The 72,089-nt window shown below is 44.9% G+C and overlaps 1 pseudogene; it reads right to left on the bottom strand.

Moving 5' to 3' along the window:
* Positions 1-18,664: 18,664 nt before the first annotated feature.
* Positions 18,665-43,455, bottom strand: LOC148146032 (beta-1,3-galactosyl-O-glycosyl-glycoprotein beta-1,6-N-acetylglucosaminyltransferase 3-like; annotated as a pseudogene).
* Positions 43,456-72,089: the final 28,634 nt, after the last annotated feature.

Raw genomic sequence — 72,089 nt, 5'->3', positions numbered from 1 at the left:
GGATAGGATTGATAAATCAATGGCTGAAAAGGTGGTGCAATGTGCAGGGATTCAGTTTCTTGGATCGTTGGGATCTCTTCTGGGACATAAAAGATCTATTCAAAAAGGATGGGTTTCACCTGAACTGGAAAGGGACCAATATCCGACTGGGGAGATTTGCTAGTTCTACTTTCGGATCCTGTCAACATTTTTAGAGTGGTGAGGTGGGAGCTTCTAAGTAAAGTGCATAGACAGAAATATGAGATGGTTCTGAATCAGAAAAGAGCAAGTTAATTCGAAAAGACAGACATGAGCGGTCAGAGAATGATTTAACTTTCAGGTAAGGCTGATAAGCTCAGCGCATGTATGGGAATGTGGGTTTGGGATGTCAAAGCTACTACAGGAGCTTGGCTGAGGAATTGATAAGAGAGGCAGCTCAACATTTCAGGCTTTATGTGTTATAGGAGGGATAGTAAGAGAGGAGAGGGAATGGCATATTTAATTAAGGAATACATTACTACTGCAATTAGAATAGATATTTCTGAGGGACTGTCATAGTGTTAAAGTTTTGGTTGGTGAAGAATTTGTTAAATGTGTTCAAGAAAATTTTCTTTATCAATATATAAATGTTCCTGTAGAGAATGAGCAAAACTTGAATATCTTTTGCAAAATAAGGCAGAGCAAGTGACTGGAACTAGTGATTGTAATGCTGTTAGTTTTAAAATAGCTATGGAAAAGGATAAATCTTCCAAAAAAGTTAAAGCTCTTAATTGGAATAAGGCAAATTTTAAGGGAATGATGCAATAACTTTCAAAAGTTGATTAGAGCAGACTGTTTACAGGTAAAAGTATGACTGACAAGTGGGAGTCTTTAAAAGTGTGATAATGAGAATTCAGAAGCATATGGTCCTGTTGCTGGAAGGGTATAAAGAGGGTAGAAACACGCTTAAAAAGGAAATCAGAAAGGCAAAAATGGAAAATTAGATAGCTTTGGCAAGTAAGATTTAAGATAACCCAAAAAAGATTCTATAAACACTTCAAGAGCAGGAGAGCAATGAGAGAGAGAGAGCGCGAGAGTAGGACCCTTTAAAGATCAACAATGTTGTCTTTGTGTTGAACCTTAGGAGGTGGGAGAGATGGTAACTGAATATTTCACATCAATTTTTACTGTTGAAAAGAAATGGGGGCTTGAGAACTCCGGGAAATAAATATTGATATTTTAAAAACAGTTCACATTACATAAGAGGAAGAACTGGAGGATGATGGCATAGGCATTGATTACCGTGTTTAGCCGGCTCATCTTCAGCCATATCTTTCCATTTTTTCTTATTCTTAAATTATTCAAAATAGTGCTGTGTCATTGTGACAAATGAAATGTTTTCACTTTTTTATTGTATTTTTTATGTAAAATGCACATGCCAATAAAATAATAATCAAAATCAAATCACACCAAAATTGGTGGTGTAGTGGACAGTACAGATGGTTATGTCAGAGTACAATGGAATAGTCATCATATGGGCCAATGTGCCAAGGAGTGGCAAATGGAGTTTAATTCAGATAAGTATGTGGTTTTGCATTTTGGTATGGCAAATCAGGAAAGGACCAATACACTTAATGGGAAGTGTTGTCAAATAAAGAGACCTTGGGGTGCAGGTTCATTGTTCCTTGAAAGTGAAGTCGCAGGTAGACAGGGTAGTGAAGTAGGCTTTTGGTGTGCTTGCCTTTATTGTTCAGCGTGTTGAGTATGAGAGTTAGAAAGTAATGTTGCGGCTATACAGGACATTGGTTAGACCTTCTGGAATGCTGTGCGCAATTCTGGTCTCCCTGTAGTAGGAAAGATGTTGTTAAACTCGAAAAGTTTCAGGAAAGATTTACAAGGATGTTGCCAGGGTTGGAAGGTTTGAACTGTAGGGGGAAGTTGAATAGGATGAGGCTATTTTTCCTGGAGTATTGGAGGCTGAGGGGTGACCTTTATAGAGGTTATTAAAATCATGAGGGGCATGGATAGGCTGAATCACCAAGGTCTTTTTCCCAGGGGAGAGGAGTGCAAAACTAGAGGGTATAGGTTTAGGAGACGGAGTTGGATAATCAGAAGGACTTAGAGAAGGAATCGAGAAGTTTGGACAGCGCAGTGACACAGGATTGTTCCCAATTGTCAAACTTACTGTTGTTTCTGGCATTCTTACCTGCATTTCATTTCACTTAATTTTATGAAATCGGTCATTTCTTTCATGATCACAGCAGCTGGTAACATTTACATCATAACAGAACAGCTAACACTTTCATAGAGATTTTACAAAACGTGATTCACACCTGTCCAAGAAAGCAAATAAATTAATGATGAACATGGAAGATTTTGAATACAGGTAAACAGGTGAGAATATAAATTCGATAATTTAGAGGACAACATGCTCCATTATAAAGATTAAATCACATACTTTTTTAAAATTTGTGTCTTTTGATTGCAAATGCATTTTCAGCAATACTTTACTTGGTCTGTTTCCATTCAGTTCATCCTGGCCTGATGCTGATGTCACCCACTTTTATCATGACAGATTAAATGAAGTTAATTTTGACCCATCAAGCATGCACTTACAGCAGGCAGTGAAGAAAGCTAATAGCTTGCTGGCCTTCATAACAAGAGGAATTGAGTATAGAAGCAAAGAGGTTCTTCTGCAGCTGTGCAGGGCCCTGGTGAGACCGCACATGGAATATTGTGTACAGTTTTGGTCTCCAAATTTGAGGAAGGACATTCTGCCTATTGAGGGAGTGCAGCTTGGATTCACGAGGTCAATTCTCGGAATGGCGGGACTATCTTACTTGAAAGATTGGAGCGACTGGGCTTGTAAACCCATGAGTTTAGAAGGCTGAGAGGGGATGTGATTGAGCCGTATAAGATTATTAAAGGATTGAACACTCTGGAGGCAGGAAGCATGTTTCCGCTGATGGGTGAGTCCCGAACCAGAGGACACAGTTTAAAAATAATGGGTAGCCCATTTAGAAAAGAGTTGAGGAGAACCGTCTTCATCCAGAGAGTGGTGAGTGTGTGGAATGCTCTGCCCCAGAAGGCTGTGGAGGCCAAGTCTCTGGATACTTTCAAGAAAGAGTTGGATAGAGCTCTTAAGGATAGTGGAATCAAGGGTTTTGGGGATAAGCAGGAACAGGATACTGATTGAGGATAATCAGCCATGATCATAATGAATGGTGGTGCTGGCTCGACGGGCAGAATGGCCTACTCCTGCACCTATTGTCTATATTATGTCAGATGACAATAACTTATTCAAAGACATGAATTTTAAGGGGTATCTTAAACAGGAGAAGGACCTGTTTACTCGGAATTATGATACTGGCCGAAGGAAAGTGCAGCCTCTCAACCTGCACTAGCCGTGACCTCATGGCTGTGGTGACAGCAGATCTATTTATTATAATCACATAGGTTATTCTGTGGCAGATTCAATGTATTAATTTCCCCTGTCTTTCCTGGATCTCACCACTATGTGTAGTGTTCACAATGCTCTGATTCATTCAGCCAAAAACTGTTCTGTCTGGTTGACAGTTACCTCCTCCTTTGATCGATGTAATTGTCATCTGTTTCTAGAACGTGGATACACAGTAATGCGCCAAGAAAAATGCAGCTGTCGTCCTCTGAATAACATGCATTCTGGTCTATTTTTAAAAACATCCCCTTCTACTATAGATACGAACTGACAGAGGTAATTGCCAATTGTTTCTGTTATCCAAAGCAGAATTATTTTTCTGTGCCCGTTGGGTGGGATTTGACTGTTTTGATTGGGTTTTAATGCCCTTGGTTCCATACACTTTAATTCTGTCGCTCAGTACTGACAGTGAGACATATTTTTGTGACAAGTCGGGCCCATCAGAGACTGAAGGGCCATAGCAAAGGAGAGAATCCCGGTGACCCAGAGGTGGAAAGCAGAAGAAAGTCTGTGATTTTACTTTTGTTGTTATCTGACATTTTCATCATTCTGTGGTCGGTGCAAGAATGATAGAATTCTTTTATTATAACATTCGGGGAACATACCTGAGACATTACAACAGTTCGGAATTTATATTTGCAATGGTTGGTGTTTCACTGGTGAATTTAAATTGCTGCATAAACACTCAGTTCAAGTTCAGACTGCAAGTCAAAGAAATGAAGTATCCTGTCATATTAATTATCCAATTAATAAATAAACAAAATATCGGAGAGTAGTCTAGAGAACCCAGTATATACATCGCATGAATGAAAAAAACTCACGAAGGCTATTGCGAATAACTAGAACCCAAGCATTGAACCTTATAATACCCAGTGTCATTACCTTCCACTCCAAACAATATACGTTCTGTTTGCTATGAATTCTCAATTCAAGTCAGTGTATTATCCCGATCCCATTTGCTTTGATGTTTCAAACTAACTTTTCATGTGGGACTTTGTCAAAAGATTTCTGAAAATCTAAATACCCACGTCCACTAGATCTCCCTTATCTATTCTCTGAGATAATACCAACTTAACAAAATTATTTGAGGAAGTGACAAAGTTGATTGATGAGAGAAGGGCTGTAGATGTCATATACGTGGACTTCAATAAGGCGTTTGATAAGGTTCCCCAAGGCAGGCTGATGGAGAAAGTGAAGTTGCATGGGATCCAGGGTGTACTAGCTCGGTGGATAGAGAATTGGCTGGACAACAGGAGACTGTGAGTAATAGTGGAACGGAGTTTCTCAAAATGAAGAACTATGACCAGTGGTGGAGTAGCAGTTAGTGAAGGGGACTGTCAGAGAATGCAGCAGATTATGGATAGATTGGAGAGTTGGGCAGAGAAATGGCAGATGGAGTTCAGTTTAGGCAAATGCGAGGTGATGCATTTTGGAAGACCCAGTTCTCAAGCAAACTATACAGTAAATTAGAATCCCTACAGTGTAGAAACAGGCCATTTGGCCCAACAAGTCCACACCAACCCAGTCCCCTACACCAATTAGTCTAGACTTCCCCTATCTAATGCACCTTGCTTACATATCCCCAAACACGATGTGTAATTTAGCAAGGTCAATTCACCTAACCTGCACATCTTTGGACTTAAGCCCTGAGGAAATTGACATACGGAGAGATCTGCCTGTTCAGGCCCATATTTCCCTGAAGGTGGCAATGCAGGTCAATAGAGTGGTCAAGAAGGCATACAGCATGCTTTCTTACATCAGATGGGGTATTGAGTACAAGATTTGTCAGGTCATGTTATAGTTGTATAGGACTTTGGTTTGGCCACATTTGGAATACAGCATACAGTTTTGGTTGCTACATTACCAGAAGGATGTGGATGCTTTGGAGAGGGTGCAGAGGAGATTCACCAGGATGTTGCCTGGTATGGAGGGTGCTAGCTATTAAGAGAGGTTGAGTAGAATAAGATTATTTTCATTAAAAAGATGTAGTTTGAGGGGGGGGGATCCTGACTGAAGTCGACAAAACCATGAGAGGTATAGACAGGGTGGATAGCAAGAAGCTTTTTTTTACCAGGGTGGGGGACTTAATTACTAGGGGTCACAAGTTCAAGGTGAGATGGGAAAGGGTTAAGGGAAATATGCGTGGAAAGTTCTTTACGCAGGGAGGAGGTAGAGATGGAAATGATAGCGTTGCTTAAGATGTATCTAGACAGCTACAGAATGGCCAGGGGACAGAGGGATACAGATCATTGGAAAATAGGTGACGGGTTTTAATTGAGGATCTGGATCAGCAGAAGCTTGGAGGGCTGAAAGGCCTGTTCCTGTGCTGTAATTTTCTTTGTTCTGTTTTGTTAGCGTGGTTTTGTCAGAGGGGCAAAATGCATCACAAGTGTGGTGAAAGTTTTCAAGGAAGTGACCAGGTCTTTGGAGGAGAGTAGGGCAATTGATGTAGTTTGTATGGATCTTAGCAAAGCCTTTGACAAGATTATATTCAATTCCCTACAGTATAGAAACAGGCCATGCAGGCCAACAAGTCCACACTCACCCTCCAAAGGTTAACCCCCCAGACCCATTCCCCTACCTTTACCCCTGCCTAATGCACCTATCTCTATGGGCAATTTAGCATGGCCAATTCACCTAACCTGCACACCTTTGGACTGTGGGAGGAAAACAAGCACCCAGAGGAAACCCACACAGACACAGGGAGAATGTGTAAACTCCACACAGACAGTCACCCAAGTCTGGAATCGAACCCAGGGCCCTGGTGCTGTGAGGCAGCAGTGCTAAGCACTGAGTCACTGAACTGTCCCAAAGCCACACATAGGAGATTAACAACTAAAGTAAAAACACATGGAATTCAGAATAAATTAGCAAATTGACTCAGTCAGAGGAAGCAGTGGGATCAATTTTGGATCTTTTATTGTTTGTGATATTCATAAATGATAATAAAGAGTGTGTGTGTGTGTGTATGTCTGCATATGGGAGGAGAAAGTGAGGGCTGCAGATGCTGGAGATCAGAGCTGAAAATGTGTTGCTGGAAAAGCGCAGCAGGTCAGGCAGCATCCAAGGAACAGGAGAATCGACGTTTCGGGCATAAGCCCTTCTTCAGGATTCCTGAAGAAGGGCTTTTGCCCGAAACGTCGATTCTCCTGCTCCTTGGATGCTGCCTGACCTGCTGCGCTTTTCCAGCAACACATTTTCAGCTATGTCTGCATATGTGTGTGTTCATGTATGTGGGTGAATGTGTGTGTTGTTGGGGGTGGTTGGGGATATTAAGTAAGTTTGTGATGACACAAATATTGACTGGGTGGTTGGCAGTGAGGAAAATATTCTAAGGCTACAAACAAAAATAGGTAGATTGGTCAAACAGGCAGATCAACGGCAGATAAAATTTAATCCTGATAAACCTGACGTGATACATTTTGCCAGAAGTTGCAAGACAAGGCAGTACTCAGTGAATGGGAGGACACCAGGCTGCATAAAGCAACTAAAAGATCTTAAGGTGCTTGTTAACAGATCTCTGAAGGTGGCAGGACTGGCTAATAGGGTAGTTAAGAAGGCGTAGAGGATATAGTCAAGATGTAGGTTATAAGAGCAGGGAAGTGCTGTTGGACTTTGTTTAGGCCATAGTTGGATTATTGTGTTTAGTTCTGGTCACCGCAGCATGGGAAGGATGTGTTTGCATTGGAGGGAGTGCAAAGGAGGTTCAGCAGAATGTTGCTTAGGCTGTAGCAATTTAGCTGTGAAGAGGGAGGCTGGATAAGCTCGGGTTGCTTCACTAAGAACAGATATTGGAGTATCTATGAAGACCATAGACAAAGTGAATAGAAAGCAGTTGTTCCCCTTCTTCAAAGGGCCTATAACGGGGTGGTATAATTTTAAGCTGAAAGGCAGGAGGTTCAGAGGGGACATGAGGAAAATTCTTCCCACCTAGAGGTTGGTAAGGGACCTGAAATTGAAATCGGAAACCTCAGAAAAGTACTTGGAAGAGCACTTGAAATGACATAACATTCAAGGCTATGGGCCAAGTGGTAGAAAATGGGACTGATGTAGATTTAGTGTCATTTTGGTGGGACAAAAATGATGGTCCAAAGGGCCTCTCCTGTTCGATGTGATTCTGTTATTTGAGAATTCTGAGGATAAGGATCTGAATTTGTTCCTGTTTTTCTTTGTATTTGTTTTAGGAAAGTATTACCTAGTGTGAGTTCGAGCAGTTGTTGTAGTCAGCATCAGCTTTTGATTCTGTACCAGAGTGCTTATTCACAGATAGAATTTCCTAAATGGGTTGCAAAACTGAATTTAAAAATGTGTTGCTGGAAAAGCGCAGCAGGTCAGGCAGCATCAAAGGAGAAGGAGATTCGACGTTTCGGGCATAAGCCCTTCTTCTGGAATGAGGAGGGTGTACCAAGCAGGCTAAGATAAAAGGTAGGGAGGAGGGACTTGGGGGAGGGGCATTGGGAATGCGATAGGTGGAAGGAGGCTAAAGTGAAGGTGATAGGTTGGAAAGGGGGTGGGGGCGGAGAGATCGGGAAGATGATTGCAGGTCAAGAAGGCGGTGCTGAGTCTGAGGGTTGGGACTGAGAAAAGGTGGGGGGAGGGGAAATGAGGAAGCTGGAGAAATCTGCATTCATCCCTTGTGGTTGGAGGGTTTCTCCAGCTTCCTCATTTCCCCTCCCCCTTTTCTCAGTCCCACCCCCTCTCCGGCCTATCACCCTCACCTTAACCTCCTTCCACCTATCGCATTCCCAACACCCCTCCCCCAAGTCCCTCCTCCCTGCCTTTTATCTGCCTGCCTGGCACACCCTCCTCATTTCTGAAGAAGGACTTATGCCCGAAACGTCGATTTTCCTTCTCCTTTGATGCTGCCTGACCTGCTGCGCTTTTCCAGCAACACATTTTTAAGCTCTGATCTCCAGCATCTGCAGTCCTCACTTTCTCCTAGTGCAAAACTGAATTAACAAGAAAAGCAGTGGGATAACCGTACTGAGTAAAACAGCTTTCAGGGTGGTTCTACAACATGACGTATTGATTGGCTGACTAGCCTCAGCAAAGTGAAGGTCATCGCTGAAAAGAATATTGAAAGATATTTCAATATTGATGGGACTGATAGTGGGTGAAATCTGCAAGTCTTATTGTTTGAATACAAGTTGGAATTAGCATGTGAGACCTAATAGGATCAGATTAATCCAGTCTTTGGATATCACATCATTAAAATAAACCTGCTGTCATTCAATGATTTTAAAAATAATGAGATACCACACAAGATAAAATAGTCTCTGAAACTGTCTCTTCTTCAATTTTGAGATAATTCTCCAATTCTGAGACATTGCCAGCAGCAGGAAGGGAGAGGTTATTTCACAAACAACAACATGTACTTTCGAAGGCTAGTTATCTTGAAAGTATGCTACATCATCCTTCACATTGTTAGTGTGCCTGGTAAATCTTGTAACAACTTAAGTTATATAAATCTCTACATTTCCACTGTACACCTGATATGCCAGATCACAGTATGCTCACTAACTGAGTTTAAAGTGAATAGTTTCAGATAGGAGGCTCCTCAGTAATATGCAGTATTGTGGGTTTCTCTATGCTGTACAGAATGTGTATACACTGAGGCCACATTGATGGAATTTGGCTGAGCACTGACCCTATCTGGTCAAGAAAGTGTTCAGCAAGATGGTCTTTCCCTGTAGTCATTTAAAGCCTGCTATTTCTCAGATGGGTTTTGTAATGACCCACTTCTCAATGACACCTGGTGTTTCCCATTACTTGATGGAAAGAGATGTTGTTAGTGGATCTTGCTCAGGCAGCTTGCTCCAAATGGGAGCCCAGCTACAATATTAGCAAAAGGTGAGTTGAGCAGGTCATTATGGAGTGATAACTGATGGTGAGCATGGATGGCATTGACTATCTGCGTGTTTTCATCAATCAATGGATGTGTGGGGACACAGTATTTGTGAGGACAGCTCACTGGGAGCGGTGTTAAGCACAGGGTTCCATTTATGATGTGTATTGTTGAATTATTTGTTTGTCAAAAAGACGTGTGAGTTATGCTATTTGTAGAAAGAGGCATAGTGCTGTGGTGCACAGTTTAACAGGACAAACACTGAGATCTGGAGTGTTGTGGTAGCAGCTGTCCCACAGAGGATCAAACAACTTTGTCAAACAGGATGCTTCCCATCTTGCCCTTTGTTGCTGTTATCCTTTGATGTTCCCCAAACGATAATGGTCTATGTGAAGATACTCCCATGTACATTTCCTTGGGATTGTTATTTCATTTTAGGCTATTAATTTGCATAAGTATTTATTATTGTTATTATTATTTTGTTGGTACTGATATTTTAGAGATAAATGCCCGGATATATTTTTCGACCAATTCACTGTGAGGCCATAGTGTTACACCTTGATGCAGTACTCCATCAACTTTGTGAAATCTCTGTTATTGGACCTGGTCCAGAGGCCTCACCACTGTGGAAATTGTTTGGTCCAAAAGGATTTTTCACAGGTGAAAGCCAAGTTGGTTTATGGTGAATGACGTGTGATTTAGGATATTTGATATTTTTGTGCTGCTCCAAGGCTCCAATTAGGATCAAGAACATTTGGCCCGACAGAGTGAAGGTCAGTGCTGCTAGTGTGTATTCCTGATGAAGAGCTTATGCTCAAAATGTTGATTCTCCTGCTCCTCGGATGCTGCCTGACCTGCTGTGCTTTTCCAGCACCACACTCTTTAATTTTAATCTCCAGCATCTGCAGTGCTTTCTCTCTGTTGTGCCCTCCAGTTGAACTGAAATTAAACATTGAGAGACTCGTGAGTTGGAAACTGTAAATGGATCACCAGTTAATTCATAGTCCATCAGTAGCATACTGCTAAAAGAATATGAATCATCTGTCAACCGTGATTTACAAGATGCTCTTTGCATCATGGTGTGGGACATCATTGCACCGATTGTCACATGGGATGTCTGTCCAAGCAGTGATGGTGATTCACACCACAGAGGCAGATTTATATAGATATATAAATTCCAACCATTATAATTGCTGTAGTACAAGTCAGTTCAAGATCTTGCTGGGCAATTTTAGCCAATCTGCTTCTTAGAATTTTTATTGCATCTTCCTTGTATTCTGGGTGATTGGAAAGGAGGTGAGTGGGAATGACTGCTCGCCTGTGTTCACTTTATGGGTAGTTGTTCATGACGAGACCCTTTGCTGGTTGGGGATGGCTATTCAGGGAACTGACCTCACATAGGGCAGTTTAGTATGTTCAGCTCCTGTTTGGATGACAGTTCTGAGGTAGGGCCACTTAAATTGAAACATCACCTCTGATTTCTCTCCACCAATGCTGCCAGACCTGCTGAGCTTTTCCAGCAACTTTTGTTTTTGTTTTTGATTTACAACATCCTCAGTTCTTTCAGTTTTTATTGTCATTTTTCATGTTGTTTGAATCACTGTGTGAAAGTGAGGTGATTTATTGAAGATCACATTTAGGTGCTGAATAACCCCAGATTGCTTTGTGGTTATTGATGGTTGGAAAGTATATCAGGGTGGGAGTAAGGTAGTATTGAAAGGACTTGTTATTGCCAGCTAACAATTGAAAGTTTATAAATGTTTGCAGTAACAACAACACTGAGCTGAACATTCCCCCAGTACATTGTATATGTCAGGGCAGCTGCTGGCACAGCATGTTTTACATCAAGGGAGTAATGCAGTGGATCAGACTTTTTGATGGAATAACAACCTGTTACTTCAATTCCAAAAAAGTTCACTCAAAGAAAATGCTGTTGATGCTTGTGCAATGGCATGGGGTGTTCAGCAGAGGGTATCATTTTAAACACAAGAGAGAGAGAAAGAGAAAGAGGGAATTAACCCCCAAAACAAAAGACACTCCATTGGACAGAGACACAGACACAGAGATTACTCACAAATATACAACACACTGATACATTCCCAGGCTGAAGCAAACCTCATGGGAGAGAGGGAATATGAGACACCATCAAGAGAGCTGGGACTAACTGGAATATGAGTATCACCACTTCAGTCTGTCCATGTCTTAACTTCTGTTTGTCCCTGTCTGACTTTTCCTCTCTCTCTCTGTGTCCTTTTGTCTGCCTCCCTCTTTCTATCTCCCTCTCACTGTCCTTCTCTTTCTCTCTGTCTCCATCTTTCTATTTCTCTCTATCTTCCCTATCTCTCCCTCTGCCCTTCTCTCTCTCTCTCTCTCTCTCTCTCTCTCTCTCTCTCTCTCTCTCTCTCCCTCTCTGAGATTCTCCAGCTCTCTCTGTCTCTGTTCTTCGCTTGCTCTCCTCCCACTCGATCTCTCTGTTCTCTCTCTGTTCCTGTTTCTTCATCCCCACTCTTCCTCTCTTCTCTCTGTCACTTATTCCCTCTGTCTCTTTTTCTCTCATTCTCTCTTTCACCCTGTCTTTTTCTCTTAGATCTGAAAGTGCCTACACAATATTGCATCCCCCTATTCTGTTCCCATTTTACTCCCCTCCCAAATGTTTGCCCTTCCACAATTATTTTGCCCTCCCAAATATATTCCTCATCAAATGTGTACCCTCACAAATATTTTGCTGTTCCCCCATATCATGCTGAGCCCCACTCCCTGGTGTAGAGATTAATGAGTTTGTCTGGACTAACTGGCCTGTAGCTGACTGCTTTCGTGCACAGCAAGATCGCAGTCCCAGAATTATGGAAGCTTCACATCACACAGATAATCCTTTCAGCCTATCATGCCTCCCTACCACCACAACCACCAACAACCCCCCATCCTCCCACCACACCCCCCATTAAATAATCCTGGTGCTGTCCAGCTACTCAGGCCTTGCCCCGAATGGCATTGTTACTCCCCTACCTGGGGAGACCGCTCTTCCGCCCTGTCTCATACTCTGCCTCTTTGTCCTCTCACCCCTCCATCTCTCTCTCTCCTACAACAGCCCCTTCCCCCCCCCTCAAGCCCCATCAAACACTCCCCCTCTCCCTGGCTCTCTCTCACCACATCCTTGCTTCCCATTCCTCCGCTCAAGAACTCAGGGGCATGGCTACTCCGCCTCCCCTCACAGACTCACAACCCCTGGGCTGAAGAACATGGTGAGTATGTTCAGAGACTAACTGGTCTTTTGACTGACTGCTGTAATGCACAGCAAGATTCCAGTCTGCAGCCAACCGATCACACATTCAATGAGAAAGGTACTTTATGCCCCTTCCACTCATCCCTCCACCCCCTGGCCTGGTTTGGACAACAGTGAGGGTAAAACCTGGGAGAGACAGGGGAAATGTGTATCCTAGTGCATTAACTGCATTTGGGAAGTCCAAATCTTCCCAATCCCCCTTCCCTGCCACTGGGACAGAGCAGAGGGGCCAGGGAGAAAGAGGGAGAGAAAATGCATTGAGAGAAAAAGAGAAGAACCAACAGATAGAGAGAGGGAGAGAGAATGAGATAATGACAGTCAGAGGGAGGGAATGAGAGAAAGAGAGTTCAAGGGAGGAAGAGATCGCAAGTGAAAATCCCAAGGACAGAATCAAGATGTCAGGCTAATAAAAGCAAGTATATTATCTCCATTCTTTATCTATCTTCAGAGACTGGTGTACATTAACCACAAATCTCTCTAATTGTCAATGCTTCCTAGGGTCCTATTGTTCATCGTGTATTTCCTTGTCTTGTTTGTCCTGCTCATGTGCATTACATCACCTCACCTCATTACTGCTGTTTCCTCGACATGAAGGATTACTTTCTGTTTAGAGATTTATTGTTAAGTTTCACCATTTTATCATGAAATTCAGTGGCACTGCTGTTACTGAGTCCCCTTTATCCATATTCTCTGAGAGTGAGGGACAATGGGGGGGTATATGGGCCAAACACATGCAAATGGGACTATTTAACAGTGAAAACTGAGTGGCATCATCAAATTGGGCCGAAAAGCCTGTTTCCATGCTGTAGACCTCTAGCACTCTATAAATCCTTTACAATCACAGCTCCATTTCCCTCTGCTTGACAGTGACTATCACCCACACCCCAACGCTCACCAGCTGCTACTGAAGTTTTCCACTGAATCTTGTTGAAACAAGGAAGACTCCACATCACTCCCATTTTATTTCAGAATTCCAGGAATTGCTTTTCTTGAGTCAATGTGATGTCTCATGTATTTTGCTTTATCCTTTATAGAGGTGAGAGAAATACACCACACTGTAATATCGAGTCCAAATAGTTGGCAACTTCTTGATCCTTTGATCACACAAATACTCAGACACCAGCCCTGCATTATCTCAGTGATCAGAGCTACTTCTTTCCATCTGAAATGAACTGATTATCCATAATCTAAGAATGAAATAAATGATTAATAACCAACCAATTAATAAAGTTAAAATTTCAGAATCATTTCTTTTTTTCCAACTGAAATGCACACATTTTGAGATCAAACTGTAGCAGCTTCACTGTAACATATCCCGCAGTTTGACCTACACAGCTGTCCCACAGCGACAAATCACCATTGGGTGGAGAAGGTTGGACTGGGCAAGGAATGGGAATTTTAATCAGTCACTCAGTTAGCTTGGAAATATCTGCTGCACATTATATTCCATCTACTAATTCCTTCCTCACTCAATGAAGTTGCCCATATCTTTGGTCCACAGCTTTCTCTCCCACTCACTGTAGATCTTTTCAGTGAACCTGGAAACATTACATTTGTTCCCTTCAGCTACTCATTGCTATCAATTGTAAGTGCCTGTGCCTTTAGCAGTGACCCTTCAGGCAGCCCCACTGGGTACTAACTCGAAGAAAGTGAGGACTGCAGATGCTGGAGACCAGAATTGTAAAGTGTGGTGCTGCTAAAGCGCAGCAGGCCAGGCAGCATCTGTGGAGCAGAAGAATCGACGTTTCGGGCATAAGCCCTTCTTCAGGAATGAGGCTAGTGTGCCAAGTGGGCTGAGATAAAAGGTGGGGGGGGAATTTTGGGGAGGGGCGCTGGGAATACGATAGGTGGAAGGAGGTGAGGGCGAGGGTGATAGGCTGGAGAAGGGGTGGGGGCGGAGAGGTCGGGAAGAAGATTGCAGGTCAAGAGGGCGGTGCTGAATCCGGGGTTGGGACTGAGATAAGGTGCAGGGAGGGAAATGAGGAAGCTGGAGAAATCTACATTCATCCCATGTGGTTGGAGGGTTCCTAGGCGGAAGATGAGGCGCTCTTCCTCCAGGTGTCGTGTGGCCAAGGTCTGGCGATGGAGGAGGCCAAGGACCTGCATGTCCTTCGTGGAGTAGGAGGGGGAGTTAAAGTATTCAGTCACGGGGTGATTGGGTTGGTCGGTGGGGGTGTCCCAGAGGTGTTCCCTGAAACGTTCCGCCAGTAGGCGGCCTGTCTCCCCAATGTAGAGGAGACCACATCGGATGCAGCGGATACAGTAAATGGTGTGTGTGGAGGTGCAGGTGAATTTGCAATGGATATGGAAGGATCCATTGGGGCCTTGCAGGGAGGTGAGGGGGGAGGTGTGGGCGCAAGTTTTGCACTTTTTGTGGTTGCAGGGGAAGTGGAGTGGAGATTGGGCTCGTGGAGGGTGTGGACCTGACGAGGGAGTTGCGGAGGGAGTGGTCTCTCCGGAACACTGATAGGGGTGGGGAGGGAAATATATCCCTGGTGGTGGGGTCTGTTTGGAGGTAGCGGAAATGACGGAGGATGGTACATGTATCTGGAGGTTGGTGGGGTGGAAGGTGAGGACCAGTGGGGTTCTGTCCTGGTGGTGATTGGAGGGGCAGGGTTCAAGGGCGGAGGTGCAGGAAGTGGAGGAGATGCGGTGGAGAGCATCGTCGACCACGTCGGAGGGGAAATTGCAGTCTTTGAAGAAGGAGGCCATTTGGGCTGTTCGGTAGTGGAATTGGTCCTCCTGGGAGCAGATGCGGCGGAGGCGAAGGAATTGGGAATATGGGAGGCGTTTTTACAGGGGGCATGGTGGGAGGAGGTGTAATCTAGGTAGCTGTGGGAGTCGGTCGGTTTGTAGTAAATGTCTGTGTTGAGTCGGTCGCCCGAGATAGAAATGGAGAGGTCTAGGAAGAGGAGGGAGGAGTCTGAGACGGTCCAGGTAAATTTGAGGCTGGGGTGGTACTAGCTCATCAAGCTGGAAATGACCTTGTTTACTGCCCAGCTAGTTCTCCACCCTCCAGGGCACAGCAAACACTGTGACATTCATGGTACAGTCTCTTTTAACATCGCAATGGTGTCACGAACCCACAGAAAACCCACAGAAAGCAGAGATGAGGGAGGGAGGCAGAGAAGTGAAGGGCAAAGAGAGAGAGAGAGAGAGAGAGAGAGAGAGAGAGAGAGAGACACACAGGGAGAGAAATAGGGAGACAGAAGAGGAGAGACAGACACACTGTCTATGCCTATGAGGGAGAGAGAGCTGTGAGGGCTCACTGGGCTGAATACATCCCTAAATGATGAAACAAAATTCAGAGACAGATCTCTGGTCAATGACAGTGTGGGGATGGCATTTCAAACCCATGGCCAAAGGAACAATGATGGGAACAATGTCAAGGTGAGTACTTCCTCTGTACCTAACACCATTCTGTCCCTGTCCTGGGAGTGTTTGAATAGGATGGAGTGGAGGGAGATTTACTCTTCTCAATCCCAGGATTGTTCCTGCCCTGGATGTATACAGTTGGCATTACATGTGGCATTACAGAGGCAACATTTCTCTTTGTATAGCTTCTGCTGTCATTGCCCTGTCAATTTTGGTGGGAGATGGATAAAATGGAGATGTCTGAGTCCTTGAAGTATGAAGCAAGCTCCATTAAACAATCCCTGGATGTTAGACTAACACGGGACATTCACACACATAGGTCAGCTTCCGTCATTTGTACAGAAACCACCCTGAACCCCTTGATTAGATTCCAGTCTGAAACTCACTCCCGCATATCTGGTATTCTTTATACAAACCACCCCGAAACCATCACTTAGATGTGGACATTATTGCAGTGTTCTGATTTCTGTTCATTAAACAGCCATAATCATTCTCACTCAGTCCCATTTAGTTCCCATTTCTACAAGTAGATTCTATCTCATTTGTTTTCTTTTTGACTGTTTTCATTTCTATCTGCATCCAAATGATATCCAATGTCACTATTTCCGGTGTTAGTGTCTATAGTTAAAACATCTGACATCGCAATGTCCAGCATTACACTGTCCAGTGTCACAGTCTGATCTCACAGTATCTAGTGACAGTGTCCAGAGTGACAGTGTTGTAACCAGGGTGACCGTGTCAAGCGTTGGAGTGTCCGGACTGACTGCCACTCCCTGTATGACAATGTCCAGAGTTATTGCGCTCGGAGGTATGGTGTCCGGAGTGACAGTGTCATACAGGGAGTGATAATGTCCAGAGTTATTGTGCCTGGAGGTACAGTGTCCGGAGTGACACAGGAAAATGAAGCTGAACCAAAACCAACCTCCCGATCACTGGATTTGCAACACAGTGACATTCAACCATTCAATGACCCTCAAAATCGTTCAATTGTTCCTTACCAGAATTTACAAATAACAGATCTTGGATATCAAGTTTATAACTTAATAAATTGTTAATTTCTGATTATGTCACTTTAGCAGAACACAGATGATCATGAACCCACGCACCCCTCCAATTCGCACACCAGCAGACAATTAAGAGATAAACTTGTTTAAAATTTTAATTTGCCAGTTGATAACAGTTTCAATGATAAATAGTAGGCCATCATGAAATCCTTTGATGCTGGGTTGTATTACAGGCACAAGAACTATACACCATGTTTGAACTTAAAGTCACCAGTCAATGCGAACAAATTCTGCAGACCTGTGGAGACTAATACTCATTCCCGAAGACTCACATTCTTATCTCAGACCTTTTAACAAGTTAACGACTGGGGAAATAACTAAACAAAGTCAAACCAAAAAGAAGACCAGACCAGTCCAGCAACTTCCAAAGAAGCACTTCCTCCAAGCCCAAAATCCAGTCAGAGCGAGGTCACTCATGGTTTTTGCTTTCTTTCTCACCATTCTCTGTGGTTACCTGCCCGGCAGCATTCCTCTTACTGACTGACCCATTCAATATCCATCCAGCTGTCAGTACCTGAGCAGAACTACATCTCGGTGCTGAAACGTCTGCTGTGTTCAGAGAACAGTAATTCACCTGCATTATCTTTCCTGGCCAGATCCTAACAGCAAACATCAGTCTTTTGTCTCTCCAGTTTTTTTTTAAAGAAGAACTAGCCACTGTTCAAACTTCAATTCTCAATTTGGACTCACAGTTCCTAACCAAAATGAGAAAAATAAAAAAATAGTGATGGTCACAACACTGATCTTATAGTGTCCAGCTGTTCAGTGCCCACTCGTGCAGTGTTCCAGTAATGCAGTGTCCACTCGTGCAGTGTTCCAGTAATGCAGTGCTCACTCGTGCAGTGTTCCAGAAATGTAGTGCCCACTAGTGCAGTGTTCCAGTAATGCACTGTTCCAGTAATGCAGTGCCCACTAGTGCAGTGTTCCAGTAATGCAGTGTCCACTCGTGCAGTGTTCCAGTAATGCAGTGTCCACTCGTGCAGTGTTCCAGTAATGCAGTGCTCACTCGTGCAGTGTTCCAGAAATGTAGTGCCCACTAGTGCAGTGTTCCAGTAATGCACTGTTCCAGTAATGCAGTGCCCACTAGTGCAGTGTTCCAGTAATGCAGTGTTCCAGTAATGCAGTGTTCCAGTAATGCAGTGTTCCAGTAATGCAGTGTCCACTCGTGCAGTGTTCCAGTAATGCAGTGTCCACTCGTGCAGTGTTCCAGTAATGCAGTGCCCACTCGTGCAGTGTTGAGTATTATTGGTGGATGTGTCCCTGTGAGACTGGGCACAAATAACCCCATCGACCTGTGGCCAACCACTTCAACTCCCCCTCCCACTCCACAATGACACTTCCTGCACCACCAAATCCAAGCTATCTGATGACTGGAGGAAGAACACCTCATCTTCTGCCTTGGGACCCTCAACCACATGACATCAACATTGACATTACTAGTTTCCAAATCTCTCCTCTCCCCCCACCTCATCCCAGATCCAACCCTCCAAATCGGCTCTCCCCTCTTGACCTGACCATCTTCCTTCCTAACTATATGTTCGACCTTCCCCACCGACCAATCACAATCACCCCCCCAGCTGGATTTACCGAGCACCTTTTCAGCTACTTCCCCAAAAGCCCCACCCTCACTCTATTTATCTCTCAACCCCCCTTAGTCCTCCACATTCCTGATGAAGGGCTTATACCTGAAACATCGGTTCTCCTGCTCCTCGGATGCTGCCTGACCTGCCATGATTTTCCAGCACCACACATTTTGACTCTCACAGTAACTAATGTTACAGTGCTAAGTCTCACAGTGCCCAGTGTTACAGTGGATAGTATTAAGGTATCCAATCTCCACAGTGCCCAACACTATAGTGCCCAGCCTCACACTGTCTAGTGTTACAGTGGCCATGTTACAGCATGCAGTCTCACTGTGCCTGGCCTCCACAGCAGCCAGTGTTATAGTATACAGTCTCACAGTGCCCAGTTTCACAGTGCCCAGTCTCTCAGTGTTTCTGATGTCTCACCCACCACCCCTACCACCATCACTGAGGTTTAATCTGTCCCAACCTCCAACCCAGCCCCAGTTTTACCAAGTGTCCTGTTTCGGAGATATTCCTCCATGCACTGTACTGCCGTGTTGTCCATGTTGGGGTCAAACTTATTTGCAAAAAAACATCTCTGACGGACCACCCACTGTAGATCTCCTGCCCCATACACACAAACCAAGTGGCGATACCTTCCCGTGCAGGGAGGTTATAGGGCACCCCTCGCAACGTCACCAGCCTCAAAGGACCACTTTCTGCCCGGCCAAGTGTCCTGGTGGCTCCTTGGGTGTATGGGATGGAGCCGGGTACATTGGGCATTCTGTGCAGGGTAGCCCACACATGCTCGTCCGGGCTGTAGGTGTCCTCTGACCACTTGAGGAAGGCCTGGATCTCGGCACTGTCAAACACATGGCCAACAAACTCTCTGGAGGCCATGAAGTAGGCGCTGCCCACGAAGATGGAGGTGCTGATGTTCGGCTGGTCTTTCAGTTGCGCCGTCCAGACGACTTGGTCGAGGGTATCATGGTGGTATTGCCAACGTTTCTAAAAGGCAAGCACAAGAGAGAGTGAGAGAGACGAGAAAGTAGAAATGATAGCTTTTCAACTTCGCCTATGGCTTTTTCCCTCCCCAACTCCTCTGCACTCTCCTCGCCCCCAGCTCCAGCAAGATCCATGCACACTCCTTCTCTCAGTTACTCACCTTACAGTGGAGAACAAGGCCATTCAGCCCCTCAGGCCTTTCTCACTCCTATTGCCTATTGCCAGTCACCTGCCTATTTCCCCATATCCCTGCCTCCTAAACCATCTCCCAATGCTCATTCGCTGAGCAAACATAAAACTCATCCTCAAACACTCCCAATGCATCTGGCTCCAAAAATATACTTCAAGCTGTGCCCTCTGGTCATAAAGGTTGAGAGCACCAGAAAAATAAATCCTTCAGCCCATCATGTCTGCACTGGCAAAACAGGCTCCTTGCTACTCCAGTCTCATTTTTCCAGCACTGGGAACATTGTCTTTCATGCCTCACCAGTGCAAAGGAGACACTTTCCTGTGGTCATCAACTCCTGGAATGGAACTTGAACACAGAGCTTTTGCGTTAGAGAGAAGAACATGGTGTGCAGGGATATAGTTCTTTTAAAGTTGCATTGCAGATAGACAGGGTGGTGAAGTAGGTATTTGATACCTTTACCTTCATTGGTCAGTGCATTGAGTATAGGAGTTGGGATGAAATGTTGCAGCTGTAACAGAGATGGATAGAGCTCTGAAAGATAGTGGAATCAAGGGTTATGGGGATAAGGCAGGAACAGGATACTGATTGTGGATGATTAGCCATGATCATAATGAATGGTGGTGCTGGCTTGAAGGGCCGAATGGCCTACTCCTGCACCTATTGTCTATAAGTAGGAGTATCTTTGACTATCTCTGATATGCCTTTGCCATTAACAAGTGTGATCTATTGTCTGTAGAGGACATTGGTGAGGCCACTTTTAAAATACTGCATACAATTCTGGTCGCCCTTCGAAAGAAAGGATGTTGTTAAACTTGAGAGGGTGCAGAAATGATTTACCAGGATGTAGCTGAGATTGGAGGGTTTGAGCTACAGTAAGAGGTTGAATAGACTGGGGCTATTTTCCCTGGAGTGTCGGATGCTGAGGGGTATCCTTACAGAAGTTCATAAAATCTGGAGGAGCATGGATAGATGTTGAAATGATCAGCCGGATGATAGTACACTTCACACAGCTTCCTTTATCACATACATGCAAGAAGACTCAACCAGCCGGGTCAAAGCCCACCCTTGCCTGGAGAGTCTGAAACAGGCAGTTGCAATCACACTTTTACACACAAATCAGCGTTCCCTTTTCACGAATTACATTTTGATTTCAAGCCTTAGCAACACAACTGATCAATCAGATCCTGATCTAGGTATATGACGTTTAGCATTAGATCATTGACCTTAGACTTCTACAACACCTGTTGAGTGTTGTTTCGGTCTTCCTGCCTTCTCACTTAACTGGAGCCAGTTTCAGTAAGCTAGCTAGCTTGCATACATGCTTGGCTGCACTTTTCTGTTGCTGCTCAGAATTGTTTAGCTGACCTCTTTTTCTGTTCTTGCCCCATTTTGATTCCTTCCACGTCGGCTGTATAGCCAAAGGTCTTTTCCCAAGGATGGGGGAGTCCAAAACTAGAAGCATAGGTTTAAGGTGAGAGGGGAAAGACCTGAGGGGTTACGTTTTCACGCAGTGGGTGATGTGTGCCTGGAATGAGCTACCAAGAGGTGGTGGAGGCGGCTGGTACAATGACAATATTTAAAGGGCGTTTAGATGTGAACATTAATAGGAATAGGTGAGAGAGATATGTGCCAAAGGCTGGAAAATGGGACTAGGTCAGATTGGGATGACTGGTCAGCACAGACAGGTTGAACTGAAGGGTCTGTTCCATACTGTATGATGCTATGACTCCATGCTCTCTGGTTATTGAGGTTTAGAGCACCAAAATAATAAGTTGCCCTTCAGCCCATCGTGTCTGCACTGGTCAAAAAGACAAGCTCCGAGCTATTCTCATCCTATTTTGCAGCACTTGGCCCATACTCTTGAGTGTCTCACAATAGCAATGAAGACATCTTCCTATGGCCATCAGTTCCTGGAGTAGGACTTGAATCCAAAGCTCCTCCCACAGAGTGAAGGACACCACACATTAGATTCTCTACAGTATGGAAACAGCCCATTTGGCCCAACAAGTCCACACCAATCCTCTGAAGAGCAACCCATCCACACCCATTACCCTACCCGATATTTACCCCTGACTAATGCACCCGAACACTATGGGCAATTTAGCACGACAAATCTACCTGGCCTGCACATCTTTGTGGATTGTGGCAGGAAAACAGAGCACCCGGAGGAAACCCACGCAGACATGGGGAGAATGTGCAAACTCCACACAGACAGTCACCCAAGTCTGGAATCGAACCCAGGTCTATGGCGCTGTGAGGCAACAGTGCTAACCACTGAGCCACCGTGCCACCCCTTCCACAAGACACAAAACACTTTATTTACATTGTGTCAAAAGATATCTTTTATCCTCGGTCCTTGTGGCATCATGCATGGGAGATATGGATCCTTGAGGAGAAAGTGAGGACTGCAGATGCTGGAGATCAGAGCTGAAAATGTGTTGCTGGAAAAGCGCAGCAGGTCAGGCAGCATCCAAGGAACAGGAGAATCGACGTTTCGGGCATGAGCCCTTCTTCAGGAACGTCGAAACATTGATTCTCCTGTTCTTGGATGCTGCCTGACCTGCTGCGCTTTTCCAGCAACACATTTTCAGATATGGATCCTTGGTTACCAAGGAAAGGATAGATTATCGATGGTATGCAGGAATGTGGATGGTGGAACAGGATCAAACGGGCCAATGGTCTACTCTTGTTCCTTGTATGTATGGGAGCAGATCTTTTTTTTTCATTCAACTTACATCGGAACTTGCCATCATCTCATACAAATGTAGTTTAGGCTTCATTTGCGTTTCAATTCCTCAGATCTCCCTACCAGGCCTTTAACCCAAAATCTTACATCTGCATTCCATTGCACTTGTACAATCGGTGAACAGTGAAGTATATTTCCTTGTCTTCATTAGCGAGTGCTCACCCTGTACCCATTGAATAAACCTCACCCCAATCTCCTTTGTTCCAATGGGAGCATCGTTGACCTTTCCAACTGAGCCATCCAACTTAAACCCTGGCACCATTCTGCGAAATCTCCTCCCTGTCCTGAGGGCCCTCACATCGTTTTAGTCACCGGAAATGACCACAACAATCCAACTGGGGCTAAACCAATTCGACATGCAGCATAACTCAACCATTTGTTGGCATCAATGCCTCTATTTATGAAGCCTTCTGCTTTTCTACCCTCTTATGGCCTCCCCCATCTTCTAATGTTGATGAATGTTTATCGCCAGATCCCTCTAATCCTTCGCACTCTTTACGATTGTGCCATTACATTTCTATTACCTCTCCACATCCTTCTCCCAAAACATATCACCTTACACTCTTCTGTATTCCCCTCTGACTGGATGCTGTCTGTTCATTGTGGTGACTCTGGACAATTCACATCATCCTCACCATTTGCCAATCCTCCAGGTTTATCATTGCCCCGAATATGGGCATTTTGCCACATACTCCAAGATTGATATCACTGACATATTGAATAAAAGCAGTCGTCTATTTAGGGCTGAGATGCGGAAACATTTAACTTACAGGATAGTGAAGTTATGGAATTCTGTACCACAGAAAGCTGTGGAATTTGAGTCATTGAATATATCCAAGAATGCGATTAACAAATATTTAGGTTTCAAAAGCATCAAAGGCATGGGGAGAAAGTGGTAGTATGGCATTGAGATAGAGGGTTAGACAGGATCATATAGTATGGTGGGCCTCATGGAGGGCCAAATCATCTTCTCCTGCTCCGGGTCTTGATGTTTATATGTCCCAGCTGTGTGGATCATTGCACCCTACCAACCTCTCGTCCAAAACAAGATCCATGAATCAGAGCTTGTATTTTCAATTTTGTTGTCCAGCCATTTTTATCTAGTGCCTAGTGAAACACTTCATTGAATCCAGTTCAGACAACATTCTCTGCATTCAAATTCTCACATCAATGCATGATACGAGGTTGGAGACTTACTTTTTGAAAACCTGCACTGGCTTCGCTTCATTACTTTGATCTAAGGCAGGTTGGTGCGAATTGCAGCCATAATACCAGCATGAATGACAAGTGCATGATATAAAGTAAACTAGGATCCATGCGGTGTGAGCCTTGGAGACACAGGTTCAAGTCGCTTCTGCTCCAGAGTTGTGCGATAACGTCTTTGAACAGTTTCATCAGTAAATGTAAGACCATTAACAAGTCGGGACAGGAGTCGGCCATTTGGTCCCTCCATGTTCTTGCCCTATCCCCGTAACGCTTAATTCCCCAACTGAACAAGAATCTATCCATCTGAGCCTTAAATATATACAAGGACAGCTCTCTGTGGCAAGGAATTCCAAAGATTCACAACCTTCTGAGAGAAGAAATTCCACCTCATCTCAGTCCTAAACTGGTGCCCCTTTATTCTGAGACAATACCCTCCTGGTCCTGGACTCTCCCATGAGGAGAAACATCCTTTCAGCATTTACCCAGTCAAGCCCCTTAATCCTGTCCATTTCAATGAGGTTACCTCTCATTCTTATAAACTCCAGTGAGTAGAATCCTGTTTAGCCTTTTGTTTTTAAGACAATCCCTCCATAATGGGGGCAATCCCACTGAACATTTTCTCTTAACTTCCTCCAATGAAACAACATGTTTTCTTAAATAAGGTGACCAGAAGTGCTCACAGTACTCCGGATGTGCTCTCACAAGCACTTTGCACAGTTGCAGTAAGACCTCCTGACTTTTATACTCCAACCCCCCTTCAAATAAGGGCAAACATTCCACTTCAGTTCTGAAGAAAGGTCACCAGACTCAAAACATTGACTCTGTTTTCTCTCCACGAATGCTACCCGACCTGCTGAGTCTCTCCAGAAATTTCTGTTTTCGTCCAATATTCCATTAGTCTTCCCAATTACCTGCTGCCCCCGTGTGCAAGCTTTCCATGTTTCATTCACTAGTTCCCCCAAGTCCCTTTGTGTTGCAGCTTTCTGAAGCTTTCTCCATTTAAATAATATTCTATTCTTTTGATTTCCCTTCCAAATGAACAACTTCACATTTTCCCACATTGCACTCCATTTGCCAACATTTTTGCCAACTTAACCTATCAATATCTGTCTGTAAAGCACATAAGACAACATTTTTTACTGTAACTCGATTATACATGACAGTAATATATCAGCAAGGTTTGAGAAGGTTTGTAGCTCAGGTTGAGGTTCTAGATGTAGGTTTGCTCGCTGAGCTGGAAGGTTCACTGAAGATGTTGCCTAGTATGGTGACAAAACATCTGAAAATGAACCTTCCAGCTCAACGAGCAAACCTACATCCTGAGTAATATTTCGAATCAACCTCAGAGTACAACGGGATCTTGATCAGATGGGCTAATAGGCTGAGGAGTGTCAGATGGAGTTTAATGTCGATAAATGTGAGGCCATTTTGGTTTGGCAAATCAGGGCAGGAATAATACACTTCATGGTAAAGTCTGGGGAGTGATGATGAAACAAGAGATCTTGGAATGCAGATTCATAGTTTCTTGAAAATGGAGTCGCAGATAGACAGGGTAGTGAAGAAGGCGTTTGCTACGCTTGCCATTATTGGTCAGTGCATTGTGTGTAGGAGTTGGGAGGTCATGCTGTGGCGGAACAGGACATTGGTTTGGCAATTTCTGGAATACAGCATGCAATTCTGGTCTTCCTGCTATAGGAAGGATGTTGTGAAACTTGAAAAGGTTCAGAAAAGATTTACAAGGATGTTGCCAGAGTTGAGTGTGGAAATGCAGGAGATTGGTATGAGATGTGGAATAATTACAGACATGAAGAGCTGAAGGGCATCCTTCCGCAAGAATTCTTTAATTCTGTGACTGACGCAGAGGGAGATTAACTTCAAGGTTCATGTTATCAGGAGGGAGACCAAAGCCCTTTCCTTAGCTGAGAGGTCAGAAAACTCTCTACTCTTTACATGAACTAAGGCATAACCTGTCTCCACCAATATCATAGCAAAAGTCAGCCATTCGTCCCTTCAAGTCTGCTCCACCATTCAAGAAGATCACTGCTCTTCTGGTTGCAATTTCAATTCCACATTTCTATCGGTTGCCCCGGGGTCCTTATCTTTTTTTAAAAAAAGGTCACCTTGCTCACCCTTTCATAACTTCATCAACTCAGCCTTCACAACTTTGTACAGAAGAGATTTACACAGTGCAACAGCCCTCTCAGGGGAAAATAATTCTGCAAGGCATTGGTGAGGTCACTTTTGGAGTACTGGGAAAATTTATGATCGCCCTGCTGTTGGAAGGGTGTTGTTAAACTGCAGAATAGATTTACAAAGATGTTGCCTGGACTGCAGGATTTTAATTATAAGGAGAGGCTAGATTGGCTAGGACTTTTCTCACTGGAGTATTGGAGGGTGAAGGGTGACCATATAGAGGTTTATAAAATTGTGGGGGATATCAAGAAAAGTGAATAGCCCCAGGATGGGGGAGTCCAAACCCAGAGGGCATAGGTTTAAGGTGAGACCTGAGGGTGGTGCAAGTACGGAGCAAGTTGCCAAAAAGAATTGTTGTAGTGGGTACAATCACAAGATTTAACAGACGACATAAATAGGACAAGTTTCGAGGGATATGGACCAAACACAGGATAATGGGACTAGTTCCAATTAGGATACCTGGTTGGCATGGATGAGTTGGACGAAAGGGTATGTTTCGGTGCTGTAGGACTCTGACGATATCTTATTCTACAAAACATCTTGTCAAACCTACAAGAGAAAGCAATGTCCCATCAACCACCTTATCATGTCCCCTCAGAGAAATTTATACATTTCAAAAAGATCTCTCAGATTTGCAAACTTAAATGTGTAAAAGCCAATTTGTTCAACCTTCCTTCATAAGATAAACCCTTCATTCCCAGGAAAAAGGCAGATGAAACTTGCTGTCAATGTAATTATTTTAAATGAGAGAAAAATGTACAGACTGCTCTGCCCTCATCAATCCTCTTTGTTACTTCTTCAAAAAACTCAATCAAGTTTGTGAGACTATTTCACTATCAACCTAAGAACAATCCTTTACATGCTCTGAACGAAACTTACATTCTTCTGTTCACTCTTAACTTTTAAGGGGTATCCATGGGCACCCGCATGGGCCCCAACTATGCCTGCCTCTACATCCATCGGCACCATTCTCCACCTTTTCCTCCACTACATTGATGACTGGATTGGCACTACCTCGTATATGCATGAGGTGGTTGAAAAGTTCATTAATTCTATCAACACCTTCCAACCTGACCTCAAATTTACCCGGACAATCTCGGACACTTCCTTCCCCTTCCTGGACCTCTCCATCTCTGGCAACCGACTAACCTCGGACATCTACTACAAATCCACCAACTCCCATAGCTACCTGAAATACACCTCCTCCTACCCTGCCCCTGTAAAAACACTATCCCTTATTCCCAATTTCTCTGCCTCTGCTGCATCTGTTCCCAGGAGGACCAATTCCACCACAGAACATCCCAGATGGCGTCCTACCTCAAAAACTACAATTTCCTCTCCCACATGGTTGACAATGACCTCCAGTGCATCTGCTCCATTTCCTGTACCTTCACCCTTGAACCACACCCCTCCCAACGCAACAGGGACAGAACCCCTTGGTCCTCACCTTCTACCCCACCAACATCCGGATACATTGCATTATCCTCCACCACTTCTGCCACTTACAAACAGACTGCACCATTAGGGACATATTTCCCTCTGCACTCCATCTGCATTTCAGAGACCATTCCCTCTGCAACTCCCTTGTCATATTCACACCCCCTAAAAACGCACCCTCCCCTCCTGGCACCTTCCCTGGCCTCTGAAAACCTGCACTCACACCTCCCACTCACCTCCGTCCAAGGCTCCAAAGGATCCTTCCACATCTGACAGAAATATACTTGTACCTCCACCAATGTCATCTACTGCATCCATTGCACCCGATTGTGGTCTCCTCTACATCGGGGAGACAGAACTCTGACTTGTGGATTGTTTCAGAGAACATCTCTGGCACACCCACACCCACCAACCAACCCCACTGCCCCGTGGCTGAACACTATAACTCCCCCTCCCACCAAGGGCATGCAGATTCTGGGCCTCCTCAATCACCAAACCCTTACCAGCTGACACCTGGATATTCCACCTTGGAACCCTGCAACCAGGTGGATCAATGTCGATTTCAGTAGTTTCCTCATTTCCCCATCCCAACTTATCGCAGTGCCAAGCCTCCAACTCAGCACCACCCTCCTGACCAGTCCATCTTCCTTCCCACCTGTCCACTCCACCTTCCACAACCTCTTTCTTCTCCCCCCCCCCCCCCCCCCCCCGCATACCTTCATCTATCTATCACATTCCCAGCTACCTTCCATCCCCAGCCCCACACCCATCCCACTTATTTCTCAACCCCCTGGTCCACAAGCCTCATTCCTGATGAAGGGCTTATGTCCGAAACATTGATTCTTCTGCTCTTCAGATATTGCCTGACCCGCTGTGCTTTTCCAGTGCCACACTCTTGTCTCTGATCTCCAGCATCTGTAGTCCTCACTTTCTCCTACACTCTTAACCTACCTACATTCCTGTATACTCTCCTAATCAGTCTATATCCCTCCTTATCCCTATCCCAGGCCCAGCCCTCTCTTTCTACCCCATCCCTTTCACCTGACCATCTTCCTTTCCACCCATCTGCTCCACCCCACCCACTGTCCAATCACAGCCACCTCCCCCCTGCATCCACCAATCGCCATCCCACCCACCTTTCCCCAGCCCCACACCCCCATTTATTCTGCAGCCCCTTCCTCTCCCCGGGTTCTGATGAAAGTTCCGACCTGAAACGTCAATTGCTCTTCTACTCTGTTTTCAGCTCAACTCTCCAACTCCTCTATATTCCTTTGTACATTCTGAACCTCCCTCCATGCAAATGAACTGTTTTAACAACCCTGTCTCCCTTTGTACAGGCAGGAGTGAAGGACTGGAGGGGAGAGAGAGAGAGAGAGAGATGATGGAGGGAGGGAGGGAGGATGGAAAACACTTAGATGAAGAGAGGTCCAGCAGACAGGAAGGCGGTTACCTTTTTGAACCCTGGTGCAGGATCCGACTCAATCACGTTGGAGCCGTTCAGAGCTCTGAGGCTGCGGACTATCTCCCGGTTGGTCTTCAGGGGGAAGTCTTGGCCACACACATTGATGAAGTACCTCCAGGGGACAGGGCTCTCCAGCAGCTCCTTCATGCAGTTGAGATCCGCCTGAACTCTGCTTCAGCCAGCATAGGTGACCCACTCCAGCTTGGCTGTGACAAAGACATTGTGGAAACACGAAGCGATGGCCCGAACGGCCGCATGAAATTGACTCGGGGATTTGCGGTCCACGTGGATACAGTAGACGTTCTGTGGGGCGTAAATGCTCCGCAGAAGCCTCTCGAACATCTCAATGCTCTGGTGGATGACCATGGAGTAAGCCAAGGGGAAGTGTTCCTCCTCAGGGCTCAGGGGGACAGTGATATACTTGCGGGCCCTCACAAACAATCTGCAATTTCGGGTCATGTTCAGATAATCTCCCTCAGTGACGGCTTGGTGCTTGAGGGAGACAGTAATGGAGTTGAGGAGGGCCCTTTCCACCTCCTGCCTGTCCCCTGGATGATCTGCCAGCAGGTGGAGTTCTCCTCGACCAGCAGAAGGTGTTCCTGCATTGGACTGGCGCCTGGTTTCACCAGCCTGAGGGTCAGCCGGCCCCCTCCTCTATGGACCAGCAGCCATTGGCACAACAAGACCACACTGAGCACACACAGCGCTGATCTGAGGCACAACCAGCGGGTACAACCCTGGCTCAGCTTGGGCATAGCACTTTCCAGAGGGCAGTGTCCTCAGCCTATAGGCGATAGGCAAATGCAGATTGGATGCTCTCTGTGCTGGGCAGCACTGCCTCCACCAGGCCGTGGGGAAGGAGTGACTGCAATTTGCTGGAGAGGTCGCAGCAGCCAGTCCCCTCTCCTTGTCTTTCCTTTTCCCAAGATTCAACGAATGACTCCGACTTTCACTCCCTCTCCCCCGGAACTGCTCTCCCTCTGGAATTCCTCTCTCACTTTAACACCTCTCCCTCTCTCTGTGACCCTTTTGTAACCCCTCTCCCTCTATAACCCCTCTCCCTTTGTAATCCCTCTCCTCCACTAACTCATCCCTTTCCCTCAGTAACTCCTCTCTCTCTTTCCTCCTCTCTCTGTCCCTCTGTAACTCCTCTCTCTCTCTCTCTCTCTCACTAACTCCTCTCTTTCTCTGTCCCTCAGTAACTCCTCTCCTCCCTCTCCCTCTGTAACTCTCTCTCTCTCTCGGTAACTCCTCTCTGTCTCTCTCGGTAACTCCTCCCGCCCTCCTCTGGTTGAAACCCAGCCAATGTTCCGTTGTTTCTCTCTCGGAGTCCGGGCTCCTCTCGCTCCTGTCTGCCTGCCTGACTACAGGCGTTTCCTTCCCCGGTCTCTGCTTCTCTCCGGCCGTTCCTGGACCGGTGTTGCCCGGGTGAAGTAAACGAGAGGATCGCGATGGTGTGCAGTCTGGATCGGAGAACCTACAACCATAGAGACACAGAGCCAGCCAAGTCCTATTGGACCCACGCCCCAGCCTGAGCTGGGATGCTCTTTCAGGAAGGAACCTGCCATCGAGCCCACAACAATGTGGGAGGGGTAACCCTTGGATGAAGAGAGACCAGGAGACGGGAAGGTGGTTACCTGTTTGTATTGTGACTCTTAACTGCCGTCTGGGCAATTAGGGATGGCCAATAAACACTGGCCTGGCTAACGGTGCCCCCCACCCCATGAATTTATTTGAAAAAAAGTGGCAATAGTAAATCAAATTAAATCAAACTTCACCACCCGTCATCTCTCTCTCTCTCTCTCTGATGCGAAATTGGAATTATGGTGATTTGACCGTTCATAATAAAGCAGTGAACCTGAGCACAGCAAGTTGATATGAATCCAAAAAAAAAAATGCCCCTGGCTGAAAGTGGCTCAGAGGTTAGCATTGCTGGAACACAGTGCCAGGAACCAGAGTTTGATTCCAGCCTTGGGTGGCTGTGTGGAGTTTTGCATGTTGTCTGCTTGGGTACCCTTCGGGTGCTCTGATTTCAAAGATGTTCAAGTTAGGTGGATTGGCCATGCTGAATTGCCCATAATGTCCAAGCTAGGTGGGTTACCATATCCCCACACACACACATACACACACAGCAGAACACTCCTGCAGGTTTAGGCAATGCTCAATCTAATGCAACATCCTGGTGGATCTCCTTTGCCCCCCCCTCCAGTACAATCACATCCTTCCTATAATGCGGTGACCAGAACTGCACACAGTATTCCAGCTGTGGTCTCACCAAAATCCTGTAAAGCTCCAACACGACACCTCCCTGCTCATGTATTCAGTGGCTTTGATCCTTCTTAATTCCCTTACCTTCCCTTATCTGAACTCCCCCACACTAGGGAAAAGACCCTTGTCATTCACTGTCATGATTTTATAAACCTCAACAAGGTCACCCCTCAATTTCCTATGCTGCAGTGAAAAACACGTACAGTTCTGATGTGGATCCTTCAGAGAGGGGACAGAATATGTTTACCAGGACGTTGGCTGGAATGGGGGAATTTTACCTGTGAAGAAAGATTGGATAGACTGGGTTTGTTTCCACTAGAATGCAGGAGGTTGAGGGGTTTGTAAAATTGTGAATGGGCATGGATAGGGTGGAAAGTATGAGGCCTTTTCTCAGGGTGGAAGAGTCAGTTACTCGGGGACACAGGTTCAAGGTGCAGGGGTCAGGGGGGTGTTCAAAAGAGATATGTGAGGCATGTTTATCATGGAAAGGGTGGTGAGTTCATGGAACACACTGCCAGAACAAACAATGGAAGCAGACACAATTGTAGCTTTCAAGAAGCATCCAGCAGCAGGCATGAATAGGAAGGGAACAAGGGAATACGGATCCTGTAAGTGAAGACAATTTTAATATGGAAGGCAAAATGTGTCAGTGCAGGCTTGGATGGTTGAAGGGCCTGTTCCTGTGCTGTAATGTTCTTTGTAAAATGTCCCCAGCCTCTCCAGTCTATTTTTATATCTCAAACCCTGCACTCCTGGCAACATCCTGGTGAATCTTTTCTGAACCGTCTCCAGTTTAATAATATCCTTCCTACAGCAGCGTGAGCAGAACAGGACACAGTCTTCCAGAATTGGCCTTACCAACTTCCTGTCCAACCTCAGCACACCATCCCAACTCCAATATTCAGAGAGCTGAACAATGAAGGTCATCACACTCCAGCAGGCATTGTTTCACCCTGACTCCCCTTGGAACTGTCCACATCTCGCTGGGACACTGATGTGAAACATCTTGGCTCTTTGACTGATTCGACCAAGTCTCATTTCCTACTGTTCCTGTGTATCCCTCAGAACACGAATGTAATGTGCATTCCCATGGCAACATCACAATGACATACTTGTTTGTGGATTCACATGAAGTGGGCATCACTGACTGGGACAGCCTTGTTACCCATCCCCCTAATCTCTACGGCATAAATGATAAGGAACTCTCCTCTTTAACTCCACTGTCCTTGTGTTTTAAGAACCCTGACCACAAATGCAAAGTCACATGGGGAGAGAGCTCCAGGATTCTGTCCCAGAAAAACTGAACGAAGGATGGTTAATTTCAAAGTTTGGATTAAGGGTGAAAGGGATAGTAACTGCAGAAGGAGTAGTGTCATATTGCTGGCCTTGTCTTCAAGGTGATATTCATGTTGGGTTTACAAGGTGCTGTTGAGGGACCCTTCCTGAATTACTCTAGTAAATCCATAGGTTTGTTTCCAGGAAAAATGGACAGGATTCATCAGAGAAGGGAAATGCAAATTGCTCAAAGTCTTATGAGATGATAACATGGAGGGCCCAAGCAGCTGAAGGCCGGTGGAGTGATGGAATTAGGGGATGGTCAAGAGGCTGGAATCGCAGGAGGGCTGACATCATGGAGTGATAATGAGCAATTGATGTTACAGCTAAGAGAGGGTTATTGGGACTGGAGGAGGTTTCAGAGATAGGGTGGGGTGTAGGGGGTGAAGGAGGTTCTGGAATTAGGGAAGGTGTCAGGGCTGGATGAGGTTACAGAGATAGGGAGGAGTGTACTGGGTGGAGGGGTTACAGAGTCATAGAGATGTACAATGCAGAAACAGTCCCATCAATCCAACTCATCCATGCCGACCAGTTCTCCTAACCTAATCTTGACTCAATTGCCCGCACTTGGCCCATATCCCTCTGCACCTTTCTCGTTATATATCAATCCAGATGCCTTTTAAATGCTGTAATTGTACCAGCCTCCACCACTTCCTCTGGCAGCTCATTCCATACACGCACCACTCCTGAGCCCATTGGCCCATCTCATCAAGATCCTGTTGTACTCTGAGGTAACCTTCTTTGCCATCCACTACACCTCTAGTTTTGGTGTCATCTGCAAACTTACTAACTGTATCCCCTGTGTTCACATCCAAATCATTATATAAATGATGAAAAGCAGTGGACCCAGCACCGATCCTTGTATAAAGGCTCTTAATGATCTTGACACAGTGAATGTAGAATGGATGTTTCTTCTTGTGGGTGAGTTCAGAATTGGGGACCATGTTTATAAAATTAGTAGAGGTCACACATTTTGGACGGAGATGAAGAGAATTCTTTGTTTGGGTGTGTAACTTTGGAATTGTCTGTCCCAGAAAGTGGGAGAGGTGAGGACAATGGATATTTTAAAGTCACAGGTAGATTTATTTCCTTGCATAACAAGAATCTAAGGTTACATTGGGTAGATGGGAACGCAAAACATAGACTTATCAGCCATAAACGTATGAAAGAGTGGAATAGGTTCAAGCGAGCAAATGAATTTGTTAAATGCATTCATGAAAGTTTCCTCAAGCAGTATACAGAGGATCCTACTCGGGAAGGGACAAAACTCGACCTACTCATGGGAAATAGGGCAGGACAGGTGATGGAGGTGATAGTGGGGGAGCATTTTGGGACCAGTCCTATTAATTTTAAAGTAGTTATGGAGAGGAACTGGTCCACAGGTTCAAGTTCTAAATTGGAGAAAGGTGAATTTTGATGGAATTAGACAGGAGCTTGCAGGGGTTGATTGGAGTAGTTTGTTTGCAGGTAAGGGGACCTCCTGCAAGTGGGAGGCCTTTAAAAGTGAGCTCGCTGGAGTTCAAGATCTGTATGTTCCTATGAAGGTGAAAGGCAAGGTTGACAGGAATAGGGAACCCTGAATGACAAGAGATATTGAGGCTTTGACCAGAAAACGAATGAGGTATGGCTGAGGTACCGGCAGCTGGGACCAAGGGAATCCCTGGATGTATACAGGGGATGCAGGGTTTTACTGAAGAAGAAATCAGGAAAGCAAAAAGGGGACATTGGATGGCCTTGGCTGAGAAGGTTAGGATGCATCCAAAGAGGTTCTTTAAGTAAAAAGGAGTAAGAACAACTAGCGAAAGAATAGTTATTTCTTATTTTCTAAAGGCAAGTGTAAGTCATTGTGTTCCAGAGGCAATTCAATTGGACAAATTGATAGGCTTGAAGCAACACGCACTTTATTCTAACACTGCAGTTAAACTAGTGATTTTAAAATAGTTCCAAGATAGAGGTGAAACAGGACACCTGAGATCGAGCTTGTCCACTCCGCCCATTTAGAGTCATCGGGTCATTGGGTCATAGAGATGTACAGCACAGAAACAGACCCTTCGGTCCAACTCATCCAGATATCGCAACCCAATCTAGCCCCATCTGCCAGCATCCGGCCCTCCAAACCTTTCCTATTCATATACCCATTCAGATGCCTTTTCAATGTTGCAATTGTATCAGCCTCCACCACACCCTGTGGCAGCTTATTCCATACATGTACCACCCTCTGTGTGAAAAGGTTGCCCCTTATGTCTCTTTTATATCTTTCCCCTCTTACCCTAAACCTATGGCGTCTAATTCTGGACTCCCCCACCCCATTTGTCTATTTATCCTATTCATGCCCCTCATGACTCTATAAACCTCTATACAGTCATCCCACAGCCTCCGACACTCCAGGGAAAACAGCCCCAGCTTGTTCAACCTCTCCCTACAGCTCAAATCCTCCAATCCTGGCAACATTCTTGTGAATCTTTTCTGAACCCTTTCAAGTCTCACAACATCCTTTTAAAAGGAAGGAGAGCTGAATTTCACACAATATTCGAAAAGTGGCCTAACCAATGTCCTGTACAACTGCAACTAACTCCTGTGTTCAATACTGTGACGAATAAAGGAACGCATACCAAACACCTTCTTCACTATCATATCCTACCTGCAATTCTACGTTCAAGGTGCAAGGACCTGCACTCCAAGGTCTCTTTGTTCAGCAACACTCCCTAGGACCTTACCATTAAGTGTATAATTCCTGCTAATATTTGCTTTCCCAAAATGGCTCCTACCATCACTACTTTACAGTTGATAAACGTTTGCACAAACTCCCTGAAAATTTATTTTTATGTAGCTTACCCATGAGTTCTTGGCCTATAGAATACAGGCCTAATGCACTTTATGGTCTCTTAAGAATGTCAACCCCTGTGTTGCAAATTCCCAACTGCAGCATTGCCATGTGCCCTTGCAAATTAGAGGGATAATTAGTGGGATTAGTTCAGCCTTGTTCAAAAGAGGAGATTTACTTGAATATCGAAGTAGTACATACTATTCAAGCTGAATGAAGGAGGAACAGAATATTGGTTTGCTTCAGCATTGTCTCATATGCTGCAGATGGGAGCTCTGTGAGTCCTCCTTCATTTGAAAAGGGGATTTTCAGACTAAATGAGAGAGAATAATTGTATTAGATGAAATCAATCAAGTCCCGTTCACCAGCACCTGGCCCACACCCCTCCAAACCTCTCCCACTTAAATACCCATCCAGATGCCCCTGAAATGTTGCAATTGTACCAGCCTCCACCACCTCCCCCAGCAGCCCAGTCCACACACACATACCTTTCCTTTTCATTTTTCTCTTTTCCTTCTTCGCTTTTCCATTTTTGATCTTTCTCCTCTCTTCTTTCTTCTCCTGGCCATGGGACTCCTGGCCTCAGACTGTGTACAAACCCAGCCTGACAGTCTCTCGGCCCAGCTGAGCAATCTCTCAGTGGCCCAAGGTGCCACTCTCTCAATGGCTGAGCATGTGCTGTCTCTTGGCTAGGTGTGTTGATGTCACTGCCTGACGTGGTGATCTCTCGGCCGGCTGTGGTGATCTCTCGGCCGGGTGTGGGGATCTCGCAGCTCGCCAGCGTGATGATCTCTCAGCCCAGTTTGGTGATCTCTCAGTCCGGCATGGTCAACTCTCAGCTGGGGGGATGGTGATCTCTCAGCCTGGCATGGTGATCTCCCAGCCTGGCATGGTGATCTCTCAGCCTGGCATGGTGATCTCCCAGCCTGGCATGGTGATCTCCCAGCCTGGCATGGTGATCTCTCGGCCTGATGTGGCAAACTCTTAACCCAGCGTGTTGATCTCTCAGCCCGGCTTGGGGATCTCTCAGCCCGCTGTGGTGATCTCTCGGCCCGGTGTGGTGATCTCCCAGCCTGGTGTGGTGATCTCTCAGTTCGGTGTGGTGATCTCTCGGCTCAGCATGATGATCTCTCAGCCCGGTGTAGTGATCTCTCAGTTCGGTATGGTGATCTCTCAGTTCGGTATGGTGATCTCTCGGCTCAGCATGATGATCTCCCAGCCTGGTGTGGTGATCTCTTGGCCCAGCCTGATGATCTCTCAGCCCAGTCTGATGATCTCTCGGCCTGGTGTAGTGATCTCTCGGCCCAGCATATGCAGTCTCTTGGCCAGCTGTCGCCTTAGCACGGACCTCTGATCTCAAGGTGATTCTTTGATGTGCGGTCCAAATGAGATTTCGCACTTAAGAAAGACTGTAATGTTTGAACCTGCGTCTTTATTCCTTTATTTTCCACTTAAAAGTAAGAATGACTGCAACGTGTAACTTTTAAACTTACATCGTGTGTTTTATGCTATAGTATATTTACTTTAAAAATAAAAATTGTTGAATTTTTAACATTGTTCTTTCTTCATACTTGTGGGCGGCACAGTGGCACAGTGGTGAGCACTGCTGCCTCACAGCGCCAGAGACTCTGGTTCAATTCCCTCCTCAGGCGACTCTCTGTGTGGAGCTTGCGCATTCTCCCCGTGTCTGCGTGGGTTTCCTCCGGGTCCTCCGGTTTCCTCCCACAATCCAAAAATGTGCAGGTTAGGTGAATTGGCCATGCTAAATTGCCCGTAGTGTTAGGTGAAGGGGTAAATGTAGGAGTATGGGTCTGGGTCGTATACGCTTCGGCGGGTCGGTGTGGACTTGTTGGGCCGAAGGGCCTGTTTCCACCAGGTAAGTAATCTAATCTAATCTAATACCTTCTTCTTAAGATTCTGTGCCGAAGTATTTGTCCCGAAGATGGTGCATTATACACTTCTCACTGTATTCCTGGACCTTTGTACTGAATACATGTGACAATAAAATCAAAATCAAATTACAGACAAAAAAAAGAAGAGTTGGAATAACTATTGGAAAACTTAGCAGGATAATGGGTTATTTATCTCATAAACAGCAACTGCTCCAATAGAGTAACACATCCTTGGTGCAGGCAAATTCAGTAAAATAGATTGTCTCACATGCAATTCCGGACAAGGACTGTAATAGAGTTGTTCAAGATTACATTTACTTTCAGTGTTCTGGAAACAGTTCAATATTTATTTATCCCTTTAAATCTTTCCTATTCATGTCCCTGTCCAAATGTCTTCGAAATGTTGTAATTGTACCTGCCTGGACCACTCTCTCTGGCAGCTCCAGAGACCCGGGTTCAATTCCCGCCTCAGGCGACTAACTGTGTGGAGTTTGCACGTTCTCCCTGTGTCAGTGTGGGTTTCCTCCAGGTGCTCCGGTTTCCTCCCACAGTCCAAAAGATGTGCAGGTCAGGTAAATTGGCCATGCTAAATTGCCCGTAGTGTTAGGTAAGGGGTAAATGCAGGGGTATGGGTGGGTTGCGCTTCGGCGGGGCGGTGTGGACTTGTTGGGCCGAAGGGCCTGTTTCCACACTGTAAGTAATCTAATCTAATCTAATCTAATCTAACCCTTCCATACTAAAACTGTCTTCATTTCCAGGATCCGTATCCCTCTATTCCCTTCCTATTTGTGTATTTGTCCAGGTATTCCCTTGAATGCTGCTAATGTGTCTGCTTCTATCACTTCCTCTGGCAGTACATTCCAGGCACTCACCACCCTTTGTGTGAAAAACGGGCCTTGCACATCTCTTTTAAACTTCCCTCCTTGTGGTTTGAACCTGTGCCCCTCGTAATTGATGCCCCAACCTGTGGAAAAGCCTCATATTTCCACTTCATCCAATGCCATTCACAATCTTATAAACTTCTACATTCCAATGTAAACAAATCCAGTCTATCCAAACTTTCTTCATAGCTAAAACCACTCATACTAAGGCAACACCCTAGCAAACCTTTTCTGTATCCTGTCTAAAGCATCAACGTCCTTCTAGTAGTGTGGTGACCAGAACTAGACACAATATTCCAAGTGCAGCCAAACTAAAGTTCTACAAAGCTGAAGCATAACTTTCCTATCATAGAAACCATAGAATCCTTACAGTGTGGAAACAGGCCATTTGGCCCAACAAGTCCACACCGACCCTCTGAAGATATCCCACGCAGATCCATTCCCCTCCCCTATTATTCCACATTTCCCCTGAATAATGCGCCTACCTTACACATCCCTGAACGCTATGGGCAATCTAGCTTGGCCAATTCACCTAACCCACACATCTTTGGACTACTGTTATACTCAATGCCCATTCCAATGAAGGCAAGCATGCCATAGGCCTTTTTACTCCCTTATCCACCAGCAAGAAAGGAAGCACATGTCAGGTAAAAACAGGAGAGATCGAGTGAATCCTTAGAAGAGTATACGTAAGAGAGAAATCAGGAGGGCAAAAAGGGGACATGAGATAGCTTTGGCAAATAGAGTTAAGGAGAATCCAAAGGACAAATAAATTAAGGACAAAAGGGTAACTGGGGAGAGAATAGGGCCCCTCAAAGATCAGCAAGGTGGCCTTTGTGTGGAGCTGCAGGAGATTAAACGAGTATTTTGCATCAGTATTTACTATGGAAAAGGACATGGAAGATATAGAATGTAGGGAAATAAATGGTGACATCTTGAAAAATTACAGAGGAGGAAGTGCTGGATGTCTTGAAATGCATAAAAGTGGATAAATCCCCGGGACCTGATCAGGTGTACCTGGGAAATCTGTGGGAAGTGATTGCTGGACCTCCTACTGAGATATTTGTATCAGCGATAGTCACAGGTGAGGTGCTGGAAGACTGGAGGTTGGCTAACATGGTGCCACTGTTTAAGAAGGGTAGTAAGGACAAGCCAGGGAACTATAGACCAGTGAGCCTGATGTCGGTGGGTGGGCATGTTGTTGGAGGGAATTCTGAGGGACAGGATGTACATGTGTTTGGAAAAGCAAGGACTGATTAAGGATAGTCAATATGGCTTTGTGCGTGGGAAATCATGTCTTACAAACTTGATTGACATTTTTGAAGAAGTAACAGAGGATTGATGAGGGCAGAGCAGTAGATGTGATCTATATGTACTTCAGTAAGCTTTCGACAGAGCAAGGTTAGATCACATGGAATGCAGGGAGAACTAGCCATTTGGATATAGAACTGGCTCAAAGGTAGAAGACAGGATGGTGGAGGAGGGTTGTTTTTCAGACTGGAGGCCTGTGACCAGTGGAGTGACACAAGGATCGGTGCTGGGTCCACTACTTTTCAACATTTATATAAATGATTTGGATGTGAGCATGTTAGTAAATTTGCTGAAGACATCAAAATTGGAGGTGTAGTGGACAGTGAAGATTACAATGGGATCTTGATCAGATAGGCTAATGGCCCAAGGAGTCGCAGATGGAGTTTAATTTAGATAAATGTGAGGTGCTGCATTTTGGGAAAACAAATCTTAGCAGGATAGACACATTCATGGTAAGGTCCTAGGGAGTGTTGCTGAACAAAGAGACCTTGGAGTGCAGGTTCATAGTTCTATGAAAACGTAGTGTCAAGTAGATAGGTTAGTGAAGAAGGCATTTGTTATGCTTTCCTTTATTGGTCAGAGTATTGAGTATAGGAGTTGGGAGGTCATGATGTGGCAGTACAGGACATTGGTTAAGGCACTGCTGGAATATTGTGTGCAATTCCAGTCTCCTTTCTATTGGAACGATATTGTGAAACTTGAAAGGGTTTAGTAAAGATTTGAAGGGATGTTGCCAGGGTTGGAGAATTTGAACTATAGGGAGAGGTTGAATAGGCTGGGACTTCTTTCCCTGGAGTGTCGAAGGCTGAGGGGTGGAGGTTTATAAAATCATGAGATAAATAAACAAAGTCTTTTCCCTGGGGTGTGGGAGTACAGAACTAGAGGGCATAGGTTTCGGGTGAGAGGGGAAAGATATAAAAGAGACCTAGGGGGCAACTTTTTCATTCAGAGGGTTTTACGTAAATGGAATGAGCTGCCAGAGGAAGTGGTGGTGGCTAGTACAATTGCAACATTGAAAAGGCATCTGGATGGGTATGTGAATAGGAAGGGTTTGGAGGGATATATGCCAGGTGCTGGCAGGTGGGACGAGATTGTTTTGGGATGGCATGGATGAGTTGGATGGAAAGGTCTGTTTCCATGCTGCATATCTCTATGACTCTATGACACTGTGACACTGCCACCTTTAGTGATCTGTGGATGTGTCCACCCAGATCCCTCTGCATGTTAATGCTCCGAAGGGTTCTGCCATTCACTATATAATTGCCAGCTGTAGTTGACCTTTCAAAATGCATCACCTCACATTTGTTGAGATTAAACTCCATCTGCCATTTTTCTGCCCATGCCTCCAACTGATCTATGTTCTGTTGTATCCTCTGACAATTGTCTTCATTATCCGCAAGTCCACCAATCTTTGTATGGTCCCAATCTTTGTATCTTCCACAAACGTACTAATTAGACTCGTCACATTTTCCTCCAAATTATTTATAAAGGCCATGAACAGTAGAGGTTCCAGCTCTGATCCCTGTGAACACCTCTAGTCGTAGCCCTCCATTCTGAAAAGCATCCTCCATCATCCCCTCTGTCTCCTATGATTGAGTCAGTTCTAAATAGGAAAATCCATCTTGCCAGCTCACCCCCGATACCATGTGACTTCACCTTTTGTACCAGTCTGCCATGAGGGACCTTGTCAAAGGTTTTACTGAAGTCCATGTAGACAACATCGACTGGTTTTCCCTCATCAATCATCTTCATCATCTCCTCAAAAAACGTGGTCAAGTTAGGAAGGCACGACCTCTCCCTCACACAACCATGCTGTCTGTCACTAATAAATCCATTTTCTTCTAAATGCAAATAGATCTTGTCCGTGTGAATATTTTCCAATCATTTCCCTACACTGACACAAGGCTCACAGGCCTGTAATTCCCAGGATTATCCCTGCTACCCTTCTTAAACAATGGGACAACATCAGCTGTTCTCCAGGCCTCTGGGACCTCACCTGTGGCCAGAGAGAATACAAAGATGTCTGTCAATACTGCAGCAATTTGTTCTCTTGTCTCCCTCAATATTCTGGGATCAATCCCATCAGGACCCAGGGACTTATTTACCTTAATACTTATTAAGACACACAGAATGTTTCTGTGTCCATGTTAACCTGATGTCATGAGGCTTCATGGGGTCTGGCATCAATGCTGAGCACTTCCAGAGCACAGCCCTCTTGACTATATCCCACGGATCTGTTCCGTCTGCTGGCTCTGTCCTGCCAGTGGGACAGGACCTGCCCTGAGATGGTCATTGTGTTGTCTGGGACACTGTCTGTAAAGTGGGATTCTGTGAGTGTGACCATGTTCGATTGTTGCTCAATTAGTTTGTGAGGAATATACTGCAGGTCAGTTTTAAGTGTTATACAAGAAAGAGTTAACACCTCTTGATTTCTTTCAATTTTAAAATCAAGCGGAACTAAATTTAGTTATCGTTTGCTTCAATAATCAGAGTACACACCCGATTATTTCTCAATTCAGTAACGAAAGTAACCAGCTGAGTCACCTTCCCAACACATTGCCCGACCAAATACATTGAAAACGGCTTCGGGAAAGGCCTGAATTCAAATATAGTGCTGCTGCACCTCACTGTCCCTCCAGTAAAGAGTGAGTCAATGATGGGATCTGAAATCTGTCCAGAGAGCTTCCAAACTGGATCCAGGCAGTTATTCAAATATCCCCTCACTACAGACAATTCAGAACTATCTCAGAGAGGGTGCAGAATATTCCCAAAGGGGAGAGGGACCAGCAGGATGTTGCTGTACACATTGGAACCCATGATACAGGATGGGAAAAGGACGAGGTTCTGAGGAGAGAAAATAGGAATTTAGGCAGGAACTTAAAAGTCGATCCCGGAGGGTAGTTGTAGGAGGGGGATGAGGGTGTGAGTCCTTTTAGGATAGAGAGTACGGGAAAGAATATCAGGCTTATATGATTTAACCAAATCAGAAATTATAGATGTACTTAATAAAAGCAGAGGGTTTAGTAAACGGATTCCCGCGGCTGGGTTTTGAGATTTCACTCCCTATTGCCGGTCTCCTCCCTCATTCATTCCATTTCACTGAGGCGCTATTTGACAGTAACTTTCTTAAAGGGGACAGGGACCCCATTCAATCTGTATCTAACAGGTCCGTGCTGATGGAGCAACTTGTTTGATGTCCTGCAAGCTGTTCAAGTCCCGGTAGATGGTTCTGAGAGGGATTAGTATTCTCATCTTTTCATAGTTTCGGGTGAGATAGTGCGCTGGGGAGTGGGGAGACCACAGTTTGATGAATGACTGAATGAAATGCGGAAGGAGTAAACACCGAGCGATTGTGAGTGGGTTGGCAAATAAAGGGCCTTAATATAAAAATAAAGAAATAAAGAAATATATAGTACAATATCTCACACAACCATAAAATAAGATGTTTGAAGGTGATTGACTCTCTGCATCATTGTGGGCAGCACAGTGGTACAGTGGTTAGCACTGCTGCCTCACAGCGCCAGAGACCCGGGTTCAATTCCCGCCTCAGGCGACTGACTGTGTGGAGTTTGCATGTTTTCCCCGTGTCTGCGTGGGTTTCCTCCGGGTGCTCCGGTTTCCTCCCACAGTCCAAAAGATGTGCAGGTCAGGTGAATTGGCCGTGCTAAATTGCCCGTAGTGTTAGGTAAGGGGTACATGTAGGGGTATGGGTGGGTTACGCTTCGGCGGGTCGGTGTGGACTTGTTGGGCCGAAGGGCCTGTTTCCACACTGTAAGTACTCTAATCTAATCTAAAAGACACGCCAGCTCGCCCACGGAGACATTGGGAATGATTAACTGATATGGGTGAGCAGGGCAGAACCTCAGCAGATCACAGGATATTCGGGGACAAAGGTTACAAGACAAACAAGTGACCACATCAGCGAACAGGCACCGTGTGTTTGAATCTGACCGGTAGATATGTAACAGACAGTGACCTGATGTAATCAAAATGCCGAGTTAATTGGATTGTAAATTTGATGTAGTTAATTTACAGACCTGATGGAATTAACTTCCTCGTCAACTGATTTACAGACCTGATGTAATCATCGCCCAGTTGGTTGACTTGTGGACTTGATATGATCAACTGCACACGAACAGTTAGTTTGTAGACTGACATAACTTTGATGTCAGAAAGTGTAAGAATGTTTTTGTGCGGGTGTTTGACGGAGAGAGCTGGATTGTCCTGTGGGATGGTCTGGAGTTCCTCTCCTGGCTGTAATCGATTCCCGCTGGAATAAACTGCTGTTCCTGCTGAATTGCCCAGGCCTTCAGAGTCTTCTTGCCTCAGAGACAGCGGTCACTCCTACAGCAGTGATATCTGGATTACTCCCAGTGCCGTGTCCCAGTGGGAGTAGGAACAGGAGGGTAGAGCAGATGAATGTGTAGCTGAGGAGCTGGTGGAGGGGAAAAGGATTCACATTTTTGAATCATTGGAATCTCTTCTGGGGTAGAAGAGACCTGTATAAGAAGGAACAGTTGCACCTGAATTGCAAGGGGACTGATATACTGATGGGGAGATTTGCTCGAGCTGCTTGGGTTGGGGGCGGAGGGGTTTGGAATTGATACCCAGGGAGATAGTGGGGAAAGAGATCAGTCTGAGACTGGTATAGTTGGGAAGACGAGCTTGTCAATTATACCAGGGCAGGCAGGAACAAAGCAGAGAACGAGGTACGACTGAGAAATTAAACTGCATTTATTTCAATGCAAGTGGCATTACAAATCAGGGCATTGTTAGGAACATGGGACTAGGATATCATTGCAATTCCAGAGACGTGGCTCAGGGATGGACAGGACTGGCAGCCTTAATGTTCCAGGGTAATATATCCGAGAGGAAGGATTGAAAGGGGGCAAGAGAGGAGAAAGAGTGGCGTTTTTTTTGATTAGGGATAATATTACGGCTGTACTTAAGGTGATTATCCCTTTCTTATTTCTCGGTTCCACCCAAATTGCTTCTTTTTTATTCATTTATGGGACATGGGTGTCTCTGGCTGGCCAGCACTGATAGCCCATCACTATTTGTCCTTGAGAAGGTGGTGGTGAGCTGCCTTCTTGAATCACTGCAGTCCACTTGCTGTGGGTTGACCCACAATGCCGGTAGGGAGGGAATAATTTCCCTGGATGTACTCACAGGAATAATCACCTTATTAGGATTTTACTGTCGACGCCCAAAAGTCAGTGGAAAATAGAGAAGCAAACTTGTAAGGAGATCTCAGTTATCTGTAAGAATAATAGGGTGGTAATGGTAGGGGATTTTTAACTTTCCAAAGCTTAGACTGGGACTGCCATCGTGTTAAGGACTCGGTTGGAGAGGAATTTTTTAAGTGTGTACAAGATTTTTTTCTGATTCAGTATGTGGATGTACTTACTGAAAGAAGAGCAAAACTTGACCGACTCTTGGGAAATAAAGTAGGGCAGGTGACTGAGGTATCAGTGGGGGAGCACTTTGGGGCCAGGGACCATAATTCAATTAGTTTTAAAATAAAGTTAAAAATCACACAACACCAGGTTATAGTCCAACAGGTTTATTTGGAAGCACTAGCCTTCAGAGCAGCATTCCTTCGTCAGGTGGTTATACCTAATAAAGGAGTGGTGCTCCGAAAGCTAGTGCTTCCAAATAAACCTGTTGGACTAGAACGTGACGTTGTGTGATTTTTAATTTTGTCCACTCCAGTATAATACCAGCACCTCCAAATCAGACAGTTTTAAAATATTGATGGAAAAAGACAGACCGGATCTAAAAGTTAAAGTTCTAAATTTAGAAGAAGGCCAATTTTGATGACATTAGGCAAGAACTTTCAAAAGTTGATTGGAGGTGGGTATTCACAGGTAAAGGATGGCTGGAAAGTTGGAAGCCTTCAACAATGAGATAATGAGAATCCAGAGACAGTATGTTCCTGTTAGGGTGAAGGGCAAGGCTGGTAGGTGTAGGGAATGCTGGATGACCAGAGAAAATGAGGTTTTGTTCAAGAATAAGGTTTTGTTCAAGCGTATGTCAGATATAGACAGCAGGGATCGAAAGAATCTCTAAAAGAATATAGAAGTATACATGAGGGAACTCAGGGAAATAAAAATGGGACATGAGATAGCTTTGGCAAATAGGGTGAGGGTGAATTCAATGGGATTTCTTTTTCTTTCTCCCCCCCCACACTACCACCCAATCGCGGTGGTGCTTATTTTTCCCCAGCACCCCTGCGTGCAGGTGTCAGAACCTGTGTCGCACAACAATTGCTTCAATCTTTATTTATATTCCACCATCAGGAAGAAAGGAAACACTGACTGACCAGTGACAAGCTGTGCCCTTCTCATCAAAGGGCAATGCTGCGTGATCAAACAGTGAAGGGGAGGGTAAGGATTAAATCAAAATAGAGTTGGAGGGGGAAATAATACACTCCACTCCCTGTGGTGGCCACCTCTCCCTGAAAATCTCGAGGGTGTTGGTGGACACCGCGTGCTCCTTCTCCAGGGACACCCGGGCTCTAACATACCCGAGGAAGAGGAGCAGACAATCGGCCCTAACGCCCCCCTCCATGGCCCACTGCCTGGACCTACTTATGGCCAGGCCCAGGAGCAGACCCATCAGGAGGTCCTCTGACCTACCCTCCCACCTCCACACCGGCTGCCCGAAGATCAGAAGTGTGGGGCTGAAGTGCAACCAGAAACAGAGGAGAAGGTTTTTAAGAAAATCAAAAAAGGAAGTCCAAATGCCCACACCCCATATATATATGGTCTCTGGACTCTCTAGCACCACAGAACAAGCAGTTGGGCTGGGAGTCCATGAGCCACCATAATGCGGTTGTAGGGGACAGCTGCGTGCAGCACCCTCCACTCCAGATCCCCGAGAGAAAGGGGGAGGACTCTCACCTAGAGAGCTCTCCACTGAGGATCCCCACCACCGAGTGGCAAAGGGGCACACCAAGGCGTGTCCGGTTGGTGGATGAGGGAATAGAGGTGGACGGTGTGCAGCAGCAGTCGGTACAGGGCCCACCATTTTATGTCCCTAAAAGGGGCAAAACTAAAACTCCGGAGGTGGCTCAGGTTGTGGGGCACAGGCTCCTGCAGGAAGTACAGGACCTTGGGGACATTGTGAAATTCCGTCCGGGCAGGGTTTTTGCGATCTTTCTGGATAATCCAATATACGGATAATCAAATGTCGATTGTTGAACCGGGCAACAATCAACCTACAGGAGTATTCCCTCCCAGTCGGAGAACACTTCAGCATTCCGGACCTTTGGATGACCATCCTCCAAGGCGGACTTCGGGACAGGCAACAACGCAAAGTGGCTGAGCTGAGGCTGATAGCCAAGTTCGGTTCCCACAGGGCTGGCCTCAACCAGGATCTTGGGTTCATGTTACACCACAGGTGACCCCACTGCACTACACACACACACACACACACACACACACACAGACACACAGACACACACACACAAACACATACACACACACACAAACACACACACTCACACACATACACACACATGTACACACGCACACACACAGAGACACATACACACACATACACATACATACACACACACACATACACACACACAGGCACACACATACACACACATCACATACACATACACACACATACACACACCCACACACACACAGACACACACACACATACACACACACAAACACACACACACACTCTCACACACAGACACACACATGTACACACACGTACACACACACAGACACATACACACACATACACACATGTACATACACACACACAGACACACACATACACATACACACACACACACATACATACACACACATACTCAGACACACACACATATATATAGACACACACATGCCTAGAGACCCATACATCATGCAGACCCTCTCTCATATGCTCACATGTACACTCCCATTCTCACACGCGCCCTCTCACAGACCTATACACCTTTACACTCACACTCACACATACACACACTCTCTCACATACTCCGACCACAGACACACACACCCACCTAGGCACACACACATATAATTTTGTGGGGAGAATTTGTACTTTCAGAATTACATTTTATTTTGCTCAAACACTGCATGAATCCATGTAAGATTCTGTCAATCTCTTTTTTAGATTCGAATCAGTCTGAACATTGGGGCACAGACAGCGACACACAGGCACCTCACACCTTCAATGTATTACCTGGGCCAACATGTTAAAGCTCACTTGAGAATGTAACTTTAAGCAAGTTCTGGGATTTACATATGAAAGAACTGAAACAACATGCCCATTCTAAAAGATTAAAGACTTAACAAACAATCCAGGTCTTTTTCAATATTTTATTTCAGTTACATCACACTAAACTTTTGCTATAAATTGTGTCCTACGATCTTATACTCTAGAACCATAACTACCTGATGAAGGAGCAGTGCTCCGAAAACTGGTGCTTCCAAATAAACCTGTTGGACTATAACCTGGTGTGGTGTGATTTTTAACCTGAAACAGATAAAGGTTGATAAACCTCCAGGATCTGTGCAGGTGTACCCTAGAATTCTGTGAGAAGTGAGGGAAATGATTACTGGGCCCCATGCTGAGATATTTGTATCATTGATAGTCACAGGTAAGGTGCCAGAAGGCTGAAGGTTGGCGACGTGATGCCATTGTTCAAGAAATGTGGGAAGGAGAAGCCAGGGAACTCTAGATCAGTGAGCCTGGCATTGGTGTTGGGCAACATGTTGAAGGGGGATCCTGAGGACACGTTTTGCATATATTTGGAAAGGTTCAGCATAAATTAGGTCCACATGGTGGGAAATCATTTTCCACTAACTTAATTGAGTTATTTTAAGACGTAATGAAGAGGATTGATGAAGAAAGAATGGTGAACATGATCTATATGTACTTCAGTTCAGTTTTCAACAAAGACCTGGATGGTATATTGATTAAGCACATTAGGTCATGTGGAATATAAGGAGAATTAACCGTTTGGGTACTAGAAGGTTGCTTTCCAGACTGAAGACCTGTGGCCAGTGGTGTGACACATTGATTGGTGCTGGGTCCACCGTTTTTGTCATTTATATAAACAATTTGAATGTGAACACTGGAGGTATAGTTAGTAATTTTGACACCAAAATTGGAGGTGTCGTGGACAACGGAGAAGATTCCCTCAGAGTACAATGGGACCTTGATCAGATGGATTACTGGGCTGAGAAGTGGCAGATGGGGTTTAATTCAGATAAATGTGAGGTGCTGCATTATGGAAAGGCAAGTCAGGGTGGGACATATGCACTTAATGGTAAAGGGCCTGGGGACAGTATCTGAACAAAGAGACCTTGAAGTGCTGGTTCATAGATGTTTGAAAGTGGAGTCAGGGATAGACAGGGGAGTGAAGAAGGTGTTTGGTATTTAGATATAGACTTAAACTTTATTGTCACGTGTGCACAAGTACAAACATTGTGCATCTCAGGTACAAAGGTACCTCAGCACAAAACGCAGGTACACATAGTAACGCAAAATCTAAGTTAGAAGGAAGGAATTACTGTGTAGAAAAATAAAGTTAAATGTTAACATTACAGTCTACATCCACAACCCAGATGGCCATTCGACGTGTTATTCAATTGGGTGCTGTAGGTTACTCTTGAGAGATTAACACAATCCTTTTCAATTTTATCGTCAATGTGACTTGGAGATTGGGATTTGTTTCCAGACCAGTTTGGAGAGAAATATAAATCATTTCTTTATCTCTTGCTCTGTTTGAGTGTTAGAATAAAAACATATCACTGGAAGGTGGGATCAGAGTGGGACTGAGCACTGTCTCTGTCTGAGCCTGTGGGATTGATGACCCTTCTGTGTCTCTGTATCTCTGTCAGTGATAATGTGAGTGTGTGTGAGAGGGAACTACCTGCATTGTTACTTGTGTCTCAGCTGGAAGGTGGGAAGAAGAGCAGAAGGGAAAGGCTGTGATGGGCTGGAGGGCAGGAGAGGCTGAACTGACAGAGTAACAATATTAACCAAAATGGTGCAAGGAACAGGGTGGAGGCGAGGCAGGAGAATGGGAGAAGAGAAGAAACAAAACATTGGGGTGTAATTGATCCTCACTAACTGTCATCTAAAAACAAAACAAAAGAAAATGGTGACAGAGATAAGAATGTGAGGTACTCTGTCATGTCCCCCTTCACTGTTTACAGGATGCACATTTACTCTCAGATTCTGAATGAATCTGTTTTCTCATCATTAACTCTCAGTTTTAAAGGATCTTGTTTCAGCAAATGGACCTGGAGTCAAGCCACCAATTCATTGGATTTACAGAAATTCTGTTCCAGCCCAGTTTCAGTGGGAAGACACAGGGAAATGTCCTCTGGCTGTTGGTGTGATGGACCCTTCCTCTCAGATCCTGAGAACTTCGCATGAAACAAAGAGTCTGTCACTGACGAGCAATCTTTGTGCACGTGACGTGTCTCCTACATGTGCACTGGACATGACAGAGATAGTTTGTGGTGAAGAGGCTGGAGGATACAGAGAGAGGGAGGGGTGGAGGTGTTGGAGGAGATTACAGAGATAAAGACGGGGGGCAAGGTCTGCAGGTAGTTACAATGATAGGGTGGTGTTTCGGGGCAGGGTGATGTCACAGAAATGTGGAGGAGTGCAGGTCCTGAAGAAGCTTATATAGATAGGGAAGCATGTTATTATTCCTGATCATCCATCACTCCCTACACTTACAATCTTAGCCCTTCACCATAACAGGAAATACTGTCCCTGAACTCTCATGATCTCTTTTTCAAAGGCTTCCCATTTTCCAACCATTCCCTTCACCTGTGAACATCTGCCCCAATCAACTTTTGAAATGTCTTATCTAATACCATCAAAATTGCCCTCCTCCAATTTAGAACCTCAACCTGAGCTACAAGTCTTCTCAAAATTTGATAAATCCCTGGTGGTGGGGTCTGTTTGTCGGTGGCAGAAATGGCAGAGGATGAGGATGTTGTATCCGAAGATGGTGGAGTACAAGGTGAGGACCGAGGGGTTCTCTTCTTGTTGCATTTGGAGACATGGAGTTCAAGGGCTGGGGTGTGGGAAGTGCAGGAGATGCACTGGAGGGCATCATCAACCACGTGAGAGGGGAAACTGTGGTTCTTAAAGAATGAGGCCATCTTTAAGGAGGATGTTCAATGGTGGAATTAGTCCTCCTGGAAGCAGATGCGGCTGAGGCGGAGGAATTGGGAATCAGGGAAGGTGTTTTTATAGAAGTGGGGGTGGGAGGAGATGTAATCCAGGTAGCTGTGGGAGTCACTGGGTTTGAAGTAGATAACCGTGTTGAGTCTGTCGCCGGAAATGGAGATGGAGAGGCCCAGGAAGGAGAAAGGGGAAAGATCCCTTCCTAACATGGTGCCATTATTTAAGAAAGGTGGTAGGGAAAAGCCAAGGAACTATAGACTGGTGAGCCTGTTGTCAGTGGTGGGTGAGTTTTGTGGAAAAAAAACTCAGTTAGAAAATTAGATGAAGAAGGACCTTGAGCTTGTGGAGAGGCCCGAAGAGGGACGGCTCGGGAGAGGTTTTTGTATCCGGACAGTGAAAGCTGAATGTTGGATTATTTGAGGAGGAATTGTTTTTTTCATTTGTTCAGTTAAGTTTTCGATTTCTTTTTAATATTTATGTTTTTAATTTTTCTTTGCATGCTTCATATTAAATAAAGAAGGAAAAATAGTATAATTTAATATATAAGGTGCTATTGAGAGCTTCTTCTTTGTAGGATTAATGTTACTGATGGCCTGTAAGAGATATTGAGTGTGATGACTCGTACATATAGTGAAGTGATTACACAGCAGGATCATTCAGATCGATAACTGTCCATCAGGAAGGGTATGAAGGTGGTTTAGAACTCTCCTGTGGCTATTCCTCTCTCAGACAGATATTCCATTTTGGGGATTGTTGAATGAGAAAAATAGAAGTGGTCAACAGATCTTGGGCACTAACAATGAATTTTATGTTAAATGGGATTGTCAAGATTGAAAAGAATAATTGTTTTCGGGAACTCTCCTGCGAGGGGCGCAGACAGGAGATTCTGCGGTAGTGAGTGTGACTCTAGGAGAGTACGTTGCTTTTCTGGTGCCAGGGTAAAAGATTCTCAAAACGTTTGAAGCAAATTGTCAAAGGGGAGAGTGAGAAGCTGGAAATTGTTGTACACATCGATAGGAATGACATAGTCAGGGAAAGGGTAAGGCTTTACAGAGTGAGTATAACTGGTTAAGTATCAGGTTCATAAACAGAATATGAAAAGTAATAATTTCTGGTTTACTTCTGGTGCCAAGTTCTAATGAGGGAAGGAATAAAAGGACAGGACAGATAAATCAATGGTTGACGAGGTGCTGCAATGTGCAGGGAGTCACTTTCTTGGAACATTGGGATCTCTTCTGGGACAGAAAAGACCTGTTCACCTGAACTAGACCAATATCCTGGTGGGGAGATTTGCTCGCTCTATTTCAGGAGATTGTAAGATTTGAGAGAGGTGGGGCGGGGCTTTCTAAACAACAGTGAAAATAGAAAGAAAGATGACAATGATTCTGAATCAGAAAACAGCAAGTTATTGAGAAAAGACAAACAAGAACAAGTCAGAGAACAAAGGAACACTGAACACTTAAACTGCATTTATTTCAATGCAAGAGGTCTCATGGATAAGGCCGATGAACTCAGGGCCTGTAAGGGAGCATGGGCCTGGGATGTCATCGCTATTACAGAAACATGGCTGAGGGATGGAAAAGACTGGCAGCTCAGTGTTCTGGGATTTAGATGGTACAGGAAGGACAGAAAGAGGCAAGGCGGGGGAAGGACTGGCATTTTTGATTAATGAAAATATTACTCCTTTAATTAGAGAAGGTATTTCTGAGGGATCATTTAGCGAAAATATATGGGTTGAAATTAGAAATAAGAAAGGGATGATCGCCTTAATGGGATTGTACTATTGGCTCCCCAATAGTCAGAGGGCAATTGAGAAGCAAAAATGTCGAGAGATCTCAAATATATGGAAGAATAATAAGTTTGTAATAGTATGGGATTTTAATTTTCCAAATGCTGTCTCAGACTGCCATGGTGTTAAAGGTTTTGATGGTGAAGAATTGTTCAATTGCAAGAAAATGTTCTTTTATCAATATATAAATTTTCCAATGAGAGACAGATCAAAACTTGACCTTCTCTTGGGAAATAAGGCAGGGCAAGTGACTGAAGTGTGAGTCAGGGAACACTTTTGGACCAGTGATCATTATCCTAGTAATTTTAAAATAGTTATGTAAAAGGATAAAAGGTAAAGCTCTTAATTGGGGTAAGGCAAATGGTTATGAAAGGATATGAAACAAGACCTTTCAAAAGTTGATTGGAGTAGACTAATCGCAGGGAAATGGAGGACTGACAAGTGGGAGGCCTTCCAAAGTGTGACAACAAGAGTTTACAAACATTCTGTTCCTGTTAGAGTGAAAGGCAAGGCTGGTAAGGTTAGGGAACACTGGATGAATAAAGATGTCGAAGTTCAAGTCAAGAATAAAAAATAACCATCTATTAGAGAGACAATTGGGATCAACTGAATGTCTTGAAGAGTGTAAAGAGTTTAGGGGCATTCTTTAGAAGGAAATGAGGAAGGCAACGAGGGGACAGGAGATAGTCTTGGCAGGTAAGGTTAAAGATAATTCAAAGAGATTCTGTAAATACATTGAGTGAAGGAGAGTGGTTAGAACCCCTTAAAGACCAATGAGGTTGTCTTTGTGTTGAACCTCAAGAGATGGGAGAGATATAAATGAATATTTCAAATCAGTTTTTACTGTGAGAAAGAAATGGAGGTGAGAGTAATCAGGGAAATAAATATTGATGTTTTGGAAACAGTTAACAGAAAACAGAAGAGGAAGTGCTGGAGATCTTAAAAAATATAAAGGCAGATAAACTTCCAGGACCTGATCAAGTGTTTCCCAGGAACCTTTGGAAGTTAGGGAGAAAATTGCAGGGCCCCTAGCAGAAATATTTGAATCATCTACAAACATGGGTGAAGAATTGGAGGACTGGGCTGTGGCTAAAATGTCATTGTTTAAGAAGGGATGTGAGGAGAAGCCTGGGAACAATCGACCTGTGAGTCTGACTTCAGTTTTTAGAGATGATTCTGAAAGATAGAATTTACAGAGGTTGGAGAGGAAAGAATTGATTAGAGATGGTCAGTATGGTTTAGTGTGAGGAAAGTCATGTCTCACACACTTGACTGGGTTTGTTTTGAGAAGTAACCAAAATGATTGATGAGGACAGAGAGGTTGATACTGTTTGTTTAGCTTTGTGTAAAGCTTTTGATGAGGCTCTGCATGGTAGACTAATTAGTAAAGTTAGATCACATGGGATTCAGGGTGGCCTTGCCTATTGGATATATAACTGGCTTTACAGTAGAAGACAGCAGGTGATGGTGGATCATTGTTTTTCAGATGTCGGCCTGTGACCGGCAGTGTTTCACAATGATCGGTACTGGCTCCACTTCGGTCTGTCATGTATATGAAGGATTTGGATGGGAATATAGGAGGCATGGTTAGTAAGTTTGTGGATGACACCAAAATGGTAAAATAGCCAGTGAAGAAGGTTACCCAAGATTGCAAAGATTGCACAATCACCTGATGAAGGAGCGTTGCTCCGAAAGCTAGTGTGCTTCCAATTAAACCTGTTGGACTATAACCTGGTGTTGTGTGATTTTTAAGATTGCAAAGAGATATTGATCGATTGGGTGAAAGGGTTGAGGATTGGCAGATGGATTTAAACTTGGATAAAGTTGAGGTATTATATTGTGGTCATACAAATAAGGACAGGACTTAATGGTAGGGCCCTGGGTAGCGTTGTAGAGCAGAGAGAGACCTCAGGGTCAGGTACATAGTCCTTTGAAATTTGCATCATAGGCAGACAGGGTGGTGAAGAAGGTAATGAGCATGCTTGCCTTCATTGCTCAGAACTTTGAGGATCGGAGTTCTGACATTATATTGAATTTGTACAGGACAGTGATGAGGCCTCTCCTGGATTAGTGTGTGCAATTCTCATCGCCCTGTTATAGGAAGGATATTATTAAAGTGGAGAGGGTTCAGTAAAGATTTACCAAGATGTTGCCAGGAATGAAGGGTTTGAGATATAAAAATGGGCTGTTGCATTGGAGGGTGAGGGATGATCTTATTGATGTTTAAAAAATTATAAGGAGCATAGAAAAGGTGAATGACAAGTGTCATTTCCCTCGATGGGGAGTTCAAACCTGGGGGTGTATTTTTCAGGTGAGAGGAGAAGGATTGAAAAAGATGAGGGGCAGGATTTTTAGTAGTTCATGTGTGGAATGCACTACCAGAGGAAGTGGTGGATGCAGGTTCAGTTACAGTGTTTAAAATACATTTGGATAAGTTCATGAATAGGAAAGGTTTGGAGGGATATGGGCCAAGCACAAGCAGTTGGGAATAGTTTAGTTTTGGAACATGGTCGGTGTGGTCGGGTTGGTCTGAAGGGTTTGTCTCCGTGCTGCATGACTCTATGACTCCATGACATTATGGTACGCAGTCAAAAGACACGTCAGTCCCTGCCCTTTGCCCTCCAGCCCAGGGGCTGGGTCGCAGCAGGGGGGAAGGGTATTGTTGATGGATGGAGATACTGAGGGGCTTTTATATACAGTGGGTGTATAGTGGAGGAACTACAGAGGGGCAGTTTGGAGTAGATGAAACTGCACAGAGGAGGGCAATTAGACAGGAGCCATGGAGAGGGACAGGGGCCATGGAGGGGGACAGGGGATAAATTTGTGATGGGGGAGGTTGTCCAAAATTGAAGGGGGTGCAGATTCAAGATTGAAAGACAGAAATAGGGAAGGAAAGGAAGAGAAAGAAAGAGAGAGAAAAAAAAAAAGAGAAGAAGAAGGAGCAAGAGAGTGAGAAAGAACACAGAAAAAGGTAGAAAGAAGAGGCAGGAGAGAAAACTACAAAAGAAGAGGCTATCAGTAAGATAGATAGATAGAGAGAGAGATAGTGTTAGAGAGAAGGTTGAGAGGGAAAGAGTAATGTAGAGTGATACAGACAGAGGCAAAGAAAGAGACAGAGGCAAAGAGAGAGATCAAGTGAGAAAAAAAGAGGAAAAATCAGATAGATGCAAACAGGTGATAAGGAAAGAGGTGATATTCACCATTCCGGTTGGTCTAAGCTCTCTGGATGGTCACTCTCACACTCACTCTCTCCCACTGAGGACTGAATCTGCTCCAGGGGCTTGCTTTCACAATTCAACCATTCCCCACACTCTGTCACACACAGACAGACAGAAACCCACAGATACTCACTCACTGCTCAGTGCACACGGTGAAAGGGACAATGGCTTCCAGAACCCATTCGACATATCCCCAAGTCTCTCACTCAAAGCCCCTCTCTGCCCAAGTCCCAGCCCATCCAGTCAGCTCTTATCTCCCTCTACCCAGGGCATACCTCCCCGAGGGATGGAGCACAGCCAGAGTGGGATCAGTGGGAGTGGGATCAGTGGGATTAGAGGGGTGAGGGAGGGAGGAGGTGTGAGAGAATGCAACAGGTAAACAGTTTCATCCAATCTGCCTCTGAACAAAGAGACTAAAAGAAACATAATCCAATGAATAACCGACATTAAAGAAATATAAAATATGCAACAACCAGAGAAGTATGAAGCTGGCAGATATGGCAAAGAGTACAATCACAGAATTCTTCCTGCTCTCTTCCTTTGGATCATTCTCTGTTTTTCTCTGACCTCTCAGTTCCTTCCGCACCTTAATGGCCTCGAAGATATGTCTGACAGTCAGAATGTTGATAAAGAGAATAAAAGAGAATGGGAACAATGGTGTTAAAAACGTCTGAAAATATTTAAAACTTATCCACTGAGAGTCATAAAGATAACTTTACGTGACACAACAGTGCCACCTAACATTGTTGATCATCTTTCCAGGTTTATGCATGAAGAAGTTGGGAATGTTCTTGAAACAAAAGAAGATGTAGATTGTCGCTAGAACCTTCATTGCAGGTTTCCCTGTGCAATACTTAGTTTTCATCTCATGTAAATAAATGGCAACAAATTGATCAAAGGAAATAGCAATGGTGACCCATGTAGAACAATCAATGGTCAAATGGATGAGGACATAGAGAGCACCACAAACAGGAGTGATTTGCAGGAAACACAGTGGATAATAATAACGTTGAAACTGGTGAAGGGTGATATAAAAAACGATGAACAGTAATCTGACACTGTCATGGCCACCAGATAGCGAGTGCTGCATGGAGAAAGGCCACATTTGCCCTGAGCTAAGATTGTAATCACTGCTAGACTTACTGTAAGAGAAAGGAAAAAAAGAGACTTGAAGTTATTACTCAAACATTCTCCGTGCCTGAGCCCAGAGTGTAAGTGATGACACAAAGATAATTGTTGTGCCATGTCATATGAAGTTGAAAGAATCTGAACCACATCAGCAAACTCTCTCTAAATGAATCATTTGCACATTTAAAGGACATAGGGAAGAACATGAGCAGCAGATTACTCACAGAAACACGGTCATATACTCAAGGTGGTTTTGGTTCAGCAGCAGCTGATTTCACCTGCTTTCCAGGTTACTCTGACTAACTGGCATTACCCATAAGCCCACAGCACCCACAAAAACACATCTGGGATCAGGAAAACAAGGAATAGGACACACCTAATATGGACATTGATCGCAAAATTTCTGTATTTGGTTTTGGAGTCTCCAAAGTTCAATTTGCCACCAGACTTCTTTTCCCACACTGTATGAACTACAGTACAGGGCATTGAATCACCCCACAGTATTCAGGAAGGGATGGTCGCTACGATTTAGAAGAGCAAATTATAGGACATTGAGTCCCTTTCTCATGAAGGTATTCAGCAGTGGATCCATCATCATGTGCCAGATTGGATATCCACCTCAATCAGAAAAACTTCAACATTTGATACGACTCCTTCTACCTGTCCAAGATGGAACAGCACAGCTCTCACACAAATAAAATCTGAATCCCCACAACACTGGTCATGGTAACGCTCTGGTTTAGAAAGTAGACATTTTATCTGGGTTGAAGCAAAGCTTGCTGCCTGATATCCAGGCTCACGCTCCCAAGCTCCTCTTCTCATCTCTCTCCTTGTGAATGGAGATTCCCTCTCCCAGATTGGGAGTGCACACTGGGGCGAGACAACCCCATAGTTTACCCAGCATTCTCCATGGAGATCACTCGAATTGTACCACAGCTTGGCATTGCAGCCTAATGAATATTGATCAAAATTGATAGCCAAAGACAAAATAATAATCCCAAATGAAAGCACTTTCATGCAGACCTTTATTGTTTGGGGAACATCAAGGGATAACAGCACCTAAGGGCAACTTGGGAAACATCCTGTTGGACAAAATGTTTTATCCTTTTTTGATGAGCTGCTGCCACGATACTCCAGATCTCAGTGTTTGTCCGATGAGACACTGCACCAGGGCACACTGCATCATTTTACAAATGGCACATTGCACACGTCTTTCTGACAATTCAATAATTCAACAATACACATCATAGTTGGACCCCTGTGCTCAACATCCCTCCCAGTGATCTGTCCTCACAAATACTATGCCCCCAAACATCCACAGACTGACGAAAACTCACAAGATGGTTAACATCATCCGTGCTGACCATTACTTATCCCCGCTAATGACCTGACCTGATAGAGCATGGCACTGGAAAAGGTATAGCAGGTCAGGCAGCATCCCACGAACAAGAAAGTCGACATTTCGGGCAGGAGATTCCCCCCCACCCCACCCCTAGCCAACGGTGGTACAGCACAGCCCTCAGACAAATAAAATCTGAATCCATCTATTGGTCACTGTAACTGTCCTGAAGGGGTCCTGCCTGAAACCTTGACTATCTTCCTCCTGAGATGCTGCCTGACCTGCTGTGCCTTTTCCAGCACCATGCTCTATCTGCAGCCCCACTGTCTCCTCATTCCTAATGACCTGCTGAACCCACCCATTACCCTGATGTATCTGGGCTCCCATTTGGAGCGAGCTGCCTGAGCAAGATCCACCAACACAATCCCTTTCCATCAAGGAATGGGAAACACCAGGTGTCACTGCGAGGTGGGTTGTTACAAAACCCATCTGACCGATAGCAGGCTGTGAACTACCACAGAGAGAGGGTGGTCTTCTGAAACACTTTCTAGACCAGCCAGGGCCATCAATGTGACCTCAGTGTAAATCCATTCTGGAAAGACAAATCAGAGCAGGACTTCGACACTCATGGTAATGTCTTGGGATTTTGTTGCTGAACAAAGAGACCTTGGAGTGCAGGTTCATAGTTCCTTGAAAGTTGAGTCACAGGCAGGTTGGATAGTGAAGAAGGGACTTGATATACTTTCCTTTATTGGTCAGTGCATTGACTATAATAGTTGATAGGTCATGTGACATCTGTACAGGGCATTGGTTAGGCCACTTTTGGAATACTGTGTGCAAATCTGGTCTCCCTCCTATTGGAAGGATGTTGTGAAACTTGAAAGGGTTCAGAAAAGATTTACAAGCATGTTGCCATGGTTCGAAGATTTGAGCTGTAGGCAGAGGCTGAACAGGCTGGGGCTGTTTTCCCTGAGTGTTGGAGGCTGAGGGGAGACCTTATCGAGGTTTATTAAATCATGAGGGGCATGGATAGGACAAATAGACAAGGACTTTACCTGGGCTCGGGGGAGAAATTTAAAAGAGACCTAAGGGGCAACTTGTTCATGCAGAGAGTGGTGCAAGTATGGAATGAGCTAACAGAGGAAGTGGTGGCGGCTGGTACAATTGCAACATTTAAAAGGCATCCAGAAGGGTATACAAACAATAAGGGTTTAGTGCTGGGAAATGGGATGTGATTAACTGAGGATACCTGGATGAGTTGGACCAAAGGGACTGTTTCTGTATTGTACATCTCTATGATTCTAGATCTCTCTCTCCGACTCTCCCTCTCTCTCTCTCTCCCCCTGTCTCTCTCCCTCTCACACACGCTCTCACACACAGACAAGATATACATCACACACATGTAAATAATGTTTCCGCCTTTCTACGTGATACTCTCGTTTGCGTGGGAAAATAATTTACTCTGTTCATCTATATTTCCTTTAAACAATGTACTAAGCGAAGTCACAAACCTATCTCAATCAGGATCAGATTGGGTGATCTCACAATCGTTCAGATTGGATTCAAGTTCATGGAGTTGACAGCCCTCACTCAGTCTGTCTGTGTTGCCATTTTCAAGGGACCAAGTACAGACAAATTAAAATGACACTCAATGATAAATAATAAAACTTAAACATTTATTTCATAATTGAGACAAAAATGACAAGTTGGATTCTGAATCAGCCAGGAGGCCAGCCATCGAACTGGCTCATATTCAGATACTTCCCAACTCTTATCGTGGACCCGGGTCAAATCCTATCAATGACAGATGTCAGAACTTCAATTTAATAAACATGTGGAATTATGATTCTAATGGTGATCACAAAACCCTTGTCAATTGTTGTTAAAACCGATCTGGTTCTCTAATGCCCTTTACGGATTAGGGCTGTCCTTGGCTTGTCTGGGCTACACGTGACTCCAGACCCACAGCAATTGGTGCGGTTGGTGGAGGTCAGCCATCTCAGCTCCAGGCCCTCACAGCAGGAGGTCCTCAAGATTGTGTCCTAGCCCTAACTATCTTTAGTGACTGTATAACTGACCTTCCCTCAGGCAGAATGTCATGGGTCCGAGGGTTCACTAATACTCACACAATGTTCAGCAGCATTCTTCCCTCCTCAGATACTGAAGCACTCCATGTGGCTCTGCAGCAAGATCCGGGCAACTTCAGCTCCTCGGAAACGGCGTTAGGGAACTGGGCACAGAGCTGGATGAACTTCGGATCATTCGGGAGGCTGAGGGAGTAATTGAGAGGAGTTACAGGGAGGTAGTCACACCTCAGGTACAGGGGTACAGGCAGATGGATTACAGTCAGGGGACGGAAAGGGAACCGGCAGACAGTGCAGGAACCCCCTGTGGCTATTCCCCTCATTAACAACATACTGATTTAGATACTGTTGGGAGGGATGGCTTACCAGGGGTAAGCCATGGGGTACAAGTCTCTGGCACAGAGTCTGTCCCTGTTGCTCAGAAAGGAAGGGGAAAGAGAAGCAGAGAATTAGTCATTGGGAACTCAACAGTTTGGGGGAACAGATAGGAGGTTCTGTGGAAACGAGAGAGAATCACGTTTGATTTAGTTGCCTCCGAGGTGCCAGGTTCCGTGATGTCTCGGATCGTGTTTTCGGGATCCTTGAGGGGGAGGGGGAGCAGCCCCAAGTCATAGTCCGCATAAGCACCAACGACATAGGTAGGAAAAGGGATGGGGATTTAAGGCTGAAATTCAGAGAGTTAGGTTGAAGCTTAGTGCTAGAACAAACAGAGATGTCATCTCCAGTTTGTTACCCATGCCACATGCTAGCAAAGGATAGAGAAGAGTTGAACATGTGGCTACAGGGATGGTGCAGGAGGGAGGGATTTAGATACCTGGATAATTGGGGCTAATTCTGGGGTAGGTGGGTCCTGTACAAACAGGATGGTCTACACCTAAACCACAGGGGTACACTGTCCTGGGGAGGAGGTTTGCTAATGCTCTTCGGGAGGGTCTAACCTAATTCAGCAGGGGGATGGGAATCTGAATTGTAGCTCCAGTGTCAAGGAGGGCGAGAATAGTGAGGTCAGAAATAAGGTTTGCATCGGCAGGCAGGAAGGTGGTTTCAAATGTGTCCACTTCAACATCAGGAGCATCCAGAATAAGGTGGGTGAACTTGCAGCATGGGTTGGCATCTGGGGCTTCGATGTTTTGGCAATTTCAGAGGCATGGATGGAGCAGGAAAAGGAATTGTTGTTGCAGGTTCCGGGGTTTAGATGTTTCAGTAAGAACAGTGAAGGTGGTAAAAGAGGGGGTGGTGTGGCTATGTTAGTCAAGGACAGTATTATGGTGGCAGAAAGGACATTTGATGAGGACTTGTGTACTGAGGTTGAATGGGCTGAGGTTAAAAACAGAAAAGGAGAGATCCCCCTTTTGGGAGTTTTCCATAAGCTTCCAAAAAGTTCCAGAGATGTAGAGGAAAGGATTGCAAAGATGATTTTGGGTAGGAGAGAAAGTAACAGGGTCGTTGCTATGGGGACCTTTGACTTTCCAAATATTAACTGGAAACATTGTAGTTCGAGTACTTTAGATGGGTCAGTTTTTGTCCAATGTGTGATTAGATTAGATTAGAGTAGATTACTTACAGTGTGGAAACAGGGCCTTCGGCCCAACAAGTCCACACCGACCCACTGAAGCGCACCCACCCATACCCATTCCCCTACATTTACCCCTGCATCTAACACTACGGGCAATTTAGCGTGGCCAATTTACCTAACCTGCACATTTTTGGACTGTGGGAGGAAACCGGAGCACCCGGAGGAAACCCACGCAGACACGGGGAGAATGTGCAAACTCCAAAGGAAAGCATGTTGCAGGAGCATTTCCTGACACAGTATATAGACAGGCCAACAAGGGGCGAGGCCACATTGGATTTGGTACTGGGTAATAAACCCGTCCAGGTTTTGATTTGGAGGTAGTTGAGCATCTTGGTGATAGTGACCACAATTAGGTTATGTTTACTTTAGTGATGGAAAGGGACAGGGATATATCGCAGGGAAAGTGATATCGTTGGGGGAAAGGCAATTACGATGTGATTTGGCAAGATTTAGGATGCATAGGATGGGAAGGAAGTTGCAGAGGATGGACACAATTGAAATGTGGAGCTTTTTCAAGGAACAGCTACTGTGTGTCCTTGATAAGTATGTACCTGTCAGGCAGGGAGGAAGAGGTTGCGCGAGGGAACCGTGATTTACTAAAGAAGTTGTATCTGTTGTCAAGAGGAAGAAGGAGGCTTAATCAAAGATGAGACGTGAAGGGTCAGTTAAGGTGCTTGAGAGTTACAAGTTAGCCAGGAAGGACCAAAAGAGAGAGCTAAGAAGAGCCAGGAGGGGACATGAGTAATCTTTGGCAAGTAGGATCAAGCAAAACCTTAAAGCTTTCTATCGGTATATCAGGAAAAGAAGAATGACTGCAGTAAGATTAGGACCAGTCAAGGACATTAATGGGAAGATATGTGTGAAGTCTGAAGAGATAGGAGATGCACTAAATGAATATTTTTCATCAGTATTCATACTGGAAAAAGGCAATGTTGTCGAGGAGAATACTGAGGTACAAACTATTAAACTTGATGGGATTGAGGTTCATAAGGAGGAAGTGTTAGCAATTATGGTAAGTGTGAAAATAGATATGTCCCCTGGGTCAGACGGGATTTATCCTAGGACTCTCTGGAAAGCCAGTGAGGAGATCGCAGTGCCTTTGGCTTTGATTTTTATGCTGTCATTGTCTTCAGGAATAGTGCCAGAAGACTGAGGGATAGTAAATGTCCCCTTGTTCAAGAAGGGGAGTAGAGACAACCCTGGTAATTATAGACGAGCGAGCCTTACTTTGATTGTGTATAAAGTGCTGGAAAAGGTGATAGGAGTTAGGATTTATAATCATCCAGAAAGAACAAAGTTGATTAGGGATAGTCAACATGGTTTTGTGAAGGGTAGGTCATGCCTCACAAATCTTATTGAGTTCTTTGAGAAGATGAAAAACAGGTGGATGAGGGGAAGGTGGTTGATGTGGTGTATGTGGATTTCAGTCAGTTATTTGATAAGGTTCTCCACGGTATGTTATTGCATAAAATACAGAGACATGGGATTGAGGGTGATTTAGTCTTTCTGCCTCAGAAATTGGTGAGCTGTAAGAAGACAGAGGGTGGTAGTTGATGGGAAATGTTTATCGGGGAGTTACTAGTGGTGTACCACAAGGATTTGTTTTGGGTCTACTGCTGTTTGTCATTTTTATAAATGACATGGATGAGGATATAGAAGGATGTGTTTGTTAAATTTGCGGATGACACGAAGGTCAGTGGAGTTGTAGGTAGTGTGGAAAGATGCTGCAGGTTACAGAGAGACATAGGTGAGCTGCAGAGCTGGAAAATAGAATTTAATGCGGAAAAGTGTGAGGTGATTCACTTTGGAAGGAGGAACAGGAAGACGGAATACTGGGTTAATGGCAAGATTTTTGGTAGTGTGGTGAGCAGAGAGATCTCAGTATCTTAGATTACTTACAGTGTGGAAACAGGCCCTTCAGCCCAACAAGTCCACACCGGGCCGCCGAAGCGCAACCCACCCAGACCCATTCCCCTACATTTATCCCTTCACCTAACACTATGGGCAATTTAGCATGGATAAAGTGAGGACTGCCGATGCTGGAGATCAGAGCTGAAAAAGCGCAGCAGGTCAGGCAGCATCAAAATTGACATTTTGGGCATAAGCCCCTCTTCAGGCAATTTAGCGTGGCCAATTCACCTAACCGGCACATTTTTGGACTGTAGGAGGAAACCGGAGCAAACCCAGGGAGAATGTGTACACAGTCAGTCGCCAGAGGCGGGAATTGAACCCAGGTCTCTGGTGCTGTGAGGCAGCAGTGCTAACCACTGCGCCACCGTATCACCATGTCTATACACATAGATCCCAGAAAGTTGCGACCCAGGCTGATAGGGTTGTTAAGAAGGTGTACAGTGTGTTAGCTTCTATGAGTAGAGGGATTGAGCTTTGGAGCCATGAGGTCATGTTGCAGCTGTACAAAACACTGGTGCGGCCGCACTTGAAATGTGGTACAGTTCTGGTTGCCATATTATAGGAAGGATGTGGAAGCATTGGAAAGGGTGCAGAAGAGATTTCCCAGGATGTTGCCTGGTATGGAGGGAAGGACTTATGAGGAAAGGCTCAGGGACTTGAAGCTGTTTTTTGTTAGAGAGAAGAAGGTTGAGAGGTGACTTTATAGAAACATACAAGATGATCAGAGGATTAGATAGGGTGGACAGTGAGAGCTCTTTTCCTCAGATGGAGATGGCTAGCATGAGGGGGCAGAGCTTTAAATTGAGGGGTGATAGATAGAGGACAGATGTCAGAGGTAGTTTCCTTACTCAGAGAGTAGTAAGGGCATGGAATGCGCTACCTGCAACAGTAGTAGACTTACCAACTTTGACAGCATTTAAATGGTCATTGGATAAACATATGGATGATAACGAAGTCATGTAGGTTAGATGGGCTTGAGATTGGTTTCACAAGTCGACCCAACATCGAGGGCCAAAGGGCCTGTACTGTGCTGTTATGTTCTATGTTCTATGTTCCAGGCCTGGCTGACAAATGGCAATTAACATGCGTGCCACACAAACACTAAACAGTTATCACCTCCAAGAAGAGATCACATCGATAACACCGTGTGACTTTCAAGGCTTTGCTGTTGCTGAATCCCCCACAATCAACAAGCTGGGAGTTCCCATTGAGCTGAAAATGAAATGGATTTACAATGTAAGTACTGTGGCTCCAAGAGCAGCTCAGGGGGCAGGAACACTGCAGTGAGGGATGTACCTCATGGCTCCAAAAGCCTCTCCACCATCTCCAAGGCACACGTCAGGAGTGTGATGGAATACTCCCCACTTGCCTGGATGGAAATATCTCCAAGATCCCTCAAGAAATGGGATCCCAGCATGACCAAGCAGCCATATAAAAGCACAATGTTGCAGACACTCAAAATCCGAAATGAAATCAGAAAGTGCTGGAGAAATTCAGCAAATCTGGCAACACCTGTGGAGAGAAATAGAGAGTTAACCTTTTGAGTCCAATATAAGACTTCTTCAGAACAGTGCTGATCAGGAGTCATGTCAGACTAGAAACATTCATTTACTTTCTCTCTTCACAGGTTCACCAGGCCTGCTGAGTTTCTCCAACATTTTCTCTTCTACAACAAAGTAACCAGTTTGATTAACACCGCATTTACAAACATTCAGTCTGTCCACCACCGGTGTTCAGTAGCAGCACTGAGTATCATTGACAACACACACTGCAGAGACTCACCAATGCTCCGTAGACATCTCCTTCAACATCTATGACCACTACCTTCCTAAAGACAAAGGCAGTAGATCTATGAGAACACCATGACCTGGATGTTCCCTTCCAACCACTCACCATCCTGACTTGGATGTATATTCCTTCAGTAAAGTCCCTGAAGTCCCAGTGGACCATAGGACTGCTCTCTCATTAGTGAGAAACAGCTGGCCATGAGTTTAACCTGAGGGTCACCGTGCCTCAGGGGAACGGTGAGGTTGGGAAGGTAGGACCTTCATGATGATCTCAGCCAGTGTGAGGATTGAACCTGTGATGTTAACATAGAACATACTATAATACCGCATAGTACAGGCCCTTCAGCCCTTGATGTTGTGCCGACCATTTATCTGACTCTATTGTTCTCTCCTCTATGTGCCTATCCAAGAGTCGCTTAAATTGCACAAAATACGGAGGCATGGGATTGAGGGTGTTTCAGCAGTTTGGATCAGAAGGCGGCTAGCTGAAAGAAGACAGAGGGTGGTGGCTGGTGGGAAATATTCACCCTGGAGTTCGTTACGAGTGGTGTATCACAAGGATCTCTTTTGCGTCCACTGCTGTTTATCATTTTTATAAATGACCTGGATGAGGGGTAGAAAGAGGGTTCGTAAATTTGCAGATGACACTAAGGTCGGTGGAGTTGTGAATAGTGCTGAAGGATATTGCAGCTAACAGAGGGACAAAGATAAGCTGCAGAGCTAGGCTGCAAGGTGGAAAATGAATTTCAATGTGGAAAAGTGTGAGGTGATTTACTTTGGAAGGAGGAACAGGAATACAGAGTACTGGGTTAATGATAAGATTCTTGTTAGTGTAGATGAGCAGAGAGATCTTGATGTCCATGTACATAGATCCCTGAAAGTTGCCACCCAGGCTGTTGAAGTTGAGGCTGTTTCTGTTAGAGAGAAGAAGGCTGAGAGGTGACTTAATTGAGACATAAAAGATAATCAGAGGGTTAGATAGGGTGGACAGTGAGAGGTTTTTTCCTCAAATGGTGTTGGCTGGCACAAGGGGACATAGCTTTAAATTGAGGGGTGATATATATATAGGACAGATGTCAGGGGTAGTTTCTTTACACAGACAGTAGTAAGGGCATGGAACACTCTGCCTGCAACATTAGTAGACTCGCCAACTTTAAGGGCATTAAATGGTCATTAGATAAACATGTGGATAAAAATGGAATAGTGCAGGATAGATAGGCTTCAGATTGGTTCCACAGGCCAGCATAACATCAGCGGCCGAAGGGCCTGTACTGCGTTGTAATGTTCTATGTTCCAAGATCTAAATGTCCCTAATGTATCTGACTCTACTCCCACTGCTGGCAGTACATTCCACACACTCACCACTGTCTGTGTTTAGAATCTGCCTCTGACATCTCACCTAAACCTCCCTCTAATCACCTTAAAATTATGGTCCCCCCATGATGACCATTTCCGCCCAAGGAAAAAGTCTCGTCTATTCCCTCTATCTGTGCCTTTCATCATCCTGTACACCTCTACCAAGTCAGCTCTCATCGTTCTTCACTCCAGTGGGAAAAGCCTTAGCTCCCTCAACCTTTCTTCATAAACATGCCCTCCTGTCCAGGCAGTATCCTGGTAAATTTCATCTGCACCCTCTTGAATGCTCCCACATCCTTTTTATAATGAGGCAACCAGAACTGAACACAATATTCCAAGTATGGTCTAATCAGGGCTCTGTAGAGCTGCAGCATAACCTCACGGCTCTTAAACTCCATCCCTCTGCTAATGAAAACAAACACACCATACGTCGTCTTAACAATTGTGGGTAGGGGTGGGGTGATGACTTTGAGGGATCTATAGACATGGAAACCCAAGATCCCTCTGTCCCTCCACACTGCCAAGAATCCTGCCTTTAACCCTGCATTCTGCATTCCAATTTGACCTTCCAAAATGAATCACTTCACACTTTTCCAGCTTCAACTTCATTTGACATTTATCAGCCCAGTTCTGCATCCTGAAAAATGTGCTGCTGGAAAAGTGCAGGAGGTCAGGCAGCATCCAACGAGCAGGAGAATCGACGTTTTGGGCATAAGCCCTTCATCAGGAATTGGCTTATGCCCGAAATGTCAATTCTCCTGCTCCTTGGATTCTGCCTGACCTGCTGCGCTTTTCCAGCAACACATTTTTCAGCTCTGATCTCCAGCATCTGCAGTCCTCACTTTCTCCCAGTTCTGCATCCTGTCAATGTCCCGTTGCAACCTACAGCAGTCCTCCACACTATCCACCACCCCACCAAACTTCATGTCATCGACAAACTTACTAAAAAACCTTCCACTTCCTCATCCAGGTCATTTATAAAAATCACAAAGAGCAGAGGTCCCAGAACCGATCTCTGTACAACATCACTGATCACCAAGCTCTAGCCTGAATACTTTCCATCTATACCATCCTCTGTCTTCTATGGACCAGCCTTTTCTGTATTCAGACAGCCAAATTTCCCTGTATCCTATGCCTCCTTACTTTCTAAATGAGCCTACCATGGGGAACCTTATCAAATGCCTTGCTAAAATCCATGTGCACCACATCCACTGCTCGACTTTCCTCAATGTGTTTTGTCACATCGTCAAAGGACTCAATAAGGTTTGTGAGGCATGACATGCCCCTCACAAAGCCATGCTGACTATCTCTAACCAAGCTATGGTTTTCCAATTAATCATAAATCCGTCTCTCAGAATCCTCTCCAATAATTTGCCCAACACAAACATAAAACTGACTGGTCTGTAATTCCCAAGATTTCATGCTGTCCTCACAAACGTAAAGTTCCCTCTCAGTAGTGAATATTGAAGGAAATTATTCGTTGAGGACCGACACTACCTCCTCCGACACCAGACACAAATTCCCTGCACTCTCCCTGATCGGCCCTACCCTCACTCTGGTCATCCTCTTGTTCCTCACATAAGTGTGCAACACCTTGGGGTTTTCCTACATCCCACCTCCTTAAGCCTTTTCATGCCCCCTCCTGGCTCTCATCAGTCCATTCTTCACCAAGGCCCACATCCTGCCTACAACAGTTAAAGACTCACCAGCCTTAAGGGCATTTGAATGGTGATTGGATAAACATATGGATGAAAATGGAATAGTGTCAGATAGATGGGCTTCAGATTTTTTCCACAGGTCAGCGCAACATCGAGGGCCGAAGGGCCTGTTCTGCGCTCTAATGTTCCATCCTCTATTTTAGTGACCAGTTGATCACTAAAAGGCTGAAGGGTGAGAACAAAGGAGAGACCCGCAGAGACCCAGAGATGGAGAGCAGAAGGAAGGCTGTGATTCTGCTCTTCACCATCTCTGAGAGCTTCACCCTCCCGTGGTTCATCAATGTTGTAGATTTCTGAGATTATGTCATTCGAGGCATCAATCCTGATGATTGCCCACCGTTTCTGTTAGTGTTCAGTGTTGTTGGTTACATGCTGCAGAGGTTACATTGTTGTACAAACAGACTTATTTATGCAGCAACGCTGTCTACGTTCAGAGGGAAGATCGGTATCACAGTAAAACCTCTGGCTACACAAATTCATTACCTTCTGAATAAATAAAACTCTTCATTGAAGCCAAAGGGATGGCCCCATTGTTCCCAGATTGTGGAATGATATTTTTCATTGACCCGTGGGATATGGGCAGCACTGGCTGGGCCAGTGTTTTTTGCACGTCCCTAGTTGCGCCTTGAGAAGGTGATGGTGAGCTGTCTTCTCGAACTCACTGCATTCCGTGTGATGTAGGTAGACCCACAATGTGCCCCTTAGGGAGGGAGTTCCAGGACTTTCACCCAATGACACTGAAGGAACGGCGATATGTTTCCAAGTCAGGATTGTGAGTGGTTTGGAGGGGAACTTGTAGGGGGTGGTGTTCCCATGTATCTGCTGCCCTTGTCCTTCTAGATGGAAGTGGTTGGGGGTTTGGAAGGTGCTGGCTGAGGATCATAGGTGAATTTCTGGAGAAATCCTGTAGCTGGTACACACTGTTGTCATGGAGCGTCAGTGGTGGAGGGAGTGGATGCTTGTGGATGTGGTGCCAATCAAACCGAGGCCACTTTGTCCTGGCTGGTGTTGAGCTCTTGAGTGTTGTTGGAGCTGCCCCCATCCAGGCAAATGGGGGGCTATTCCATCACATTCCTGACAGAGAGTCCCTGTCCCAGTGCGGGATCCTGCTGATTCCCCATCGGAGCACAACCCAGTGGAATTGTCAGGGACAATGGCCTTTCCCACTGTGGAATTCCTGTCAGCTTGAAACCCTGTCTAAATCTCCATCAAAATCAAATCCTTTGGAGTGTTCCGCTGTAATTAGATAGAATAGTTCATCAGAAAATGTTTGACTATTAAACACATGGTCTCCCTTCTCAGCAACAATTTAACAGACCCCATACTCCTGCCACAAACAGCCACCTATGAGCTGTCTCAATGTGAGAAATAGTGGCAGGTGATCACATACATCATCAGACCCCACCCACCAAACATTTAATTATGCAGCAACTTTGTCTCGGTTCAGAGTGAAGTTCAGGAACACAGTAAATACGGATAGACTTTACACCTATTGTTAGAAAAGCTGAGCTATTTTGAGAATGAAATTTAAAAGAACTTCTGGGGTTCACATTTCAAAGAACAGAAACCAGCAAATCCCATTCTAAAAGTTGAAAGATTTAATTTAAAATTGTTGAATGTCTCACATCCCCATGACACTGGACTCCTTTGTCTATAAATTCTGATATTAAAATCCACAACAACCTGATGAAGGTGCAACGCTCCGAAAGCTAGTGTTTCCAAATCGGCCTGTTGGACTATAACCTGGTGTTGTGTGATTTTTAACTTTGTCCTTTCTAGACAGACTGAGCCTTGGATTTGTATCTGGTTACCTTCAGTTCACCGTTACCTGAGTGAAACGATCAGAAGTTATTGTGTTCCTGCTGAACCACAGCAAACACTGGGACAGAAAGAAATATCAGCCTATCTTTATGAATGAGTTTTGTTTCAGATGTCAAAGATTACACAGGAATTTAAAAATAATGTTGCCGAAGATCTCCCCTCGGGCAAGAATCCAGTTGTATCCCTTGGACATGAACCAGTGTTTGTATCTGGTTTAGGTCAGGAGAAGCCAACATGCCAGTACGAAGTAACAATCCCAGACTCAGTCTGTCCAGAGAGGAGAAGGTAATAAACAGCTCACAGAAACAGGGGCCCAATGCCTTGGTACTAACAGAAAGCAGGGCTCCATGTCTCACCCACTTCCCAGCTGTTGGGATGGAGCCTGTAAAGTTCTGACCCTTAGGCTCCTATCCAAGATTTTATTTAAACATAGTGAAGGTCTTGTTAGCTTTGAAGCAGTGAATTCCAAACACTTACTCCCTGTGAGGTGAATAATCATTTTCAACTGCCTTCTAATATTTACATCTCAGGCCCATTGTTATTGAGCCCCCTGTTAACAGAGATTAACCCGTCATCATGGAAACCAACCGAGTCGCTCCGTGCTAAACTATTTCCCTTTAAATCCATTCTTCCTGAAGTAAAGATCCAAAACTCTACAGTGTTTCCTCTGTGCCATCTCACCAAAGCACTGTCCAGTTGTAGGAACTCTCAACTCCAGCTAATCTCCAACCTCATCAAGCAAAGGCTTTTCTTTCTCCTTCCGAACCGTTTGCTGTGCCTGTGTGAGAACTAATTTTATTTGTATAGATCACCCAGACTGCCCTGTATCACAACATTCTCCAACCATCTTCAGTTAATGAATATTTCACTTTTCCATGCAGTATACCAGATGGACGATATACAGTCGTATACTCATACCATCTGCCATTTATGTTGTTCACTCAGCTTAACACCGTGTTCCCTTTGCAGACTCTTACTGTCCAACTCATTCATTTCATTTTGACTTTGTATTAGTGTGAGTACAGTTTGTAAATATGAAGGGCCCAGCACTGATCTCTGACACTCTCCTTGTTATAGTTTGATGACCTGAAACTGACCCATTCTTTCCTGAATCTGTTTCTCGTCATGATTTAATTCTCACTCTAAACTAAAGTACTAACCCCATCACCATGTGTTCTCATATTGGGTTGTAACATTATTTCTGGAATATTATACACTCCTTTAGAAATGTAAACCTGCTGCATCTGCTGACTGCCCTTTATCCATCCTGCTTGATTTATCCCCATAGGATACGGGCTAATGGTCATCATGCTGTGACAGGGATTGAATCTCAACCAGTGAAAGGGATTGAGCTTCAGTCAGTGACAGGGATTGAACCTCAGTCAGTGACAGGGATTGAACCTCAGTCAGTGACAGGGATTGAGCTTCAGTCAGTGACAGGGATTGAACCTCAGTCAGTGACAGGGATTGACCCTCAGTCAGTGAAAGGAATTGAATCTCAGTCAGTGACAGGGATTGAACCTCAGTCAGTGACAGGGATTGACCCTCAGTCAGTGACAGGGATTGAATCTCAGTCAGTGACTGGGATTGACCCTCAGTCAGTGACAGGGATTGAACCCATGCTGTTGACATCACTGTGCATTTCAATACAGCTGTCCGCTAACCAACACACTCTCACAGTGAGAATGTAATCAGAATTGGCATTCCCATCCAACTGGGAAATGGAGGTGAGGCTGGACTACTGCTCAAAGATTAAAGTGGAGATGCTGGTGAACAAAAAGAGGCTGTTGTGGTGTTAGCCCCTGGCAGGTTAAACCGTGAGAACAATTTGACTGGACGGAGGGTAACCACCATCAGGACTGTTACCCCCTGAGAAATGAGCAGGTA

The sequence above is a fragment of the Chiloscyllium plagiosum genome, unplaced genomic scaffold (genome assembly GCF_037043375.1).
Source record: "Chiloscyllium plagiosum isolate Xiang-an unplaced genomic scaffold, Cpla_swu_hap1 HiC_scaffold_22, whole genome shotgun sequence".
NCBI lineage: Eukaryota > Metazoa > Chordata > Chondrichthyes > Orectolobiformes > Hemiscylliidae > Chiloscyllium > Chiloscyllium plagiosum.
Note: the sequence above shows the minus strand (reverse complement) of the source record. Positions and strands in the feature narration are given on the sequence as shown.